The sequence below is a fragment of the Phoca vitulina genome, unplaced genomic scaffold, assembly GCF_004348235.1.
Source record: "Phoca vitulina isolate PV1807 unplaced genomic scaffold, GSC_HSeal_1.0 scaffold8, whole genome shotgun sequence".
NCBI classification, from domain to species: domain Eukaryota; kingdom Metazoa; phylum Chordata; class Mammalia; order Carnivora; family Phocidae; genus Phoca; species Phoca vitulina.
This window is the reverse complement of record NW_022589711.1, coordinates 31,655,046-31,727,134: the sequence shown is the minus strand read 5'-3', so window position 1 is coordinate 31,727,134 and position 72,089 is coordinate 31,655,046.

The following is a 72,089-nucleotide window of genomic DNA, read 5'->3' as shown; positions in this document are numbered from 1 at the left end:
TGGGCTCCCACTTACAGGCCACTTTGTCATTTATAGGTTGGTGAACTGGTACTAGTCACATAACCACACTCTCTTAATCTGTAAACTGAGGGCAGCAATGTCCAGCTAACTGCTTCACTGGCTTGCTGTCAGGATCAAATAAGGATCTCTGTGCAAAGTTCTACAAAATTAGAAGCCCTATACGAACGAACAGAAGTTCTTCCAATGGTGTTCAAAGGCTGGATGAGAATCAGAAGACCAGGTCCCCAGTATAAAGTGAAGGACAACGTCTACCAAATGGTGAACAGAGGAAGGAACCCCTGCTTCAGCTTGGGAACCAACCCGTGAGAACCTGCAAGTCTTGAGTCAGTTGGCTTACCTCTCCCTCTGTGGGGTTGATTGTGGAAGGAGGGAGAGGTAAGCCAACTGACTCCTGTCCTTTGCTCCATCTGTGAGAGCAGAGAGCCAAGCCTGCCGGCTGTCTTTCCACTGAGATTTCAAAGAGTGCAGACCTTCCCCCTCCCAAATCCTGTGTGGGAATTAGGAGGAATCACCTCCTTTCTTCCTGGGCCAGAAGCATATCACCGAGTTGTCTGATGTTTGTGTTTTATGCTTTTATTAATGACAGCCTGGGAAACCAGCACCAAGTGAAAAATGTAGTGAATGTTGGGGGGCAGGGCAAGGTGTGGAGATCTGGGAGGAAGGAAATAGAAAGTTTGGATGTTAATCCCATGCAAGGGATTTATGTGACACAATTCAGAAATCGAGGCGTACTGAAGAAATTTCTAGTGAAATAAAGTCCAGGAAAAAGAAATCAGAGAGGAATAAATTAGTTGGAAAAGACTCTCTTGTGTTTTTTTGCAGGGCAGAGTACCAGAAAGGGGGAAGCCTAATTTAAGTAGTTTCTTTGAAGTCAGAACCATGGAGGAATTTTTGACAATGAAGTTGATGGGAGTGTTGTTTGGCCTGAACTAGAAATAAGGCCTGACTGAGTCTATTACCTGCCCAACCAAAGAAGAACACAGAGCTGCAATTGCGAATATCCATCTATTTAGCGTGTGCGCCAAGATTTCAGATTTTTTGGTGGTGCTGGCTGAAAGGTACTGGGAAAGATGCTCTGGAATGAAGGAGAAAAGCCCAGGTCAAAAGGGTGCTCCTGAGAGGAGGAAGCAGAAAACATCTCTTTGCTTTTCCTTCCTCCCTTGGGAGGTTATAGGGGGCTGAATGGTATCCTCAAACATATGGTCACATCCCAATTCCTGGAACATGAGCATAGTACCTCATTTGGGGAAAGGGTCTTCGTGGACATGACTAAGTCAAGGATCTTGAGATGAGGAGATCATCATCCTGGATTGTCTGGGGGCGGGGAGGGGGCGTTAAATGCAATCACGAGAGGGAGGCCAAGAGAGATTAAAGAGACATGCAGAAGAGAAGTCGATGTGAAGGTGGTGGTAGAGATTGGAGTCACACAGCTTTAAGCAAAGGGAGGCCTGAAGCTACCAAACCTGGAAGAGGCAAGGAACAATTCTCCCCTAGAGCTTCTGGAGGGAGCTTGACCCTGCCGCCACCTTGACTTCAGACTCCGGGCCTCCAGAACTGTGAGAGACTCCATTTGTATTGTTTTAAGTCACCAAGTTTGTGGTAATCTATGACAGTAGCCATTGGAAACTAGTACAGGCGGAATAGGAAAAAGTTACCCAGCAGCAGAAACAACTTTAAGTCTTTTGACATCCCTCTTTGGTCCAAGACAAGGTCCATTTGCCAGAATCAGGAGGCCGCGGTATCGACCAGCACGCACTCTGTGCAGATCCTGGTGGGGAGTTTCAGCGCGGAGGAGACCACACTACGCTTGCTCTCCATGGAAGTGCTCGCTGAGACGGGACCAATGGAGAGACGTGAAGGCCACATGCCCGCGTATAAGGAATGGACACATAAAACAGGAGATGTACATCCAGCATCTCATCAAATCCCCAGCAAGCCTGGGAGATGGAAATGGCAGCTCCAAGAGTTCACCGTGAGAGGAGTCGCTCCCCCCTGCGTTTGAATCCCAGCTCCCCCATTCGTTGGCTGTGTAATCTGCACCGGCCCCCACCCCCGGCCCCCACTCCAGTTTCTTCATCTGTAGAATGGAAGTGAGGAAAGCTACCTCACTTGTTGATGAGAGGCTTAAGGCAGTTCACAAAGCCCTTGGCTTCCTGAAGGGGCTTGGCAAATGGCTGTTGCTATTACCACCCAAGATCTAAGGGCAGTAAGACCGGTCTGTCTGACCTGGGGAGACTTGATCCTTCTGGAGCCTGAGGCTACCTCATCATGCAGGGCTCAGCCTGTTCAAGAGAAGGTGCTCAGTTCACACAGTCCCACATCTGTGCCGGGTCTTGCCTGCTGTGCTCAGGACCTACCTTTCTATGCTCCCCAAACCACAAGCGCTAGAAACCTGTAAACTATTTCTCAGACTTCCCTGTTAGCATGGTTCCAGTTTAGAAGCCACCCATGGGAGACACGGGCATGAGAGCAGGGGTTCTTTTTTTGGCTCCAGCTTTCGTGGCAGCAGTCTAATAGCAGTGGTAGAGGTGGCCGGGACAGCAGAGGGATCCCGCGGGGGCAGCGGTGGTTGTAGGCAGAGTAGGGGTGCGAGGCCCGGGGGCCTGGGGGCTGTGGGGCTGGCGGGCTGACTGCAGGGCTGGGCCTCTGGGGAACATGACTCCTCCCATCCTCACTTTGGCTCCTTCCCTTCCAACAACTTGGCAACTTTACTCCCTGCATGAAATCCCTCTTTGCTCGAAATACCTACAATGACTTCCATTTCCCTGACTGAATCTGTCACCAGAACAGCAGTCCTCTGCAGGGGCACAGGTGCCAAAGAATGGAGATGTTAGGGCCCCCAGAAGGCTTTCTCTCCAGGAAATACCACCTAACGTGTTCATTTAGAGAGAAGCCTTAAAATGAAAATATGCCAGGGAAAGCTATCCTTTTGGCTCAAATACGTTCAGGGGATCGTTGATTGTATTAGAATCTGTCAGTAGAGAAAGTTTTGTAACTGAGGATGACGGAAAAGAGTGCAAACAGCACAAAGGCAGAGAGAGGAAGCTGGGTGAAAGACAGGGAAAAGAGAGAAAATCCCTCAGAATGAGGATAAAGTACCACTGGGGAAAAGTATATGTTTGCCCAGATAGTCCTGACTACCACTTGGCCTTTTTTTTCATTTTTTAAATTGTGGTAAAATATACATAACACACAGTGTCCCATTTCAGCCATTTTCAAGTGCATAGTTCAGTGGCATTAAATACATTCACATGGTTGTGACAAGCTTCACTGCCATTGGTATGCCATTGTACATCTTACCAAACTGAAACTCCATCCTATATCATACAATCATACAATGACTCTCCATTTCCCCCTCTCCCAGGCCCTGGCTGTCACTATTCTACTTTCTGTCTGTATGAATTTTACTACCCCAGGAACCACATACAAGTTGAATCATATAATATTTGATGTTTTGTGTCTGGCTTTTGTCACTTAACACAATGTCTTCCTTGTTAAGGCTGAATAATATTCCATTATATGTGTGAACCACATTCTGTTTATCTACACATTTGTCAATGGACACTTGGTTGCTTTCATCTTTGGCTATTTCAAATAATGCTGCTGTGAACATTGATGTACAAATGTCTCTTCAATCTGCTTCCAATTCTTTCGGGTAGAAAAATTCTACCTAAAAGTAGACTTGTTGGGTCATGTGGTTATTCTAGACTTAAATTTTTTTTTGAAGAACTGCCACACTGTTTTCCATAGCACCTGCAACATTCTACATTCCCACCAGCAATGCACAAAGTTTCCAACTTCTCTACATCCTTGCTAACATGTTATTTTCTATATTTTTAAAAAAATAATAGCTATCCTATTGGATGTGAAGTGATATCTCATTGTGCTTTTGATTTGCATTTCCCTAATGATTAGTGATGTTGAACATCTGTTCATGTGCTTATTAGCCATTTGTATATTTTCCTTGAAGAATGTAACTCGGCTTTTTACAGGAATTAAAAGGAGAATAAAGAGACTTATGTCTGCAGAAAGAAAAGAAAGTGGACCCCTCTCCCCACATGAGCTTCAGAGACTATGAAAAACAATTTTTTAAAGAATGTGTGAGATCACATTCCTTACATATATATATATACTGAGTGCAAATGAATGCAGATGGGACTTTTCTGACTAGTCAAATAAACTTAATCAGAAAGCAGATTCCAATATAAATTCAAACAAGTTGTGAAACAAAATGCATAAGAGCACGTCAAGTTCTATTGAAGGAAGCATAAAACCCTATAAAAATAAAATTCCCCTTGTCGTTCAAATTTCGATTTATATGTGTCTGGTCTTCAGACAATAGGAAGTTGCATTTTAGTCTCATGGACTAGGGAGGAGGGGCAAATATGAAGGGAACGGCAAATCAGTGAAAAGAATAAAAAGAACTGCTTACTGGTCTCTCTCTTTCACATCACACTTGATGCCCACACAAGTGATACTCAGAACTGTGCAGGATAGAATGTACTCTGGGCGCAGTGAGGAGGTGGATCACATGCTCCTGTTTGCTAAGGACATTTGTCTGAATTAGGCGTGTGGGAGAGCGTCTGTCTACAAACCTAGACACAAAAGGGATCTTATTTGCTTTCATAATTCCTTTTCCCCTCCCTCTTCATATTTTTACGCTAAAGCGTATGCAATGTATTCAAGCATCTGGGTCATGATTCACCATTACTCTCTAGAGCTTTTGTTAAGCTTTGTGCCATCCACAAAAGAATAGCAATGAAGTTAATTAATGGACAAGTTTATTGGAATCTATATTGATTGCATCAAGTTTCTATCTCAATGTTTTTGACCAAAAAAAAAAAAAAAAATGCACTGATGCTAACAGCTAATGGAGTGGCTGATACTTAGCAGATGTTCGATATGTATGAATGAATGAACACTTGGAAATCTGAGCCCCCATCATTTCTTCCCTGAATTATTATAGTTGCTTTCTAATTGCTCTCCTTGCATACCACCTAGTAGCTGTCCACCAGATCATATAACTGGAAGTCATCTTTACCACTCCTAGCTCAAGCCTCACTAGCCATCCACAGTCAGGGGCTGTTGTATTGCCTTTGAACTAAAAGTACAACATTTCTGTCCTCTCCAAACTCCCTGCCACAGTTGAGCAGTTGAGTTCCAGCTCTGATTAACTATACCTGGATTTTTTAATAGCCCTCTTTCCAACAAACTCTCTTCATTTTAATACATCCACTAACATTCCAACACAGTGATCTTCCTTTGACATCAGGAATAACATTTCTAGAAACATAGGTAACAGCAATTAGAAGTCCATGTAACAGAAACAATAGGCATGAATATATGAAAAATATATGAACAATGATGTTGCATCATAATTTGTAATATTAAGAATTGCAAACAGGGGCGCCCAGGTGGCTCAGTCAGTTGAGCACCCGACTCTTGATTTCAGGTCAGGTCATGATCTCAGGGTCGTGAGATTGAGCCCCTCATCAGGCTCCGCGCTGGGTGTGGAGCCTGCTTGGGATTCTCTCTCTCTAGCTCTCTCTCTGCCCCTCTCCCACTCAAGCTCTCTCTCTCCCCCCTCCAAAAAAAGGAATTGCAAACAAACCAAATATCAACCTATGTAAGAATTAAAGAAATTGTCTCTAAAATGGAATACTATGACAAAGAAGTAGGTAGGCCTACATGAACTAGTATAGGAAGGTGTCCACAACAGTATTATCTTCAAAAGAAAAGCTGCAGATGAAAGACAGTAGAATATAGAGAGATTGAGCATTTTGTACAAAGTGTAAATACAAATTGTGGAGGAAAGAGTTAACAAAACAGGCCTGACTATAATCCTCTGCAAGTTCTGCTTATCAGGTTGGGCCTTGGCTGGCATCTGGAAACTTGGAATTCAGGAGGGTTCCTGCTATTCCCAACTCATAAAAGCAGCTTCCTATGCCTAAACTGCTTATACAACCAACGTGGTTTATACTGAACTCCTGCTTTCCTTCTGGGAGTCAGAAATTGTGTTACGTATCAGTTAGAGGCTACCCGTGTGACCAGGCCCATAAAAACCCCGGACACTGAGTCTGTAAAGAGCTTCCCCCACAGACAACATTTCACATGTGCCATCATAACTCCTCGCTGGTGGAATTAAGCATGTCCTATGTGAGCACGCTGGGAGAGACCCCGGCAAGCTTGTGCCTGGCTTCTCTCAGAGTTCGCCTTGTGTGCCTTCTCCCTGTGTTGATCTTGCTCTAAATCTTTTCACTGTAAATAAATCTTGTGAATATGATTTTATGTTAAGTCCCGTGAGTCCTCCTGGTAAATCATAGAACTTGGGGGTGCTCTTGGGGACCCCCTTACACAAATACATAGCTTTATTTATATATGTGTAGGAAAAAGTCTGGAATCACTGAGGATTCTTTATTTTTAGTAGGAGGTTGAAATTGTCATTTTAGCTCTTACGATATATTTAATGTTATGGGAGTACAAGTGAGTTTTAATTATGTGTATGTGTGTCTTCAGTGATTGGCCATGTTGTAATGATCGCTTACACGTATGTCCCCACATCATGGTGAGTCCTTTTGGGGCTGGGGTCCAGTCTGTGTTTTTGGAACGTCTCCCACGACTAGCAGTGGGCAAACCACACAGTAGGCGACAAAAATGAGATGATGCTAACTACATTTGAAAGAAAAGCAAACAGAAGGACATAGAGATGATTTAGAAATAAACTAAAAAGAGTATTTACATGGAGAATCTCCTTTCAAGTTTCAGATTTTCAGTACCTTTGATTTCCCAGGTTACTTCAAGCCTCCCCAATTTTTACCCCTATTTGGAAGAGATAAGGAAAATCCAAAAATAAAGGGAAAAAAAGAGATGAGATATCATTAGATGAGAATAGAAAAATAACTACAATTTAAATTTCTTCGCTTCAGAGGCAAGCAGCTAGCCCTTTCATTTAGTAGAGTTTATCCAAAAGAGGACAGTATGACTTCTTTCTCAAAGAAATCTCTGTTGGTGGCATGACTCCTATATCAGAGAAGGACATCAGATGTGCAGTAGTTAGGATATGAAACAAATGTGGAAACCTTTTACATTTTCCTCCTCTTGAATGTGCAGTTTTGTAAGAATGATTAAATACCTGAGTGACCGTGGGGTACCAGTGTGTGAAGATAAGCTAACTCAAGTGTTTATTCATTGCCTCGGGCTATCCTAATACACAACTGTTTTGTTTTGTTTCACCGGGTACATAAAAGTAAACCAGCATAGATTCAAATTCTGGCGCCAATTTCTGAAGACATGTCAGGGTGTAGATGTTGAGGGGATATAAATAATTAAGGAAACATACAGGAATATTCGACTACTGAGTAAAAAGTGGGTTGGGTCCAGGATCCTTTGTTTTGAGTTTTAAACTCTGTCTCTACTTCAAGTCTATAATTCAAGCTGGCGCTGAGTTAGTATTTTCTAAATTTTTTCTTGCTTAATCATAGATATACCATATATTATATAGACAGTCACAAGTTGAGATGGCACAGAAATGCGTACTTCACATGTGTATGAATATTTTATCTCCATGTTACAGCCAACCTGTGAAATTGTCCCACTTGAAAATTGAGTATATTCAAGCGGTCAGGCAGGCTCTGTCCAGGATCTAGGAATAATTTGAGGCACCCAAAACCATAATTTAAAAACCATTCAATTGCTCTCTGAGCTACTGCTACCATGGGCTTCCAGCCATAGCCTTGAATAGGTTTTCATCCTGGTGAAATATCAGAGCCTGTTTTACATGCTGAAGCTTTGTAAAAAGGTGAATCCATCTACTCCGGTTACAGAAAGTCAGAGTTCCCTTGACATTTTCATTACTAATAGCCATTTTTCAAACTAAATTCCCACTTCAGTTGATTCTCAGTGGTCATAAATGGTTGTCAGAACTTGCCCAGGGTTCATCTAGATATTCCTTTGAGATATTCTTATTAGCAAGTAGACAGATTTCTTCCATATGCCATAATATATAGCCCACATGTGCTCAGATACAAAAGTGTGTGTGTGTGTGTGTGAGAAATCATGTCAGATCTCAATGACAGATGGCTTCTTTTTTAAAAAAGGGGGTGAAGGAAAGTTGCCTGTGCAGATTTTGGCCAATTTCCCCCTGTCTTTTATATATAGGTTTAACTGATTAATGAGAAACAAAGGCTTACATCAAATACCTGGATTTAGAACTTAATGCAATGCAAAGTCATTGAATTAATGATCTGAGTAAAGCTCAACAGGCAGTGAGTAATGCATATATTTTGGGGACTAGCATCCCGGGCAAAGGAAGTAAGAAGTGCAAAGACCATGTCACCAGAGTGGAAGAAAATAGCAGACAAATTATACAGAAAGGTCCCAAGGGGCCAGATTTTATAAGACCGTGAAGCCGTTGTGAAGACTTAGGCTTTACTCCACATGAGGTGGGAAGCCACTGGAAAGAGCTCCTGGCTTGAGCTGTACCCAACTGGGGCCCTCTTGTCAAAGTGCAACACTGGCCTGTGCCTCCTTCTCCCCACCACCTCACAGGGCTACCTGGGGTCCACCAAGAAGAGGAAAAACAAGTGCAGGGCACCCCCTGGAAACTCCCAGAAACCCATCATGGCAACCACACTGGGGCAGGGAGCCTACATTTGGCGCTAGAAATAACACCAATGAAGCACAGTTGTAAGTCTTCAACTTCATGGTGATTTCTTGGGCTGGGAAAGGCCTGCCTGCCCCCCTCCACTCAGAACTTGGGAGAAGATGGGCAGCCCAGCCCCAGCTGGGAGAGCCCCTGGCATGGCCAAGGTAGCTATCGCCAGAGGCTAAATTTTAGAACTAAAGGGATAGTGGAGATCCACACCCAGCTGGGGAGTCTTCAAAAGAGCAAACACAGACTGGGGTGTTTTTACCTTTTTTGAAAGTGCAACTCTACTATAATTAAATTAATTTTTTTTTTCCTCCTTGAGTAAGGATTAAGTTGCAAAGTGAGAGCAACAATGATGTTGGAATGAGATGAGGAGAATGTGGGCTCAGGGCACACTGAGTCTCTGCTCTGGTCCTAGCAGCCATGGGACACCCAAGCCTTTAGATTCATGACCTCAGTGATATGCATAAATATGGAGTGGGAGAGTTAGTAGACAGGACTCCTGTGTCCCAAAACCTCCAAAATGCTTCCACCTGCTCCCAGGATCATAAAATGCTTCTCATGGAATATGGTTTTTTCCTTTCTTCAGATAGATAAAGGGAGGTTTAAACTGCTTCTAGAAAACATTCATCTGGAGGTGTAAATAACAAATGGCTCCCTACTGGATGTTGGAATGGTCTATGAAAGGAAGAGGTGTAACCCTCGGGAGCAAATTGGGGTCAGCCAGTTCAAGTTCCAACTTCAATCCCCAACTTCTTTTTTTTTTTTAAGATCTATTTATTTTGGTGAGGGGCGGGGAGGTGCAGAGAGGAGGGGGAGAGAGAGAATCTCAAGCAGACTCCCCACTGAGCACAGAGCCCAACACAGGGCTCAATCTCACGACCCTGAGATCATGACCTGAGCGGAAATCAAGAGTCAGAGGCTTAACCGACTGAGCCACCCAGGAGCCCCTTCAATCTCCAACTTCTGAAGATCTTGGGCAAAATATTCAACCCAGCACAGGGGATCTCAGCCTTAACTGTACATTAAATTCACCTGGGGAAACTTTTAAAATCCCAATACCTGGGCATCATGCCAGACCAACCAAATCAGAATCTGTAGGGGTGAGACCAAGGATCAGTATGTTTTTAAAGCTCTCCAGGTGATTTCAATGCATAACCACTGTCAAGAACCGTAAGTCCTCAGGCTCCCCCACCAAGGCAACTAAAACAGTCTCCACAGGGCCACATTTTACAAAAACTCCTGAGTGCTTACCATATGCAGTTAGGGCTGATAAACATAGACTCTCATTAGTAATGAGGTTATCATGCTTAACTCATTAGGCTGTTGTCAGGATTATGCAAGATAACATATGTAATCCTCTAAGCGTAGTGCTTGATTCTTAAGCATTTAAAAATGATAGGTATTATTATTTTAATTATCATTATTGTTGCTATTATTATTAGATACCACACAGGGAGAAAAGAATGCATGGAGGGAGACTGGAGGTCATAAATGCAAACTTAGAGACATTCTAGGGTGGCCAAATCTAACTCCATTGACTTTTGTGTTAGGCTGTGCATGGCCTGGTAGACCAGAACCATGACATGGAGGATTGTCTAGAAACATCGCAAAATTGAGAGCCAAGCCCTGATCTTTGACTATGGGCTCCACCCATCCTGCCACCTTGTGTGACTTGGTTCTAGAAGAAGAGGTCAAGGAAGGGAGCACACTACCTGGGTCTGGTCTGGAACAGGAAAGGGATGTTCGAGAAGCCTAGCCAGACTGGCCACTCTTTGGCTTTGCAAACATACCTCCACACAACCCACTGGGTACAGCCGTGGAATTGAATTTGAGGAGACAGTTGATTGGTAAAAGGCTGAGACACCTGTGACTGAGGGCTCTACCTAGTGCTGTAAGTGATCCCTAAGTGGGATTTGTAAGAGGACAAGAGAGCAGAGGTCACCTGGGAGATGCTGGGTTTACAGGGACCTCCTTCTTCCACCCAGGGATTCCACCCCCTCTCATTTCAACTCCCTGTCCCTCTAACCAGCGTGCACGCTTTCTAAACGTCTCCTTGAAATCAGGCAGAGCAACCACCTACCCACTATTATTTGCCTGGACGACCTCTGAACCCCACATACTTCATCCAAATATTGGGCCAGTAAAACATTCTTTGAAGTCAGCGACATGAAGGACGGACTCCTTGGACAACCGCCTCCAATTCAGTGGAAGGAGGCCACTCAGCAGCCAGACCGCCCAAGAAACTCCCAGAGCACTGCCTCCTCTGAGGCTGGACTTTCTTCAAAAGACCAGTGTTTCGATGTGGGAAGGGGTCTTCAAATGCCATTGGCTCAGTTGGAAGAAACTTTTTTTTTTTTTTTTAAGATTTTATTTACAAGCAGGGGGAGCAGCAGAAGGAGAGGGAGAAGCAGGCTCCCCGCCGAGCAGGGAGCCCCATGCGGGTTTCCATCCCAGGACCCCGAGATCATGACCTGAGCCGGAGGTAGACGCTTAACCGGCTGAGCCACCCAGGCACCTTAGAAGAAACTCTTAAGGAAAGATCGGAATTGTCCTGTGCCAGCCCCCTGTAAATAAAACCTTTCTACAGTGAAGACACCAGCTTGTTCACCGACTCAAATTGTGGTGAGGGGGCAAAAGCTGCTCATGATCTGAAAGGCCCAACGCAGGCCCCAGCCCCAGCCGTGCGCTCGCAGGAGGTGCTCCGTTTAATGACTATTCACTAGGCGATTACTAGGAATTAATTCAGTAGAGAAGATAATCAATAGATGGCCCACTGAGAGAGGTCCATTAAGGTAGAACGGCTCGTCTCTTCAGGTGTGATAAATAGTGCATTTAGAGTATTCAATACCATAATAAAGTTTGTAATTAAATGAGGCCACTTGGCATCTTAATAACTGCACGCTTGCAAAGATTTAAACTTCGGACGGAGGCACACAGTAACATTCATAATCCCTTGAATGGGTTTCCTTTTTAGAGGAGAGAAAATAATGTCTGACTCTTCTCCTGAGAAGCTGACAGGGCAGATCTGTCCCCAGATCTTTACAGAGTTAAAAGGAAGAGGTGACTTTGAGCGCCTGTCACTGCGTCTTTTGTTCTCAGTGTTTCCCCACGAGCTTAATTATTAGCATCATCCTAGTGGGAAGAAGGCAGGCCAGAAGAGGCCTGGGGGACCGCGGCGCAGGGACCCGGTGGCCCCAGCAAGATGCAAATCCGCGCATATACAAATGACTTTGCAGAAGTACAGTAAGGTTTCCCAGACCAAATCATCTCCATTTCTGTGGCTTATTATTAAAAGAGAAGCCCTTGCCACCGTTTGTCCTTTTGCCCTCCCTCATCCTTTCTAGAGTTTGCGTGCGAGTGTGAATGCACACGTGTGCATGCATGCACCCACACGTGCATTTAAAATCCATTTTTCTCCTTTCCCTGTAGGTTCTGAATAAAAATTTTTCAATGTAAATTTCAGATATGTATTATAATCACAAGTCATCTGTTCGGCAGCTTGCAAAACAGATGCGTTTTGTTCATTTCCATCCCATCCAGGAGATGTGTGTCAACTGCTGACCTCGTCAGACCTCCCCCAGGGTTGAGGATTATGAGTCTAAGAAGAGATTCAGTAAAAGGAAGAAAGAAAATGCTTTCATGTTCACACTTCTTTGTGTAAGTGCACACTGCCTTTGATCCTAATCTATGGACAGTGTTTATGGATGAGCACATGCTAATCAGTCCCATCCTGGGAAGCATCTCGGCCTATGGACACACAGTGAACCTGTCAAAATGCAGCCAAGCCCTGTCTCTGCCATCCGACCCCCACCCAATCCCAGTGTGCCCCCAGTCGCTGCTACTCTACATTCTGAGTGTTATATTTAGCAATCTCTAGTAGAGATCACAGATTTTGAGAGTGAAACAAAATGCTTGTGGAGACCATAAGGGAGGCTTTTAAGCTTCAACTGTTATTAAGTTTAACTTGATGTTAGATGAAAATATCTTGCTTTGTGGGCTGGTGAGAGGGACATATATATTCGTACTGGCCCAGTTCTCCTCTGAGCCTTTGGGCGCAGCGCTGTCGCAAGACACAGGGGAAAGGAGCCTTCACAGACCTTCTCTCAGCTTCCCCTCGGCCCTGGGCTGAGCCTGGAAGAAGAGACTTTAACCATGCCAATGGACTGATGACCCAACCACAGAGGTCAACAGAGCAAGTTTTCTGCACTTCACATAAAGATCAAATCCTGCACTTTTATGTAATATATAGTGACTGACCGGTGTCTGCAGGACATTTAGCTCTTAGAGTTAAAAGAAAACAAAAGGATGCTTCTGGTGAGCTGCCTTTGTGCAAAGTATTGAAAATTTACTCCTCTGGGCCATGGCTTGGTCTCACCATACTCCTCAAGGTGGACAAAACCCCATGCCAGGAAGGGCTCACTGGTGGTGTGAGGAACTCGGGCAGGGCTGTGGAGCCCAGGTGTCCCCTGGACTGGGTGCCCTTGTGGGGGCTCTGACTCCCTGAGCTGCATTGGGATGGGACTGAATGCACCCAGCGCTGGGAAGAGAAAGGGTGAACCCCGGGAGTCAGGGTTGGTCGGGCAGGCCTGAGCCAGAGTGGAGAAGTGAGAGGCAGGCATCTAAATCCTGGGCCCACCCAGAATCTCTGCAGGAAAAGCCCACTCAAGAGCCTAGAGCTGCATGACTGATGTACCCTTCTATCCATCCCAGACTGTGACCTCATGGCAAGGTAGGTTTTAGGGATTGACGACTGCCGATTTTGCAGCCTCAGCCATCAGAAGAGGTCTCATACGATGATCACAGTTGTCTGAAAGCTTCTCCTGCCTTTGAGGTCAGAGCAGCTCAGGAAGCTTGCCCAACCCCACCCTCGTCAGCTTGCCCAGTTCCTCACTGCCATTGTGGAGGACATCAGAATCCAAGTCCCTGGTGCCCTCACTCATTTGTTCAACAAATAATACTAGGTGCTTAGAACGTACCAGGCCCTGTGTTAGGTGCTGGGGATATAGTGCTATGTAAGAAAGATATTAACTCCTGGACTTTAATGTCTAGCAAGGGAGACCAGACCCTGAATAAATAATTATATAAGTAATAGATCATTTTAAGTGGGTAATTGGATCGAGTACAATGCCATCATCTTCCAAGGGCTCAGCCAGGCACAGGACTGTTGACAAGCTTTCCAAAGGAACTCTGACTTAATTTAGAGAATTTCAAATGTACGTGTAGAGGCAGAAGGATTTGTAAGACCATCTGGTTTCCCTATTCCTAGTGCACAGATGAGTTCATTGGTGTATAGAGTCAAGAGGAAACTTGTCCAGGGTCACATGGCTTATCGAGCCCTCGAATTAGTTTGAGAACCAAACCACATGCGAGAGAATACAAATGTATAGCTTAACATACACTTTATAATTATATTAGTAGATAGCAAGAACCAGAGGTTTGGAAAGTCCTGAGTCACATGCTTGTGTTTCTGATTCTGGAGTGCCATTTCTGTGAAACCATAAGAATCTTGAGCTCGGTTGGAGTCCTAGGAATTCCCTTCAAACAAAATCACGAAACTGCTCAGTAATGGCCTGACTCACAGGTTGCTGAGAAGTTGTCTAATGTCTCCACTAAGACATTAAGGCTGCATCTTCCTGGTAAAGTGGATTTCTTGGTGTCAGAGCGATAAAAGAGTTCTTCCTTGCCCCACCTTTTTCTTGGAGAATAACTCACCTTCAGATAAGTATACAGGAATGTTTTATTTCATCAAGCTAGACTTGAACTAATTAGGAAGAAATTCCTAATGTGTATCCAGGTTATCTCCAAAACAAATACCTAGTGTACTTTTTGAGGACTCTGCCCCCGTCCAAGAGGTCTGGTATTACCAGTCTGGCTGGGAAATTCCCCGGGGCTGCTTTGCTGGAGCTGACAGGAAATTTCATAACACTTCCTCCTTTGATGGTTTCCAGAGACCACTTACTAGGGCTGAGTACTTCTGTGAACCCATTATTTTCACAAGATGATTTAAATTGAGCATTGGTAGGACTGTTTGAAGATACTTTTAATGTAGTGGTTAAAATTGGATGATGTTACAATCCCAGTGAAGCTTATACTGGCAGGAGTGATTTAAATGTTTTAAGTATTTAAATTGTTTAGGCTGTAAAAATTGTGCATTGAAATGGTGTGAATCTGGTGGATTTCCCCTTGCAGTCACCCTCTGTTTCGGTCTCATAGATCACCTTGATGTCATAGTCTCACTCCATCAAAAGAGACCCTAACCCTGGGGCTGTTGGAACAAGAGGATCAAAGGGACATATTTCAGATTTCTGTCTCCCATTTCTCTGGAGCCCAGGTGAATGCTCAGGTATTTTGCTGCCACTAAGGGAAATCACCCAAGAAGCCAACCTCTTTTATTTCCTCTCCCGATCGCCCATGGAATAGTTGATTATCTAAGGGTAATGGCAATAAAATTTTGCATAAGGGCAGCTTCCCCACTGGCCACCAATGCTGCCTAGTAGCACATAGCTAGAGTGAAACAAACCTTGCAGCTAAGGTAGCAGACACAGACTCCAATTAGAAATGTAAAAGATTTTGAAATGGGCAAAATTATTGGGTGTCCTGTCTAGGGGTCATCCCCATCTGTCATTGTCCTTGAGCTATTTCACAGTTTCATAAGTTGTAGAAAACTAATGACAATGCAAGTGATTCTTATCCATAGAAATGCAAACAAATTGTGTCTACTTGAATGCAGTTGATTATTGCCCTGGTGGATACTCACTAGTTTTTCATATATTTATTTCAGTATTCCTGATTGCTTATATAATTGTCCGTTCTGGATTCGCCTTTGAAACCAGTTGTAACATCTTTTTGACTTTCTCATGAATTAATGAGTTAAGTGAAATCTGACATGTGTTCGTTCTTTATTTGTATGTGTCATGATTTAAACTATCTAAAAATATTAGCCTTTAAGATAAAAGTAAGCTCAGACTCATGCAATATAGCTGTGGAAATATTTCTTTTATATGGACTCTGATGATTATAAAGTAAAAAATTATAAGAAGTTCACTTCTACAAACTGCCTAAGACAATAGCAGAAAAAGACGTTAAAATGACTGAAATGCTAAAAAAGCTCTGTCAGTTTTAGGTTCCAACAGACAGAAAAGGCAAGCTGAAGTGGCCATTTCAGCGGGTCTAGAGGATGGTATCCACACTCTGGCTGGGGCTTCTGGTCATCCTTCCCCATGTCATGACCATACCCTCTGGAGTGTTTGCAAGTCCAAAAAAGGTACTCCAACATGAGGCAACTTTATGGACCACTTCCTATCACAGAATTATGTCCCCATTAAATGTTGCCTGCCCAAGAACTCATAGCTACTGTAGGAGAGCAAAATTTGCCACTCCCAAATTTGTCTCCTTGGCATTTGGATTATTTTAGGCTGAATATTTTTAAGAAATAGAAGGCTCAGAAAGAACCTTTGACCTTCCCCTAACTGCCTAAAAGAACTTACATAGAAGACCTGCTACAATATGGGAGCTAACACCATAGATAACTACAGTACAGTATGAACGAGGGGTAGTAGACAGGGAGGGACCTAGCAAAGTCTGTTTATTAAAATTACTCTCTGTGTCCCATTATTTCTGGATGGCCCAGCAAATATTTTTTTACCAAACATTTATTCTTTTTCAACTTCTTGTGAATTGTTCTCCTTCCCTTTGAAGTTCCAGGCCCTCTCCTTTTTTTTTTTTTAAAGATTTATTTATTTATTTTAGAGAGGGAGAGAAAGCGGGGGAGAGAGAGCACACAAGCAAGCAGGAGGGGAAGGGAGAGGGAGAGAGAATCTCAAGCAGACTCTGTGCTCGGAGCCTGACACAGGGCTCGATCTCACAACCCTGAGATCACGACCTGAGCTGAAACCAAGAGTCAGATGCTTAACCGACTATGCCACCCAGGCATCCCTCTCCCCTCTTTTCTTTAGCTCTGGATAGCATATAAGCCTCAATTGCCTGACTGCCTGTGGGCTTCATGTTCTTATGGAGCTCCCTGCCAGACACACAATTAAATTTGTTTTTCTCTTCTTAATCTACTTTCTGCCATCTCAATTATTCAACCAGTCAAAAGAACTAAGAGGGACAGGGGAAATTTTCCCTTCCCCAACACTGCATAAGACCTGTCATGCTACCCAGAGGAAGCACCTTCTTTGACAAAAATAAATAACCCAAGACCTATGTTAAAGATAACACAATGACCTGATTAGACATAGGTTCCTCTTTTTTCTCTGTCATCTCAGGTTCACCTTTGTTTACCAAAATGAGAAAAATAAGAAAAAGAACAAGTGCAACAAGCACACAACCTAGGCTGTAAGCTATTGCATTTATTCTTGGTTTGTTCTCACCTGACTTTAGGAAAAATCTATTTACTATGGAGAAAATTTAAGGATTCTCACCTTCAGGTTTGATGTTAAAATCCAAGGAAGACATTATTTATTTCACAAAAGAGAAAAGATTACCAAACAGTAGGATCCTATTTTTATTTAAATATATAAATATATATTATATATTTATTATATATTTATACAATATATATTTTAATGTCTGCAAGAATATATGAAAAAATCAAATGTCTCTGGTGAATTACAGGTAATTTTTATTTATTATTATTAATTTATTATTATTTATTAATTGATTGACTTTTTGGCTAACTCATTTTTTAAAATTTCCTACAATAAACCTGAATTACATTTATAACATGAGAAAAAAATAAAAATAGATAAACTGAATTTAGTATGCAGGCCTTTTGATTAGCAAGAAAGAATATGCAGGCCTTATTTAGCAAGAAAGAGACTTATGTGGGTTACTTTCAGTAATGGACTTTTTTTTTCCCAAAAGGAGAACACCCCATCGAGTTGTCTCATCAGCTGGACTCTCATCACTCTGGACCCAGAGTTTTGAAGACCAGGATATAGAGCATATCTCCCTGAGACTTACTTCAGTTAAACAGGAAAATCCTCAGGGAGCTGCAGCCCTCGGAAATGATTGATGTTATGACTCAGAATTTACCATAGGTCTATAATTTTTGAACAGTAGGGAAATTCTTTTCAGGTTGTATTCATCCTTAAAAGTTGCTCTTTGCTGACCAATGAAGGAGGAGGTTTCAAAACCTTTCACATACTGCAAAGTTCAAAGAGAGTTGAAGCTCAGAGACAGAGAGATTGAGAATTTTTGCAATTAATATAAAAATTTCTGGGATTAAGGAAATGACCAATTTGCAACAAATTGATATCTGAGTGAAAATACAAGAGGACTGGCAAAAGATAGAAAATCAGCATGGCAATCCCCAAGAAAGAAGAGGGACAGAGATATTTTACTGTTTCTTAGGAAGGAGGGATTGGATTTTAACATCACAATCACACCATATACTTTATGTTGAACGTTCCCTAACTGGGTCCCCAGCAAGAGCTTATATTCTAGAAAAGCTGAAACTTTTGGAATGTCTAGTGGACCCATGGGCAAACTTCAAGCTATCATTCATATGGGGGACCAAAGAGCTTCATGGCGTGGAAAATTGATTAAACATTCTGAGGAGGACCACTAGACTCTGGATCTAAAAATCCCTACGCCAGAGGAAAACAAAGGTTACCTCTTAACACCCTTCTCCCATCTGGCCCAGGGTGTACAGGATGGGGCAAAATTCCCTACAAGCGAAACAGAAGAGTTGGGGGCAGAGTTCACTCAGGCATGAAAGTTCAATGGCTGATGCCAGATTGGCTGCTAAGCCAGCCCTGGCTGGACCAGTTCCACAAGGGAGGGAAGGCTGTGAGACAAAGAGCCTTCCTAATAATAAGGAAACACACAAACAAAGAATGTAACAGCCCAAGACAGCACAGTTGTGAAAACTTAAAGAATACTTTGGAGGAGGGATACCTGGCTGGCTCAGTCAGAAGAGCATGCGACTCTTGATCTCAGGGTGGTAAGTTTGAGCCCCACGTTGGGTGTAGAGATTACTTAAATAAACAAATAATTTTTTTTTTTTTAAAGAATACTTTGGAGGGAATATCTTCCCTTTCACTTCAGAAAGAGAAGTTTGCTATGGGAAAGAGAAAAGACAATGATGACACATTGCAGACCAAGAGAGAATTTGTAACAAAACAGGCAGTAGAGGAAAATGGGGCCCCATGGGCTCTGCAGGGACTTCTGTGGCAGTGAAGTGAGGGACTTTTTCCTCTGGCCTGTAGTATGGTGGGTAGTCACAGGGAACATGTTATGTCTGTCGCTGTCACTTGTGTGGCATGCTATAGGTCTGCCCTGGGATCAAAGAGGCAATTAGCGAGGGGTAAAGACCCTGGAGCTCTATCTGGGGACAAGCCGGGGAGTTACTCTTTTATTTCTTTTAGAAAGACTGAATTGTGGTGTGGTCTGGGCAAACACCTTTTCAGCTAGTGGCTTTGATTACTCTCAAATGATATATTCTGTTGACAATCAGAAATTATATAATAAAATAATTTCTTCATGTAGTATTGGACATCTTAGCTAGATGTATCCAATTGAACATTTCTGTGCACTTTCTAGTGCCACATTCAAATGGGAGTGTCAGGAAGATAAAGTAGAATCACCTTTAGGAAAGCAATTTAATAATAATACAACTCATGAGTTTTAAAGTATTTTTACTCTTTGCCCAGTAATTCCACTTTTTGAAACATCCTAAAGAAATAATGCTAAGTGCAAAGATAAATGCACGAAGATGTTTATTATCACGTTACATATAAAAGTCAAAAACTTCTATCAGTCTAAATGCTTAAAAATTGGAGATTGGTGAAGTAAATTATGAAAATCCACATTATGGATGCAACAGAACTATTAAAATGGTGGTGATAAAGAGGTTTTTTTATCATTAGGATCTGTCTGTGATGTAATTTTAAGAGGAAAAAAGCAAGCTAGTGAGTTTTAACATACAATGTAAATTCGCAGCTATATAAATAATATGCATTATGAATAGGAATAAGAAATAGATGATTAAAAATTATCTCAGTGATAAGATTACATTTGATTTTTATTACTTTCCCTTTCTTTTTTTATACTTTATTTTTCAAGTTTCTACATAAGCAAATAATTTATAATCGTATGTGTATGTGTGCATGTGCAGACATACTCCGATGTACATATGCACACACACGTATATTTGGTGCCTTGACAGGAAAGCAGTCCACCCTTGCAAAACGGCTGTCACAAGTTTTCCAGGCTTCACATTCTTACTGCTTTCCCTTTTCTAGCTTGCATAAGAGTTGTAGATCTATTTTTTCTATTCCTTTTAGTCCCCCTCACCATGAAAAACCACACAACCACCACATACACAATGCACACAAACACACTGTTGGAGCGGAAACATTTTTATTGACCCTTCAAGGCTCTGTTGGCTGGTCTAAGAATTAAGTTGGCATGAGACAGATTAACAGGAGAAAACCGAATTTAATTACATATGTACAGGGTCCAAAAGGATATGAGGCCCACAGGCAGCCAGGCAATTGAGACTTATATGCCATCCAGAGCTAAGGAGAAGGGGGCAGGGAGTTAGGACTTCAAAGGGAAGGAATCAGCTCACAGGAAGATGAAAAAGAGTAAATGTTTGGTTAAAAAAGAAGAAGAAGAAGAAGTTTGCTGGGCTGTACAGAATCAATGGGACATAGGGAGGAATTTTAACAGACTTGTAAGGTTCCTCCCTGTCTCCCACTGCCGGTTCGTATTACCCTGGAGTCACCTATGGTGAAAGCTCCCTTCCTGGAATAGATCCTCCATATAAATTCTTTTAGGCATTTAGGGGTGGGTCACGGGGTCTTCCTGAGCCTTCTGTTCCTTAAAAATATTCAGCCGAAAATAATTCACATGTCAAAAAGACACATTTTGGGTGGGACAGTTTTGCTCCCCTACAACACCCACACACATGACCAAAATCTTTGCGGACAGGGACCTGAGATTAAATAATATCGAGTATATAAAATGCCTTCTCTAAGTGCTTTCTCTCTCTCTCTTTCCCTTACTTTCTTCCTTCCTCCCTTTTTTTAAAAAACTTTTCTCCTGAGTATCATTTCTCCACTCAGCAATGCCCAGAGAGACGGAGTAAGACAGACATGGGGGAAGGGACAGCGAGGCAAGCAGATTTCCTTGGCAAGATTAGAGTGGTTTGTGTCAGCGAGCAATGAGCCAAAAAACTGCTGAGATGGGGTCCAGGGTGTGTTGGAGAAGAGCCTGGGAGGCAGATAGCTTGGATTCAATGAGACAGGCCATTTGGATCTCCAGTAGTTTCCCCAGCAGGGAACACCAACATTCCAGAGAAGACTGACTGTAAGGAAGGCCCAGGGCCAAGGTGCAGGGCCAGACTGGGAGCCTGTCCTCACCTTCAGAGTGCCAGGAAACATGGGATTGGCACAGAGTTCTTTTTCTGTGGGGTCGAATGGGCTATTTTCTCTCCCCTTTCCCAATATACTGGCTTCACATAAAACTGTTCAGATTCAAATGCCTCCTGCTTCAGCCGTTATGTAAGTGAGGTAGGCCGAGTGTGATGAAACACAGAGCGATAAGAACTGTGGCCTACCGGGAAATGTTTGCTCCCTGAAGTGGCCCAGCACACTTTCATGCCAGCACTTTTGCTCAGCAGGTATGAGGCTAAGAGTTGCAGGTCTTCTCATTTTTCCAGGGAAGCTGAAATTCCAGAGAAGCTTAGAATTCTCAGTGTGTGTGTGTGTGTGTGTGTGTGTGTGTGTGTGTGTGTGAGAGAGAGAGAGAGAGAGAGAGAGAGAGAGAGAGAGATCTCAATTTTTTTAATGTTGGCTCAATTAAAAAAAAACTAAAACCAAAAACATAACACAGTGTAGACCAAATATAACATGTTTGCTGACTGGATTTAATCTATGGGCCATTGGTGTGGGAATCTCTGAAATAAAACCATGTAAGTCTGTCTACTTCCTTCCCATATGACTGATAAGAAATATTGTGTCTCTTGTAAAAAGACAAATATTTAGTTCCTATTGTGTGCACAGCATACCATGAGATACCATGAGAAATATTAAGCTGTTCTCTGCTTTCTAGGAGCTTAAAATATTGTGAGGCAACAAGGTATTCACTCAGGAAAGTCGGGTAATAGTGTTATGCAGAGTTATGATATCAAGGCCTATATTGGTAAGGTAAGATATACCAAAGTCACCTGAAAAAGGAAGAATGGCTTTTAGATCTATATCAAAACTTGCCTATAGTAAAACCAGTGGTGTGAAGGTATCTAGCGTATTATTCACTTTTATATTCCCAGAACTTGGCACTTAGTAAATGATGTTCAACAAATATTTCTTGAATAAAAGGATAAAATTAATGAGTCGTAGAAAGGAAAAAATCAGTCTTGTGAGCTAAAAGAAATGGGAGAAAAGGGAAGCTAATATTTTTACCACTGATGACAATATCCAGTGGAAAGACACTGACTTTGGGGACCAGAGCATATGGTCACCAAGGTTCCCATTCCTGTTGGGGAGAAAGGGTGTACAACCAGTCTCACTATAAGCCATGTTAAACAATTCACATGGCTATTTTTCTTCTTTGCTAAAGTGTCTAGTCAACCTCCTAATGACCAATTAAGCTTCCTTGACATCTCGATGCAGGGAGCAAGAGATCTTGGCTAGAGGACCCACAGGGTCTGCTCTTGTGAATGACTGTGTTTCTCTGTAATAGGCATTGAGTTACAGAGGACTGAAGAGTTTGGTTAGCAGGACTGTCTTTCTGGGCCAGATGCCACTCTTTGGGATCCTGTCTTAGGAACTACAACTGACCTTCCTTGCTGGTGCCTCTAATTCATCATCCCTTTACTCCTAGAACTGGCGTCAAGGAATAAGGGCCTAAATGAGCAAAACAGACAGAACACACAGTTGTAGATCAAAGAAGAGAGCAAACATTTCGTTTTGAGTCATGAAGGGAAGACTCAGAATGGAAGGGGCTTCAAGAATGGGTGTTAAAAAATGAATCCGTTTTTGGAAAGGTGAAGGGGAATGGGGAAAAGATAACATGGCAGGTGGTGATAAAACCAACATGCTCTATCAGAACATCAGTTTGTTTTGGAGGAGTATGAGAGAGAAAGTTGGTTGGGTCCACCCAAAAGCCAGGCCAAAGGGCTTCAACTTTATCCAACAGATTTATGGGGGAGAGACTAAAGTTCTGAGGAAATGAACAATGGATGAAATTGGTGTTTTGTTTAGATCTTCCCCAACGCTTCCCAAGAATGTGTGCCGATTGCAAATACCTGATGGTTAGTCTCCAGGAGGCAGGTGGACAATTCGAGTACACAATGGTCCTTGGCGTCCTGGAACAAGCTCTGACAAGACAAAGGCAACATGAGGAACACTGCAGTGAACTCAGACCCCATTGTTATTTTTTTTAAAGATTTTATTTTTAAGCAATCTCTACACCCAATATGGGGCTCAAACTCACAACCCTGAGATTGAGAGCGGCACACTCCACCGACTGAGCCATCCAGGCACCCCAGGCCCCATTGTTATTCACAGCTCGTCTCTGCTGATCCTGATGGAGCAAAAGCTCAAGGTTCTGTCTTCATCATGAGCAACATTTCCACTACAGCCCCTTGCAAGCCCTTGGAAGCACTCCTAGCATTTGGCCATGCCAGGACATCAAAGTTGCTGCCATATGACTCCTGAAAAAGTAAAAGAAAACTTTAGAGGGCCTCATGACCACAGTTTCATGAAAGACTCTGGGCAAGCAGCAGGGACAAGTGCTCCTGGGGCCCCTGACATTACCTGAGGAACTTATATGGTCACAAGTATCTGGAGCTGCATTTTTCCATCTGTTTCGAGCCAAGAACCCATTCTTTAATGAAAACTCATCGAGAATTCCAATACATGAGATGATGAAAGTGTCAAGGCTCTGGCTAAAGAATATGGGAAATCCTTTCTGACAAGCCTTTGGCCGCTGTGCTTTCCACAGCTAACTCAATTCCCCCTCTGGGGAAACTGAGGCACCTCTGCTCAAGCCCAGTGCTCCCTAGAACATGTGAAAAAACTGGGCTAGACCATAGAGCTGCAGAATGGAAACTTGGTGTAGCTGTGGCCCAAGGTAATAATAGCAATTGTAACCATACTTTTAAGTAAATTTATTTTGGACTTATTATGTGTCCAAGATCGTTCTAAGTAGTTTACATATGTTAATTCATGGAATTCCACCCCCCAACAACTCCATGAGGTTAGGAACTATTATTCCCTCCATTTTACAGATGAGGAAACTGATGTCTAAGAAAAGTTAGCATCTTGTTCAAGCTAGTAGGTGATAAACCCAGGCTTTGGTCACAGGAAGTCTGATTTCAGAACTAGCCCTCTGAGTATTTCAGTCTTACTGGTTCTATCTCAATACCTGGGGAAAGTTATTAATCTTGTAGGATTTGTGCACAGGTGTCTAGTTTTAGTTTTCTTTCCCTTCCCTAAGAAGACGGGAATGGGCAGAGGAGCCAATCAAGCCTCGAGGGGGCCTGGACCAGAGGCCAGCTCTATGCCACCCCTCTCTGCAACACTGGAAAACAAACAACTCCCCTCACAGCGTCAGGGAAATATGACATCCCTGCTCCATGTTGTACAGGGGGAGGGACTGAAGCATCAAAGCCATGGCTATAAATATCCACATTAATGAGGGAGGACTCCTGGAGACCTAAATGAATCCATTTTATGGGTTTGTCATACATCAGGTTAATATGATTCTGACAAATAATTATATTCAAAACTGGACAGGGATGGAGAACGGTGTTGTTCCTTTTGATTGTTACAGCAGAGCCTTCCGGCCAAGGAAAGGCTGATGACGCCAATACTGAAGTGCAGAGTGAAACTGTAAGGATTTGTGGCATTTAGACAAAGGAGCTCACTGCTCTGCACCCACCCTGGCTCAGGCAGCGGGATTATCATTGTCTGATTCCTTAATGAGCAGAGCCGCTCATCGATTACTGTACAGTTAGACTGGGTGTGGAGACAGGAGGACGGGGCGTGGGGCAGAATGGAATAGTGATGTGGCTGTTCTTGTTTTTTCACATTGACTAGAAGGCTTCTCATAGGGAAGGACATATACACTGGGTGAGCTCTGAAAACAGGGTTTCAGTTTGCATATGTCAAACCGTGATGGCAGCTTCTTGTTTGACTAGAAGGATGGCTATTCTCCCTTGGGTTAATTACAGTGGCCTCTGAGGGGAAAGGTCTTCTTACTGAAGAAGGGGAAAAAGAGACCCTGGGTGGCTGTGACATTTGTCATCATCTAGTCCTGAATCCCGGAAGTCCTGGCACTGTGTTCTGGGCTGGAGGGCTAGGCCTCCCAGGAAGACTGACCCCAAGGGAGAATTCACATTCATGGGCCTTTCTTCAGCCACAGGGGGCTTCTCTCCACCACTATGAGCTGTTCACTGCCTGAGGGCATCATCCCCGGGGTGGGGGGGGGCTGCAGAGAGGCTGACGTGCAGCCCTGGCTCTGTTCACCCAGCCTTGCCACCTGGAGGAAGGGGGCATTTTCTAATCTGAATAAAGATGTTGTATGGGTTCACAGTGGCCTTTAGCTCACCCAGGATGGTCAAAGACCCACTGCCTAGGCAGTCAGGGCACCTAAGGGGACAGCTTTACTTTGCCTTTCTGTTGCTCCAAAGCAACTACCATTTGCCCTCCAGATTCTCATTCCTTGTCACGCTCAGCCTCCTCTCCTGTGGCATCAAGAAAGCGGAAAACCAAACGCATAGATACAGAGAACACAACGGTGTTTGCCAGAGGTGGGGAGTAGAGAGGTGGGGGAAATGGGTGAATGGTCAAAAGGCACAAACTTGCAATTACAAGATAGACAAGTCCTGGGGATATAATGTACAGCATGGTGACTGTAGTTAACAGCACTGTATTGCTTTTTGGCCTTTGGGCGAAGATCAAATGTGTAGTTAACAATACTGTATCGTTTATCTATCTATCTATTTTTTTTTTTAAAAAGAGTATTTAAAGAGAAAGAGAGGCAGAGTGTGCATGAGTGGGGGGAGGGGCAGAGGGAGAGGGAGAGACAGCATTTCAAGCAGACTCCTCACTGAGCACAGAGCCTGACACAGGGCTCAATCCCACGACCCTGAGATCATGACCTGACCCAAAATCAAAAATTGTACGCATAACCGACTGAGCCATCCAGGGACTAACTATCGTATATTTAAAAGTTACTGTAGGAGTAGATCTTAAAAGTTCTCATCACAAAAAAAAAGTTAGTGACTGTGTATGGTGATGGCCGTTAACCGAACTTCCTGTGGTGATCATTTTGCAATGTAGACATACATCAAATAACCGCGCCGCACACTTAAAATTAATATCATGTTATATATAAATTATACGTCGATAAAAATTTTACAAATTTTAAAAAGAGATCGAGAAATGAGACATGCAGGCACGACCCTACTAAGAACAGAATTCCATGTGGCCCTGAGCTGATTCTGTTGGTACTGTTTGTTTTCACCAGTAAGGACGTTTCCTCACTAGCTCCCCTCCCCGCTGCATCTCTCTCCTCCTGGTAGCTCATCAGCCAGGAACCGGCAGTGAGATGTTTCTTCACATGTCCACACCAGAGTCCTCTTCCCACAGCGAGGTCAACCTGGACTCTGTACAGACTGAACCTTAAAGAAACTGCTTTAGCAAGAAAACAACTCGGAAGCTGTCTCTCACCCATCAATCAAAACTGACAGTGGAGTCTTCAGCGTGGTGTTTTTCTTCATAACATCCTCTGAAGCCGTTCTGGGTTAAATGGTTTCACTGACTTCTCATGAAGATAACTGTGATGACTTCCGCATGAATGCATGCCAGAATATTGTCATGAGGAAAAAGTCTCTGTTTTTGAGGACAGCTGCTCCTTCCTCCCTTCCAAAAATGTTGCCAGTAGCGTGGGATTCTCTCCAGGCCACTGAGCACTGGCCCAGGGACCCTCTGTCAGGTCCCCCAGTCCCCGTGTGCTCCATCCTTCCTTCTGCCACCACCCAGCTGAGCAGGAGGCCTTTGGCTTGGGTGGAGCAGCCCAGAAAACGGAGAAAGGCCCTCTGAAGGTCAGCCCTCTAACCTGGTATTTGGAGAACATGTCTTCTTCCTTTTTGTCTTTCCCAGGATCAAGAAAGGATAAGGCCATATATTTTTCTGAACAGCACACAGCGTAAGAGAAAATCATTTTTTTTCCAGCTAAGCCTCCCGCTGGGCTCCCCAGCCAACTTTCCGCAGCTCATAAAATAAACACAATTCCCATTTATCCCCCCAGCTCCAAATCCATCATTACTTGGCTCTGGACAAATGGGCAGGTGGTGCTGCACAACAGGAACTAGATGAGCTCTTTTCTCCTTCCTGCACGGAAGAAGGAGGATTAACACAAAATCTTTTCTATTAGTGAATGGCAGGGCGGATAACTGAGAACGTTCGTGTGAATTTCATCACGGAGAAAACTATGGAGGTGATAATTAGAATAGTCTTGCTGTCTCTGAAAAGGCAAGGCTGCAACCTGCCACGTCGACCATCTCATGCAAGGTCCAGATTGGTTTCATTAGATGGAGATGTGCAGGCATGTGCTGAGGAGGTGGGGGGGGGGGGCAGGGAGCAAGGAGGGTAACAATGTGGGGTGTGGAAGGCAGACCTCTCATCAGTGATACAAAGCTCTATTAGAAAGTATTACCGGGAGGCCTGGGTGGCTCAGTTGGTTAAGCATCTATCTTCAGCTCAGGTCATGATCCCAGGGTCCTGGGATCGAGTCCCTCGTCGGGCTCCTTGTTCCACGGGGAGCCTGCTTCTCCTTCTGCCTTTGTAGCTCCCCCTGCTTGTGCTGTTGGGTTTTTTCTCTCTCTCTGTCAAATAAAGAAATAAAATCTTAAAAAAAAAAAAAGTACTACTTACTTTGTTTCTTTTTAAATATTGAAAATTTCAGGGAACTTCGATGAAGGAGCCTCAGGACAGGGAAAACATGTAAACAAAAGTACATTTTCTGTAAAGTTAATAGAACTTTAGTGCCCTCACTTGCTCGGGCTTCCGTGAGCGCCGAGAGTTTCTGGGAGTTATAGAATGTTCTAGATGAGGAGGTGAGGCCGGGTTATAATTAGAAAGTATTTCTGGATAAGCACATGCCAACTTCAAAGTGGCTGAAGCTGCCAGGCCTTTATGTAGCAGAGAGGTGCCCATTAGGTGGCAGTGCCTGAGGAATGGTCACTTCTTTAACATCTGCTGGCCCCGAGGCATGGCCTGAGGCTGGAAGAGGAACCAGGGGATGCTGAGGGCCGCTTTGCAATCAATGTCAAGTGTGAAGCTTCCTGGGGGAGTGTGAGTGTTGCAGGGTTAGTGTCCATTGGGAAACCGTGTCTCCTCCTCGGCAAGCTTCAGAACTTTCTGTCTGATATTAATGGTTGTTCTGGGGCCTTATCTAGCTGTGCACATGTAGTGTATCTGATCCAGTGTGCCTACTGGATGACCTTAAATACTAAGAAGACAATCCATACCTGTAGGGGCACCACGAATAGCCCTGGACTTGGAATGCCAAAATCCAACCTGACCTTTCCTAAAGGTCCCTATTCCCACTATTTGCGGGGGGAAGGATGCAATGACCCAGGCCAGGATGATCCTTCTAAATAGGGCTGGATTCCCTTAGAGGAATCTACATAGAAAACTGTTAAGTCAGAATTTGTGAAGGGTCTGAAATATTTCTCTTACTTGCAAGCTAACAAGTTAGACTGCCACCGTTTTATTGGTATGTACCACAATATATACTTTTATTTATATACGTATTTATATACACATATCTACACAAATATATATAAATTTAACAGACACACACAGAGGGAGGTAATGAGATCTCTGGGTCAAAGACAAAGTCCATTTATTACTCTCAGCAAATGCAGCATGTTGGAAAAATATCCCCCAAGGGCTATGCAGTGAGGGCCAACTGGTGCCCACACCTGCAGGGGGTGCATTATTGGAGAAGACTCCCACAACTGGGAAACTGTGATCTTGTATAGGACTGCTGGTGACCTGCCTATCCTCACCTCTGGAGAGAGAAAACCTTAACTATAATCTGGAATTTAAGCTAATCTTCGGGTAGTGAAGGGGAGGTATTATCTTTCCTACCTCGAAACATCTCCAGGGAGGGAGATGTCACTAAGCTTTCGTATCCTGGAATGTCTCCTAATACAAACATTCTTAATTTGACTGCAAATGCCTTTGCTCAGAGGACCCAGATAGTTCAGAAATATGAGATATTTGTGGAGAATTGTCTCTCAACAAAAACATGTAGGTAAAATAAAACCCCCCTCCCTCAATAAAAATCTCTTTAGGTATACATAGACTTTCAGGAACATTTTATATAATTATACCACCTCATATAGTGGTATTTTAGGGGAAGAGAAATAAGGGCAGTAAAGGGCAACCACATGTGGGAAACAACGTTCTATTAAGGGACATTGGAGCCTAGGTGTTCCAGGCTATGAGCATCAGTAACATGAACAGTGGTCAGGGGAATGACAATAAAGACGACATAAAGTGAGTGGGCATCAGCCCAGAGGACAGCTCAATGGAAGATAAGAGAGAAACTCCCTCTTTCTTATAGGACTCTCAAAGAATGGGACTCTTAAAGCATGGGGTTCTTACACTTAGAGTACAAGGGTACACATGTTTTCTGCAAGCTGTCACTGGCTGGCTGAGTTCTCCTTGGCCTACAGAGAGGCTGGCCCATCCCAACCAGAGGAAGCCTAGGCCCTGAAAATCTTGGCTCTTCACTCCCCTTCTTTGGACCAAAATGCTTTTGACTTGTCTGCACATGACTCTTTGGTGGATAACTCTCTCCCTAGGCTTCCCAAAAAGGAAGACAGAGGGTTTGTTTTTCTTGAAAGTGTGTAGGAACTCTGTCTCCAGAAGAAAACTCTCACTGAGAGTGCTGTTGAGCAACTCATCAGCACCCCTTGGTCTCACTGTGGGCTGACTCTCTCCTGCCTGACTCTGGCAAGGGCCTCATATTTTCAAGTTGCAGTTTGGCTTTCCAGTTTCCACCCCATGGCACACCCACCTCTTCCTTGCCTCCCTCTACCCAAGCAAAAGATTGTTTAAATCTCTATTGCAGGTCAGGGAGAAAGTCATGTCATGAGTTATGAGAATTAGGCTACTCTTAGTTTGAACCATATGAAATTATTTTCCTGAAGGTCAAAAAACTATTAAAGATTGGCAATGTCAAAAAAAAGATTGGCAATGTCATGATTCACTTAATGGTTCTTCCCTCCTAAGGCAGTGTAGGTACACCTCACATCAATTCCCCAAGTCCACTAGACTCATTTGATGCCCATGATTCCAAACACAGCTCAGACATGGATGACTCTCAAGTGTGCATCTCCAATTCCAGCTCCTCTCCTGGCCCACTGGACATCCCCATTTGGATGTGACAAATGCACCTCCAATCTAACATCTCCAGGGGCGCCTGAGTGGTTCAGTTGGTTAAGCATCTGACTCTTGGTTTCAGCTCAGGTCCTGAGCTCAGGGTCATGAGATGGAGCCCCACGTTGGGCTCCACGCTCAGCAGGGAGTCTGCTTCTCTCCTCTCTCTCTCTCTCTCTCTCTCTGCCCCTCCCCCCCCCACTCACACACGTACTATCTCTCTCTCTCAAAGAAATAAGTATATCTTTTTAAAAAATATCTAACTTGTCCAAAATGAAATCACCTTCCTCTTCTCAGACCTGTTCATTCTATATTCCTTATGGCAAATGGCTCCACTGTCTGCCCAAAGTCACCAAGATCTACCCAGAGAACATGCTTGGCTGCTTTCTCCTTAGTCCCTACCTCCAGCCAGTAGACACATTACTATCTCCTTGATGGCAGTTAATCAACTTCCCCACTGCCCTCTTCTAAGACTTCAGAATTTCTTACTTGCCCTCTAGCAACAACAACAACCTCTTCATTGTTTTCCCTGCCTCCAATTTTCTCCCACCTTCAATGATATGGAATCCTTCAATGAGATTTATCCCTTATGGCCCACACCACTTTGTATCTCATGGTTCTCAAAGGAGGATGGGATCTAGCAGTATCGTCCCTTTCCGGTTATTTGGGGTTTCTCACTGACCAGTACATTACTGACACTTAGTGGGCAAGGGCCAGGACTGCTAAATCATCCTGAAATGGGAGCAGCAGTTTTACCCAATGAGGTATTGTCCCATCCAGAGACCAACAGTTCTTGAGCTGAAATACGCTGATGGTCTGCTGGCCACTTCCTCAGTCTGATTTCTGCCTACTCAGACTCCTTAACTTTGTGCTGGAACCATCGTGAATGGGGCAGTTCTTGGAGGTGCCTATTATCTTATGCCTCTGTCTTTGCCTCCCCACCCCCAGCCCTAGCCCCACTCACCAACTTCTTAATTTGCCAACTCTGTCCTGCCTATTTATCCTTTAAGAACTCCTCTCAGATGTTAGAGGTCTGGGATTCCCTCCCTCCCCTTCCCTTCCCAGCCTGGGCCTGGAGCCTGGCCTCCAAAGCACCTTGCACTTCCCTCTCTGCTAGTGGGTTTCTCCCATTCCACGGTGAGGCCTGACGGGCAAGGCAAGCTGGTTTATTCCGAGCACGGAACTAACAGATAGTAGCTTCTCAAAGAATTTTTAAAACTATAGAATAGCTTCCATTTTTTGTCAAGATCTTTTAAATCTGAATATTAATACATCTGATTGGTAAAAATTCAAATAGTACAAGAAAGAGAGACCAGGAGGCATCGTCGATAAGGTTACCTCAGTTTGAATCCAGGCTTTACTGCTTAACCCGTCAGGAGGTAATAACAGAGCACTACTACACAGTGATGAATTGTAGGTGCTCTGGAGGCTTAAGTACCAGCTCGGTCCCCTGTTAGCTGTGTGACTTGGGGCCAGTTACTTGACATCTCTCGGCTTCAGTTTCTACAAAGGTAAACTAAAAAAACTGACATCTGCTCTACATGTTTTTGGCCGATGAAATGAGCTGATACATACCAAACACTTAGAACATTGCCTGGCACAGAGAAAATACTCAATAAATGTTAACAATATTATGATAAACAATAGCAAGAATATTATAAAAGGGTATATATTAAAGATTCCAGCTTCCCTTACCCGTGACAATCATTACTCATATTGTCCTATGGATTATTCCAGAAATGCTACATAGATACCCAGTGTTTATGAGTTTTCAAAAACAATAGGAACAAATTAAGCATTTCTGATTTTTCCTCATTTACAAATATGCTAGAGACCTATGCCTAATAGCATGTGTAGATCTAACTCATTGTTTTAATGGCTTCATTATATAACAGTTCCATGATTTATTTACCAGTTTCATAATCTTTTGACCAGCTTCCCAAACTGTTGATAATTATTTCCACTTGTTTGCTTTTGCCGTTGAAGTTTTTTGTTGAGTAAGCGCATTTAGCAGAAATACCTGTCTTCCCCTTAATAGAAGGCAGTCTCAACTTACTCTCCAAAACTGCAAGGCTTTTGGTCACCTAGCTTCCTCAGGGTCTCCTACATTGCCTTATGTTGATGGACTAAAAATGCAAATGACCTGGGATTATCTTGTCTCTCCCTTGACTCTCTCAAGCCCCATAGGCTTTATAGTCTTTGGGATCCAACAGCCTGAATTTTCATCAGTAAAACGTCAGGCAACTGATTACCACTGTTCAAAATGATTGAAGAAGACAATTCAGGTGATACAAACGAACTTTGTTTAATACTTCATGAAGTGGACACTGTCCATTTGGAGAACTGCAAAATGGGGTAAAAGGTGGAAGTTTTTTTAGAATCAAGAAAAAGGAACAAGGAAGTAAGTACAGAGCCCAGAGTTGGCTTAGTGTTTGGGGACTGGCTGACTGGATCTCACAAACACATAAAAGTTGCCTACGTTTTGGGTTGCTGACGTGGCACCCCAGGCAGAAGTTGCTCCTTCTTGGGCCAAGACGCTTATTTCAACGCTGTTGTTGAAAAACAATGTGGATCCTATAAACTCAGAGATGCTGCAGCTGGGCAGAAGCAGGGGGAATGTGCTCCTTTATCTTTCCAGATGGGGAAAATGATTCACAACTGTCAGAAATCTGATAAAAATTTTGGAAGTACATGCAATCAGTTATATAAATGATAAATCATGGTTCTATTTGCTCTGTGACAACTAAAAAAAAATGGCTACGTGTTCATCAATATGGAAAATAAATACGCATGCCTGTAATATCTAAGCGATTGTCTGCACTCACTCCCTCTCCTACAAATATTCTAGTCACCTTGTGCCTGTGGATGGAATTGGAAGGTGGAGGAGGCTGGAGGTAGGAAGGAAAGTCCAGATGGAAGAGGTGGGAAAATCTCAGTGAGAAATTCCCCCCTGTGTCCCAATTTCGCCCGGAGCTCCTTCTGCCTGGAGCTCTACCACAGAAAGTGTTCAGAAAGGAGGTCAAAGAGGAAAAACTCCTTTGTGAAGCTCTCCAGGGGTAGACGTTTCTGAAACGCTGGTTGTGTTTCTTCCCCATCATGCAGGCCCACCATCATCCACTTCCAAGCCACACAAAAACTAAGGCAATAAACCCGCTTCACCAAAGTTTCTGGAATCCAGGCTTCTTTTCGGAGACAAACCGCTTGAAATAATGCAGTTCCCCTCTGAAAGATTTGTTTATCGTGACCCCGTGCTTTACTGTCATTTGGAGAGCAAAGGCAGGAGTCAAGACCATGTTCTTGGCATCTATCTTCTGAAGATACTGTGCCACGCGAGGGGCCGAGGAGAGCGAGACAGAAACATCCCGCATTTGCCCCAAAGGAACAGCTCATCATTCTACTGTATTTTGTACAGAATCAGCCATTTTTCAATCAGATTGCTCCTGCTTTCATTTCTGCACAATCTCAGGTTGGCTGAACAGAAAGACTAGCGTGTTCACCTGGAAATGCCAGATGTACTTTTTCTTAAATCCTGGAATGCCTGTCACCGAACAAGGCCAAGCTTCCATCTAGAAGGTTCTGCCCGGAGCCTATGCCAGGTGCTGCACCTGGGCTGCCAGGCCCCACCGCCTCTCCACTCTGCAGCGAGCCAGTGTGGAGCGGTGCGAAGAGCGTGGGCCTTAGAGACCGTTTCTAGCAACTTTCCTTACTAGCTCCTCGACTTCACTTCTCGTCGTCAGCATTCAGTACACGTTAGCTATTATCATTAACATTTCTTAGTGATCAAACGTCACCAGCAGGAAGGCACTATTATCTCCTCACTGCTCCACACTGTGCGTCCACAGATGAGCTTCATCTTCATCACCTGGAAGTTTATTAGAAATGCAGAGTCTCAGGCCTCACCCCCATTCAGGCCCCTGAATCAGATTCTGCACTTCAGCAAGATCCCCAGGACGTTCCCCCACATGGTCAGGTTTTAGAGGCCCTGCAGTCTAGTTAGTTTATGCCTCCTGCCTCCCGGAAAGGGCCAGCCACCCACTCTGCTTTATTCCGAAGAACAATGTCTCCTAACGTTGTCCTTGTGATGATCATGCTTCCTACAGCCCCAAACTAGACCCGTGGTCACATTAGTATGGATTTTCTTGCTGGGAGCAAGGGGACAGACTCCCTGACATTGAATTTTATCATCATCATATTTCATAACTATTTTGCTTTCTTCTTCCTGAAAAGGGTGGAGCATTATTTTTAAAAAGCCCACCTCTCCAGTCTAGTCATGGGTAAGGCTGCGTGGTGGCTTTTCATAAGCTTTTCCACCAAAAGGTTTCTTTAAAGGGAAAAAAAAAAGATTTCCTACAGATACCCCAGAGGAACCTGCTCCCTTCCCGCCTTGCTTCTGGGGTCCGGCACTGCACTGATGGAGCTTGTCCATGTGCCAGCCTGCCCCCGCCCCTTCGGTGACCGTCACGGGCACTGCCCATTAAAGGCTTGTTTCTTCCCGCTGCTCATGGAGGACACCAGGCCATCTGCAATGGCGGTTTTTGAACACGCCCCGCCATGCATACTTGCCAGAGAGCAGCAACTCTTCACCGGGACCCACTGAATTAGAGGCAGAGCAGCTGCTGCTCCCAAAGCCCGGGGTCCCGGGTCAGGGGCCTCTGGTTACCCTCGTGGCACCACGGGGATCCTGTTTAGAAACGACAGCGCCGCCTGGGTTGTGAGCTACGGCACTAGATGTTAACGCAAAGAGACCGCACGTTTATTTTGGTAATAATTTTCTATTTTCCAGTTTTCTATCCCCCAAAATGTCCAGCAGGAGCGGTCTTCATCACCCTTGGCATCCTTGCCCAAGAGTTGTACAAGTACGTGGGCTGCATGGGATTGCTCTGAGGCCACTGGAATCAAGGGAGCGGTGGGTTCTGGAGTTAGTGAGCCGCTTAGCTGGATTGGGTCATTTGCAACTAACAGAAACCCAACTCAAACCAGCTCAGGTGAGCTCAGCAACTGCAAAGAGTGCTGGGGCGCTCATAGGTAGAAGGCAGGGTTGCAGAACCAGGGTGTTAGTGACTCTAAGTGACTTCAGTGCTTCCAGAATTTCTTCTTTGTTCCACACGCATGCTGGCTGCAAGTAGCTCATGCCTCATTTTTTCTCTACTATGTCCCCAGGGAGCCAGCCAACTACTAGCCTGTTTTTGTACACCTTCAGCTCCACACATGGCAAGCTAAAAATGGCTTTAAATTTTTTAAAGGGTTGTAAAACAGCAAACAAACAAACAATGCTATGAGACAGGACCCAATGTGGACTGCGAAGCCGAAGATATTTACTAGGCGGCCCTTTACAGAAAAAATTTCCTGACTCCTGACGGGAAAGCGACCGGCTCTCACCCCCTCCACCGATTCCAGCAGAAATGTCCCCAGGAAATGTGCGCATCCTTGAGGCAGGCAAGGTAGCAAAGGACGTCGGGGGACTCTGACTGACTAGGCTTGAGTCCTGTGACCCCTGGGTACTTGAAGGCAGGACAGGAGATCCCCCAAGGAAAAGCTGGCTGCAGTTCCCCAAAGAAAAGCAAAAAACTGGCTAAGCAAAACAACAGATACCCCGTAGGAAACAGATGGCACTCTCGAAAGAGGGCTATTTCTGAAGGTGGGGACGGTGGTGAGGGATGGAGAAGGCTGGGACTCGCAACAGGGGAAACAGAGCCCTGAAGGGCTAGGGAAGGAACCAGCAACTAGATCTACGGGAGTGGCGACTGTGACATTGGTCACAGGGCTGAGGGAGCAGGGAGAACACAGCAATGGCCCACACTGGAGCCCGACCTGACGTGACAGGGAGGAAGTTCACACTGTCCTGCCCTCCAGGCTCCCGCCTGTGCCTCCCATTGGCCAAACCCAACCAGGACCGGAGGCCATGTCCTAGCTCAGCCTCCCCAGCACGGAGCGTGGTGCAGAAGACTGGGTCGGAAGGAGCAAATGGAGAAAATGCAGACACAAAGTGGATGCAGAGAGCAAATTTGTACTCTGATTCCTCTCGGGGCTGGCCTCACGGGTTCACTACCTGTGCGGTCATAGATGCCTGGGCATGGAAGGACCCAGGCTTGGTCCCATGCTCGGTCCCATGCTCTGCTGTCGCTGTCTTGAAATTCTTAATAATGTTTGAAGAAAGGACGCGTGGGTGGCTTGGTCGTTAAGTGTCTGCCTTTGGCTCAGGTCATGATCCCAGGGGCCTGGGATGGAGCCCCGCATCGGGCTCCTTGCTCTGCGGGAGGCCTGCTTCTCCCTCTCCCACTCCCCCTGCTTGTGCTCCCTCTCTTGCTGTGTCTCTCTCTGTCAAATAAATAAATAATTAAAAAAAAAATAATGTTCAAACAAGGGGGCCTGCACTTTCTTTTTTGCCCTTGGCTCCACCAATCTCATAGCCTTGACTCTATTCTTAGGACTGCATGATTCAACCAGCCAGTCACTTTATCTCTTCTGCCTTTCCAGTTTCCTGATCTATAAAATGATCTTAACAACATTTTCCTCTCAGGGTTGAAGAGCAAATGAGATTTGTATGTAAAGGGCCTGCTTGAGAGAGTGAGCCGTCAACAAAGACAATTTCTTTCCTTCCCCCAAAGTGCTCTTTCTCCCGTTTTCCTCAGGGATGGGCTTTGGCAGCTTTAGGCGGGCAAGTCAGGAAAGAGCATGCTCTAAAATGCAAGAAACAAGTCCGGATAACCCAGCTAGAAAGAGCACCGGCCTTATTTCAGGCCGTAAGCTCATCAGAAGGGAAGGAGTGACAGAGGAAGGGAGGGCTCATTGGTGGTTTTAGCTACTAGTCATTCAGAGATAGTTAGGAAAAAAAAAACAAAAAACAAACAAAAAAAACCTTAAAAATCCCCTAGTTCCCTTGCTTGATTTTGAGGAAGCTGAAGGTCATAAATATCAAAAAAACTTGCCCAAGGTCACAGACATGGTGCATAGCAGAGCTGGACCTCAACACAGGACATCTAGGGCCTGGTTCAGTGAGCTCTAGACTGACTCCTGTTAAATTAATTAAACAAGGACACCATTAGACTGTGAGGGTCTAATGCCATGGTGGCCTACATAAGCAAACCAAAAATCCAGGCCTGTAAATGCCTCAAGGTTACAAAATCAAAACGCTAAGGACAACCAATCACAAACAGGCAACTAGGCTTTAAGCTACAACCAATCAATAATTTCCTGTTTTTTTGCTTCTGGCCACATTTTCTAGATAAGTCTTTCCCCTGGCTCCCGATGGCAGAGAGCTCCTGACCACTTCGGGTTTTGCATTGCCCCATTCAAATAGAGAAATGTTCGAATAAAATCATAAAACATTTAATATGCCTCAGTTTATTTTTTTATACAGGTTTTTTTTTTTTAAGATTTTTACTTATTTATTGGAGAGAGAGAGAGGAAGAGAGCACGTGAGAGACAGACCCACAAGCACGGGGGGAGGGGTAGAAGGAGAAGCAGACTCCCCACTGAACAGGAAGCCCGATGTGGGACTTGATCCCAGGACCCTGGGATCATGGCCTGAGGGGAAGGCAGATGCTTAACCGACGGAGCCACGCAGACGCCCTCAGTTTATCTTTTAACACAACATACACTCGCACCAGACACTGGACATGGTTTGACTTAAATAGAAGGCTTGGGAATTATTACCAAATTTGTTGTGGTCCAAATAGTCCTTTACAATATGCCTTTTCTCCTTCCTCCACCCCTGAAATCTCCTCCCTCTTTCTTCCTCTGCACTTCCAATTTAAAGAAACTCAGGTATTGTGTTTTTGGGTTTTTTTCCCCCTTAGGGACACATAATAGCATCATGGGTGCCATAGGCCTCCAAGTGAAGGGCCTCAGGACTGAGGAAGCCCACAGCAGGATGCCCTGAACACACCACAGCGCTTAATGGAATCTGGAGAAAATTTCATTTTCTGCACATAATGACTGGGTTTTAAAATATTCAATGTTTTGTGAGTCTCATTAAGGTGAAATAATTCTGTGCTAACTTGAGTCATAGATTTTCTACCTGCTTCTATTCCTAAAGGCTTTTTACAATTCTCGTCAGAGTATTCTTTTTTTTTTTTTTTTAATACAGAATTGTCTCATATCCCACAGAAAGCTTTAATCTGGTGAGGACAGTCTGTTTCTCCCGGCAACATCAAGGATACTAGATGAACAGGGGTCAGCTGGGAAGTTTGAAGAGAAGCCTTGGTAACCTGTTAAACAAAGCTGGGAATTCTCTGAAGAATGTTGAGCAAAGATACTACAGTTTGAAGTGAATAGGAAGGGTTTTGTTCGCCGGCTCTGCTTTGCTGTTGAATTTAAAGAGTGTTCAGCCCCAGAAAAGATCATCAATGTCTTACTTGGAAATTAAACACATACACAAAAGGCTTCTTTACTGCCCATGTTGAGTTTTGCTTAACTGTAGAAAAGTTCATCAAGCCTGAAAATATGTATCTTTGCCTTTGATCCAAAGCAAGTGCAACAGAGGAACAAAGATATATCTTCTGTCTTTGGGAGAATGAATTGTCAAGGATTTTGCTTCAGAAAGATCAACAAAAGACCCACATTTTCTGCAGAGTTAGATCTCCCAGTTTGGGCTATGGATTGCAAGTCGGGTCCTGTGTCTCCTTCGTGCTCGCCTTTATCCCTGGTCCATGTTTGTGACCTCAGGCGAGGCACTTAAGCTCTTTGTACCTTTATTCCTCCATTTGAAAATCAGGGATAATACTTGCCGCCTACTTAACCTCAAAGGGATATGCGAGGATTAGCCAGTTAAAGTTTGTCAAATGCTTGGAAATCAATGGAGGGAAAAATCTATATGCGTATAAAGTATTATTATCGTTCCCCTCTGTCTACCTTTTCTCTCTCTCCCTTTTGCTATCCTACGAGACTTAGTGAGCATTACTTTAGCTCTTATTTTTGGTTGCTATTGTACAAAATAACCATCTCCTATTATTAAATGATTTGCTTGAAATAGGTCCTTTCTAAACCATCGAGGGAAGGTTTCCAAACCAAAGCATCCTAGACTGACTATCAAAAGTTCACACCTGGCAAGGTTTCCTTTGAGTTTATCTTTAGAATCCCGTAGAGAGGAAAAATTTTAAGGCAAAATAGTATAATTTGGAAAAATTTGTCAATTAGTGATTCAAAGCTAGTGAAGAATAAAAACAAAGTCAATCTAGAGCCCTTGTTACAATCCTTAAAGAAATTCACCCTTTGACCAAAACAAAACAATACTTTATATGTCACAAATATTGCCCCTCTGATTCTTACAACCACCTGTAAGATGAGTATAACACAACTTGGTCATACTAGACTCATTTTAGTTTCAAAAAATTGAGATGCAGAGAGCTTAAGTGATTTTTCCCAAAGTAGTTAGCAATGAGTGGCAATGCTAGGACTAGACTCCAAATTTCTGGATCTTTTGGTTCCAAGGGCAGTAGATTGTCCCACTACATCCTTTGATTGTGGCTCAAACGATGTTAAAGTCCAAATATTGTTGCTCTGATATTCCAATATGTGTGGGGTTTTTTTTTCCCACACCGGCTGACAACTCCATTCTGACACCGTCTCCCTGGAGATAGCATCAGATCTCACAACGTAAGCGTTCAGTCCTACAAGTCTGCACCCTCACTTCAGATGCCAGGGGCAAGTCCGCTTCTGACAACCTGCTATAGCTCGGGGGTTCCAAAAAACTCCTCCTTTGGTTTGATTAATATACTAGAGCAGCTCACAGAAGTCAGAGAAACACTTTACTGACCACATTGCCAGTTCATAATAAAAGGACATACTAGCTCAGGAGCTGCCAGGTGGGAGACTTGTATAGGGAAAGGTAGTGGGAAGGGGCAGAGAGCTTCCGTGCCCCTGCCACGCACGCCACTCTCCCTGCATCTCCCCGTGTTTGCCAACCAGGAAGCTTTCTGATCCCGTCCTTTGGGGTTTTTATGGAGGCTTCAGTACATAGATACGATTGATTAAATCTTTGGCCTTTGGTGATTGAACTCAATCTCAGCCCCTCTCCCCCTCCCTGTAGCTGTAATCACCTCTAATCACCTGGTTGGTTCCCCTGGCAACCAGCCCTCATCCTTTGGTTACTTAAGGCCTTTCTAAAAGTCACCTCATTAACAAAAGACACCTTTACTGATGTCATCACTTAGGAAATTCCAAGGGTTCTAGGAGTGCTGTTCCAGGAACAGTGGACAATAACCAAACATATATTTCTTATTATAAATTACAGTATCACAGGTATCCTTTACTTTCACAGACCATTTGAACTTGTGCAACATATCTAATCTGATGAAGAACCTGCGGACAGCCTGGAATAGAATGCCCTTTCCCAGACCACTTCCTGTGTGCTGTGGGATCACATGATGCCCAAAGCTCACTCTCTCATTCTACCCATGCTGTTGCTCTGCCATGTCAGGTGTGGAGGAAGCAACCAGCCTATCAGGAATAAGTGGTAGGCCCTAATGCAGAGATGGAAAATAGTTATTGTTGTTAAAAAATAAAATTCAACTAAGTAAATCTTAAAGATCTTATAAGCTTTATTCAACAAGTCATGAGTCAGGCAGCATCCAATATACCAGACAGAAAGGAGCTCCATGGAGATGTATAAAATGAAAGATTTTTAGAGGCAGAAGGGAGCAAGATCAAAGAAGTTATACTAGGCAAAAAAAAGGATTGGTTATTGTGAAGTTACTTTCTTTAGAAGATGACAGGGGTCTATCAAGCATTTTACTTAACTAGTGCTCATCAGGCAATTGCTGATTGACTGGTTTAAGATTCCATTTTTGGGAGAGATGAAACTGTAATTAAGTCTCGGTTTGGACACATGGAGCTTAGCATAAGCAACTCCATTTTGGGCCTGTTGTTTTGTTTTTAATATCATCTTGTGGGATAATGAATGTTGTCTTATGCTGACCAGATCCCTCTTTCAGAACCAAGGTCATCATTCCCCCAGATTCTGGGGAACTCTTGGCTAAGTTCCTCTCCAATAACTTGCAGCAGTCCAAGAGAATTGCCCCCACCAAGGTCACCCTCTCTTCCTTGTGGCAAGATGTTTAAGTTGGTGGGGTGGTGGGGGGGGGGCATGGTTTGTGAAGGTACACTACCCCTGCCTCAGGGCAGGACAACGTCAAAGGACTGTCTGATGTTCCAGAACTCCTCTTAAACTTGGTTGGGGCTTTTGTTGTAATTTCATGACAATTCAATTTCTTCCTCGTCCCAGCCCTTTTCCTCTCTCACCTTTTAATGGTTATTGTTCCTGAGAGCACTCTCTCAATAAACCTCCTGCACACAATTCTAAGAATTTCAGAACCTGTTTCCTAGGGAACCTGACCTGCCACAGATGGTACCAGAAGGGGCTCAAGAAAGCAGATTTCAGCCAGCTGGCAATGATGACTCCGTAACTGGTGGGAGATGAAGCATTAATAGCCCTTATCATGTACTTTTATGGTCATTAAAACTTTCATTAAAACTTTCACTAGTGGTGAATTGGGATGGTATACTGCTGGAAGCCAATTGTACCAGCAAGTACAATATTTCTGGCATTTGAGTGTTTTGTGGTAAGTAGTAATTATAAGGACTTTGGAACTGGCCCCTATTGCTAGGGGCCATCCGTGCATTAGAGGATATCAATGAAAGGCTGAAGGCAACTAACCACCAATATAAGCAAAGTGTGAACTCTAGAGGGCCTCCTTGGCAACATTTAAAGAGACTCTCATCTTCAACATGACAGCAGAAAAATCTGAGTATCAGGGCCAAGATTTAAGTATAAGAGTAGTGGAGTTCCATGGAGTTTGAAATTTCACCTTGGCAAGTCTCCTACACTAAGCTCATGGCCCTGTTTGGGAGGGAGGGGTACCCTGAGATTCAGGATTAAGACTCTAAACCCTCAGATTCCACTGGACTATCTGGGCCTAGAAAAAAAGGGGAGGTATTCTTTTATATCAAAGGCTCAGTCTTCCTTCTTAGTTGAAGATGATGCAGAAGACTCTACCTTGCAAGGTAACATGCACCCCTCATAATCTACCCCGCCTCCTCTTATAATCACCAGAAGAATAGTTTAAGGTCAAGTCACAATGTAACCCAAATGGGGAAGTTCTGGGATCACAAATTGAGGAAAGGGATTATATACCTAAGGAGCTGAAGGATCTAGCCAACATTTACTGGCAAGGGACAGCAGAATGAATGGACTGGATTCTTGGGGGAGCTGGATTAAAGGGGATGGAATGTAAAGTTGGATGAAGACAAGTTTATAGATACTGGAGCACTTGCCCTTGATGCAGGATTTAAGATCCTAGTAAGAACCTCTGGAGACATGCCAACATTGCTGTGGCCAATGATGGACGAAGGGATGGAAAGGCTGAGGGAGAATGGGCATATTGGCATGGCTATATCATGCAATGTCAGAAAACCCGTTAGCTTATTGTGTTCTGTGAGAGACTTCAGAGGACCTTCCATTTACCAAAGAAAATGGGATTCTCTGGGGACACCAGCATTGTCATTACCTTTGTGGTGGCTGACCTTTATAGACCAGGACTGATTTTGGAGGAGTCTATTGCAGAACTGGCTCTCAGATAGCAAAATGCTGATAGATTCCTAAAAAAAATAGAGTCCAGTTGGTAACACTTAACTATCAAAAGTAAAGTGAGCTCAATTATTGTAAAGAGTGGCAAGGTTGGGGCAAGGAGGCATGACTCATATAGTGCTATGGAGATTGTTAATGGAATACAGCATTTCCAGGGTCAAGACAGAATGATCAGGCAACAGTTATTTCTCAATCTATACAACAAAAAGAAACAAAGGCTAAGGGCTACTGCCCCAACAAAATGTCAAAATCCCTTCTAAGTTTCTGGATCTGATCTAGTTGTCAACCCAGAGCCCATCAACTGAAAGAAAGGCTGGGTCTCATGAAAATAAAAAGGACCCTGCAAGATCATGGCAAGTACTATTGTAATGATTCTCCCAGTCCTTCTCCAGAGGGATCTGCCATCACCTGCCTAGGAACACTGTACTCGGGGAAGGCGAATGAATACTTAAACATTTCAAGAATTGTGTGTTGACATGGATACCCGGTTCACAGTAGGCCAGCTGAGCATCAGGTCCATAAACTCTTGGTCATTCCTCCAGTCCCTGAATATACAACTGGAATAAGGAGCTGACAGAACATCTATATTGGTCCCTTAGTCTTTGGTATTTACCACACTCTCCCTGTTTAATTCACTAGTCTTGTACCTACAAAAACCTGATTGATCCTGCAGTAGTAAGACAGTTGTCCACCACAATCAATCAAGTGGTAACCCCAACTATAGCTGCTGTACCAAAAGTACATCTTTGCTGGAGCAGATTAGTATGGTTTCTAGTACATGGCATGTAGCCGCTGATCCACATATAAGATAAACAACAGTATCTACTTAAGGTCTTACCCCAGGGCTAAATTAGCTCTCTCCCTCTCCCATAATATAGTGACCGGTCTGTTTGGGCATTTCAGAGAACCAGACATATGTCCTTTTTGTTGGTGACATCGTGTTAATCAGGTCAAATAAGCATGAAGTGGCAAGTATTTTGGAGGCCTTGGTAAGACACATGAGCTGCAGAAGGTGGGAGATGTATTTAATGAAGATCCAGGGAGCTACCACATCAATGACATTTTCATCGGTCTAGTGACTTGGGGCGTGCCAAGACATCTTCTTCCAGGTAAAGAACAAAACATTGCATATTGTCCTTTCTACTGCTGAGGAGGGAGCACAAAGCCTGGTAGACCTCTTTAGGTTCTGGTTGTAGTGCATGTTTGGTAGTAATGCTCTCACCAAATATTTATTGCTCTGTTCAAAATATAGCGATAAACAGTAATTATTTTATTCATAGTTTCTGTGAGGCAGGAATTGAGGAAGGTCTCAACTGGGTGGATCTGACTTGGGTCTCCCATGTATTTGTAGCGAACAGTGGTTGGACTTAGAATCGTGGTTCGGGGGTGGCAGAATGGGGGTAATGGAGGGGATAGTAAGAGGGAAGGGAGGGCTGGAATAGCTGGGCCCTGGCAAACCTCTCTCTTTCTCCCTCTCTTCATATAGTCTCAGCATATTTCCAGTCTCTCCATGAAGACTAGGCTGGGCTTCCTCACAGCATAGTGGTTGGTTCCAAAAGCATTCTCAGAAGGCCAGTAGAGGGGCACCTGGGTGGCTCAGTCAGTTAAGTGTCCCAACTCTTGATTTCAGCTCAGGTCATGATCTCAGGTTCATGAGATCAAGCCGTGTCGGGCTCTGAGCTCAGCAGGGAGTCTGCTTGAGATTCTCCCTCTGCCCCCTCCCCCTGCTCATGCTCACTCTCTCTCGCTCTCAAATAGATAAATAAATACATAAATAAATAAAATCTTTTAAAAAAAGAAAAGAAGGCCAAGTAGAAGTTGCATAATCTTTTCTAAGCAAGTCTCAAAAATCATGCATTACTTCTGCTGCTCCCTATTGGTTCGAGCTGTCACAAACTCCCACCAGGATTCAGGGCAGGGGACAAAGACACCACCTCTTGATGGGAGGAGTGTCAAAGGATTTGGGGATCATGTTTTTAAGATGCCACACTGTGATAAATTGAAATTAGCATCAATTTTAGAGAAGCCTGGGCATGGCTGTTGGCTGTGCTACTATCTACATGTGGATTATTTTTAATTGAAGTAGAGCTGACACACAATGTTGCGTCCGTTTCAGGTGTAGTGACTCCGGATGTTATGCTATGCTCACAAGGGTGTCAGCACACAGTGCTATTACAGTACTATTGCTTATATTCCCCATGCCGCGTTTTTTTCTTTTTGCTCTAGTTTCTTCAACAGCAACATGGAGGATAGCAATTCTTTTTTAGTCAAACTCCATTGGATGCAAGGAATAGAGACTCACTCGTGTTACCGAGGGTTGCCAGGAAAAACCAAACCAAGGGTAGGAATGGCGGCTGCCCCAGAAATGGAAATGGAGGTCACTGAGTCCCACTCTAGTCCTCTTGTATTTATCTGACTTGGCTACTCTTTTCTTTTCAGTTTTTCCCTCCTCCTCCCTGCTCACCTTCTGTTCTCTCTGTCCTTTCCTTATCACTTCTCACGATTCCTAGTTTTTGCTCTCTTAGAACTTGAGCTAGCATCACACTCTTCTCTCTACATCAAGACATTTCGACATTAGCTCTCGCCACTGTCTTACTCTTTAGGAATTTACCGGTTCAAATTCCTAGGAGTGTGATAATTTTCTGGTCTCATAGTGGATTATCTGTTTGGGTCACTTTTCTTGTTCGCTTAGCAACCACTCTTGTACAAAGAGACACTCAGCCCTTAACAATTTTAGCCTGGAGGACAAGACAGTCAATCGTCAGTCATGGTTACATATTCATCAGCATAGTCCAGTACAGATGTTGACCTCCAAGATTGTGGTGTGGATCAATCAGCATAAGAAAAGTAAAAGATAGTGTAAAATATACAGTTATTTAAGAAGATGTGATATTATGTTTTATTGTATTCTTTCAAAGATTTTATTTTTTAAGTAATCTCTACACCCAACATGGGGCTCGAACTCACGAGTTGCACGCTCTAGCAACTGAGCCAGCCAGGCGCCCCTATTATGTTTTAGACATACATTCAAATGTATCCCCAGATTCATTAAGAATCAATACATCAAGTTAACATCCTAATTTTCTAGCAGATATATTTACAGATTAATGTTTTGTTTCCATAAATGATGCCTGCAAGTGTTCTTCCCCAACACCAGCTACATGCTAGCTATGTCAGGATCTCTGAGTTGAAACAGCTTCTTTCAAGTTTCAAGAAATTAGGTACGCAAATGAATGCCATGCTAATATATAGATTTTAGCATTGTATCTTCTTGGGTTCTCTTTAAAAGGGGGGAAACAGATATTATTCTTCGTTTGGTAATAAAGCATTGAAATGCATCTGTTTCTAACTGCATGTGGTGTCTGCTCAAATCTGTATTGGAAAATTACACTGTAAATGCTTTGTAGTCTTTTTTCCCACTCATTTTCAGTCTCACACAGTCTCTCACTTCTTAATCAATTCCTATTTTCTCAACACAGACTGCATTGCCACCAAGCTATCAAATAATATATATATATATATATATATATATATATATATATATATATATATATATATTTTAGAACTCAGAATGAAAAGAAAAAACGTAGCCAAACAAACAAGTGTGGGACCTTCTGCACCTGCACCATCACACTAGGCCAGTGGTGGCTGAAATTCAGATAGGCACCCAATCCACTGATTGCAATTCTTTAATTCAAGATTAAAAAAAAAAAATCTAAAATGAATTTCCTTTCCCTTGTCTTCAGGAAAGCCCACAAATACCAAATCCAATTATGAGAGAGATTTAATTTCCCTTTTGGTATATGACACAGCACAACAATGATCTGTGGATGTTCAAAGAAAGTCATAAAGAAGAATTCTCCTGGTTCACACCAGATAAAGTCCCCATGAAATGATGCCCTGGTTGGCGTCATCTGCTGACATTCATGCATGATTCAGCACCTCTAGACAACAATTTGAGGGAATCTGTTTTTCCAGTACAAGCCAGACTCTGTCTTTTTGCTAGAAACGGAAAGGATCAGAATTCCCAGCTTTTAAGGCTGGCTGCCTCTCATGACACCCGGCACCCAGAAGCAATCCAGAGACTCTTCTGGGTGTTTCTCTGCGCGCTGCTCCGTAGCATCCCAGGATGGGGCATCCAGGCGATTGACGGATTTCTCACTTGTCCTCTGGCTGCATCTGCATCTGCTGAGACAGCCTCTGTGTTTATATGCGTGATTAGGCTGAGAATTTTTGGGTCAACCACCCACAGATTGTATCAAAAATGATCAGTCTTACTTGACTGTCTTAACATTTTGGCTATTTTAGTTGTTAAGGCACCCAGATCTGATGAAGTATTCACTCATCAATTTGATGTTCGACAATCATCTGTCTTGGTTCTGAAGTTGGAGGGGGAAAAAAGAATAATAAAAATCAACTGTCAAAACAGTTAATTCAAAACAGTCAAATCTGATCATGATTTTCTTCTTGACACCAGAGAGCATTGCTTCTCCTTTCCTTCCCCCCCCACCCCCACCTCCTCTTCTTCTCCTGAGATCTGTCCCTCCCACAAACAGTTTCTTTCCTCCAGTTATGTTGATGAACAGCAGAGAAGGGAGATATTTTAGGTTCACAAAGGCTTACATTTTCCTAAAAGACTTCCGTTTCCTTTGTTTTGATGTTTGATGATTTTTTTTTTGTTGAATAGTCCTGAAAGGACAGATACATTGAATGTATGGAGAATGTTTATCTTAATGGAGAATTTAAGCAGCAATGTCCTTTGCTTTCCCTTTCAAGATGAATTTTCCTTTTCGGGGAGCACAGCTCCAAAGCCAGGGACAGGCAGCTGGCTTGCACAGTCCCTTCCTGTCCCTGAGCCTGCTCCAACCTTCTTGGAACAGAACAGCTCCAAGTCTGGCCCTGGTGTGGGATGTGGCTGGCTTTCCAAGTTGGGAAATGTGTTAGTAATTACTTTTTACTGCCGTCTTTATTTGAATTTCCAGACTTCTCCCCCCTTCTCTCAGCCTGTTTTTCTCCACCCTGCTTTCCACCTCATTCTGACTGCTAATTTAACCCTGGCTGCCTTCCTCCAGAAACATTTGACCTTGTGCAAGAACTTGGCATGAATTTCTCTCCTCCTACTTCCCCAGAAGGGAAGCGCTGGGCTAGGATAATTAGCATCAGCAGGCAGCTCTGCCCGACCACCAGCCTGTGTCCTCTGGGTTCCACCCCGTTCAACAGTAGCCCCCTTTTTCTGGGCAAAAGGGCAGTGGCCAGTAGTTGCCAGTTGCCAGGAGACCTTGTTTAACATTTTGCTTCAAGATGGTGTTACCAGGGATGTGGACTTAGCCAATTAGCTCCTTTAATGAAGTAACCTGTAGGGGAAAAATGCAGAAGCATGGAAACCTCTGTAGGTCACATATCCCTTCTTCGGATTTGAAAGAATTCTATTGGTTTTTCTTATCAAGAAAGGTTATTCTGTTTCAACTGATAATCTAGAAAGGTTTATATGGAAACTAAGATTGTTTAACCTGCTTAACTTTACAATCACTAAAGAAATGCCCAGTTCTTCTTTCTGTTGGTAAGCTGATTACATACACTTTTATCTCCCTATTAATTAAGTCCCTAAGGACAAATACTGGGTATAGTTTCATAACTGAAATACCAGCATATATGTACTTGAAAACAATGTTACTTTGGTCCTTGAAAATGGTCCACAATTCCACATTCACTCATTCAGTCCCACCTTCCCTTATTACACTGAATGAGCAAGGTTTTGTGGTATATGTTTGTGAATGTATACTATTGGAGTTTATAGAATAGGACTATCTTTGTAAAATGACCCGGCTTATAGGGATTCAGTATAGAGTTACAAATCAGTTGGGTGAAGATGGTGATAGAAATCATAGAGAGGGACATTGACAATACTCAAAGTAACACATTCTATACAACCTGGCCTATGAAGTGCAAGAGACATAGTACAAGATACATATATTTTGTACATATGTACAAAACACATGCAACAAAATTGTGGATAACCCGTCCTATCCCTCTGTTTACTGGCCAGGGGGAGGTAGCAATTGTATGCATGGGTCCAAGGGGTGAGACCTCTGCGTATTAGGAGATGCACATCCAGACATGGGATTTCTCCCTTTTGTTGCCACTTTTCAGATTAATGAGAACTGGCACTGTTTTCCAACAATGAGATTCTTCCTGCCCCCACTGAAGAGGACTAGTTCCTTAATTAAGCTTGGATTTTCAGTAATGAAGTACACTACATATGGCCAAAAAGAGGATGTGAAAGCAAAAGCATGCGGCTCTGGAGCTGAAGCCCTGGCTTGAGCTGTGGGCCTGCCAAAGTATTTTTAATAAGGCAAAATCTTGACTGTTATACAAATATACAAAGAACACATGGCAAAATTCATTTGCCCTATTAATGAGGGAAGCAGAAGGATTGTAAAACTGGTTCAAGAATTGGAAGGACTAAAACTGTATCTATAGATAGAAAGATAGATTGAAATGGTCTTTGGAATTACATTTCATACTGGATATGGAAATCATTTGCACTTTCATGACAAAGATTCAGAAGTTAGGAGGGGCACCTGGCTGGCTCAGTCCGTAGAGCATGTGACCCTTGACCTTAGGCTTGTGCGTTCAAGCCCCACATTGGGCGTAGGGCTTACTACAAAACAAACAAACAAACAATTCACAAGTTAACCTGCAACTTCACAGAGTCTGGTAGTAATCAATAGCAAATAGCAAGTCGAACAAATGTACATACTCCTAGAGAACTAATACTCGGTGGGCTCCAATTAGATAAAGCTCCAGTATGATATCAAAGGACGCACAGGCATCTGTTTGCCTTATTTGCAGGATTGGGGTAATTCTTCCAAACAGGACTTAAGGTAAATTTTACCTCAGCTCTCTGAACTGCAATGTCTTTATTTAAAAATCAAGAATAAGAACACCTACCTTTCAGGATTGCTGCAAGACTTAAATGAAATTATATATCTAAAGCACACCCCACAATACCTCCATAAATGACAATTCCCTTTTCTCCATCTATTCTTTTTATTCCAAATTAACTGACATTTTGCCAAACAGATCTCTTTCAATTGGCCCTTCCATATATTATTACCAAAATAATGATAATTGATAGTTATAATGATGACCCTGAAATTCTTTATAGCCTTCTGTGTCATTACAGTTAAAAGTATGTGTTCAGCATAGTATTAAAGCTAAGTGCAATTTATTATGTTCTACTTTTTAAAAAACTCATTATCCGTGGACCTTGACTCAGTTAAAACAAAATATCCAGTTAACAAAAACCATATTTTCCAGATTATTAAGCATAAAGGAAAATTCTAACTAGTATTTTTACCTGGAACACCAATTTGAATCCAAAAGTGCTTGTCTTAGGTGGTAGATTTGAACAAACGCCCTCTAAATTTTCTTCCAACTCAAAGATTTTATAATAAGTAGAAAAAGATACCTGAGAAAAAATAATATGCACAAGGGAGAAAGCCCATGATTTTAGTTCTCAGAAAAAATACAATTGTATACTAAATATAATAACTGTGGGGATGGTATTTTTATTTCTTTAAAAACATGTCATTAGGGACAATTTCAAATATATAGAAAATGATAAAACACTCAGATACCCACCACCCAGATTTAACACATCTTACTGTTTGTCATGTCTCTTAGAGATTTTTTAAATAAAAAAAAAAAAATAAGGTAACAACTACATTCCTCTCTTCATCCTCCGATCTCTCCCTTTGCCCACCTCCTACCCCCCCAAAGATAATCCTATCCTGAAGTAGATCTATATCCTTATGGCAACACTGTACACCCATAACAGCATACAGCATTATTTTGTGAGAGTTTAGACTTTACTCAAGTGGTATCATATGTCATGTGTCATTTTTCGGCTTCTCTTTTTTTTTTTCCCACTCAACATTGGGTTTTTAAACTTTATCTGTATAGATATATCGAGATCTACTTTGCTTTGTATTCCAAAATGTAATTATCCTACAACTTGTTGAACTATTTTTTTACTGAATTATTATCTCCAATTTTTTGCTGGAATGACTGCAAAATCTATCTTGGTATATACAAAGAGTTTCCTCGATTATAAGGAACGTACACTTTCTACCTTAATAGATATTGCCAAATTGCCCTCCAAAGGGATTCTACTGATTTCTATGTCTACTAGCATGAATATTTTCCTACGATTATGGACATTTGAATTGCCTTTTCAAAGAAGTGACTGGTCATAAGCTGTGCCCATTTATCTATTGGATTGTTTCTTTTTCATAATTGATTTGTAAGTTTGCATGTGTGTGTGTGTGTAAAATCCTTTGATGGTTATATGCATTAAAAATATTTTCTTCTATTATAGGTTTGTATTTTTACTTAGTTTATATGATATATATTCTTTTAACTTGAATGTCGTCAATTTCTCTCTCGAGGGGCAGCATAGAGCAGTGACTCTGGAGCCAGAATGCCCGGGATCACCTCCTACCTGTTCCATGTACCGCGCACTCAGGTTGGGGTAGTTAATAGGATCTCCATGCCTCAGTCTTTTATGAAGATCATAAGAATAACTGCCTCATGGGGTTCTCATGAGGATCACATGAATTAGAATATACAATGGACACAGAATATTGTGTAGGACATCAAATAGCACAACAAATTTTGGCTTATTGTTATTTTACTGTGTGGTTTGTGCTTTATGTCTCACTTAAGAAATATTTATATGCCCTGATAAAAAAATATTAAATTTTCTATTAAAAGTTTTAAAATGTTGCTTCTACATTGATCCATCTGAAATTTATTTTTAGGCGTGTTATGGGTAGGAAGTATAGTTTTCCTCACATGAATAGTCCTTTTTTTAGCAGTTATTTATTGATAGCTCATCTCTACCTCATAATGCTACCTCTGTCATGAACATCTCAAATATACATGGCCTGACTATGGGTTCTTGATTTGTTCTCATGGTCTGTTTGTCAATACTATGGTGCTTTAATTGCTGTAGTTTTATAGAACACCTGCAGATATGGCAGTATGGGTCTTTCCTCCTTATTCTTTTTCCCAATTGCCTTGACCAATCCTGGCCTTTTCTCTTCCACGTGAATTTTACAATCAGGTTGCCAAGGTCTATGAAAAATCCCACTGCTTCCCTTTGATTTTGAGGAAATTTTAATTACAAAGCTGGAGTTCATCCTAAGAAAGTTCATTTGTATGATAAGTATGTTAAGAAGAACGAGCCCTGGACTAAAATTTGAAGATTTGGGTTAGAATACTTAACTATATAAGATTCTTCGGGTAAGCCCATTTATAACTCAGGGCTTCAGTTTCCACACCTGTAGAAGAGGCTGGCCTATGATCATACAATAGCATACCTAGAACAATACCACTCAGAAAGTAATTCCTAGAACAGTTGCCTCAGCATCCCCTGGGAGCTTTATTAAAATTGCAATTAGAATCAGGATCTCTGAAGATGGAGCCCAGGAATCTATGTTTAACAAGTGTCCCAGGTGATTTTTACATATTGTGTGATGGTTAATTTTGTGTCTCAACTTGGCTAGGCCATTGTCTCCAGATATTTGGTCAAGCAATATTTTAGATGTTTCTGTACAGGAATTTTTTTTAAGGAATATTTTAGATGAGATTAACATTTAAATATATAAACTTGGAGTAAAGCAGATGACCCTCCATAATGTGGGTGGGCCTTATCCAATCAGTTGAAGGCCTTAATAGAAAAAAGACTGACTTCCCCTAGGAAGAGAAAATTCTACCAGCAAACCATCTTTGGACTCAAACTGCAACTCTTCCATGGGTCTCAGATCTGCCAGTCCACCCTGCAGATTTTAGACTTGCCAAACCTCCATAATCACGAGTCAATTTCTTAAAATAAATCTCTCTCAGATAGATATAGATATATCTCTCTATATATTATATGTTATTTATATCTCTTTCTCTTATTGGTTCTGTTTCTCTGGAAAACCCAAACTAATACATGTGGTAAAAAGTCTGAGAAGCTCACCCTCCAAAGCACCTAACATAACTCTGTTCTTTTATGTATGATTTGTCCAGATTCACCCGTTTGTGAAGAGCTATGTCTATAATGTAGGTCACAGGACATTCAGTTTGATGTGTTTTCTGCTGTGCTGTGCTTGTTAAGGAAAACACATTGTAAAGAAAATAAACTGTTTACGTTGAGTGGGTGAGTTAAGGAGAGCAGAAATTTTATTTTCACTGTGAATTAATTTGAGTTCCATTTAAAAAAAGGAGCTCACCTGGTAATTCATTTATAAATTTCTATCTGCTTGACAGAAAAAGCAGCAGCAGGGAACTGAAATATTAGGGTTAAAGACCATTTAAAGCTGAATCATACATGAAAATAAAGTATCTCTGAAATAAAAATCAAAGACAATATAAGCTGCTTCTGGCAAAATATTTTATTACCCTATACAATTGAAAACATGCGTGTGTAAAGTGGGGCCGTAGACATTAAGTGTGGACAAAAGCTGTGTATGCTCATCACTTGGGCCTGGAAAGCATTCTGTGGGAGAAATTAGCCACCCAGGCCCTGGGGGTGTGAGAGACCCATATCCCAATAAAGGGGGAATGAGTAAACACAGCTCTAGATTTCATCCACTTCCTAGTGACATACCCTGACATGGGGAGAACAACACAAAAGGATCTAGGGTTAGATCATAGGAAAAATTTCCATAGTGTAAGCACTTCGAGATAATGGAATGTACTCTGCATGACCCGAATCTAAATTCCTACCCAACAAGCCAGTGACCTTGGGATCTCTATCGGGTCCAACACTTTATGTTTCTAAATGTAGGAACCCATCGCTCTCAGAGAGATTTTGCTGACTTGCACTCAATAATGGATCAGGCCTTAGCGAGTAATCAGTGGATTTAGAAAAGGGGAAACAAAAAAGAGCATCTTTCCGATCAGCAGATCTGTTTTCTCCCTGTGTGAAGCACAAAATACACAAAACCATGACTACTTCTAACAACAGGGCGAGTTTACAGAAAGTGGAAACTAATCCTCTCATGTGGAATATAAGCTTGAACACACAGACATTTATAACCCTTTATCTCGACTGAGAAGTCTTTGGTGCTTTCAAGTGGCTCTGGGTTGTCTGAGGTTGACCTGGGAGCTCGTTAGAAATTGAGCATCTCCTCCGGCATCACTCTTGCTCGGGTGGGGAGCCTGCATTGAGGCAGTGGGGGAGGCACCAGGAACGTTACATGAATATTTATAAGAGAGAATGTATTAATAGAGCTTAAAGAACCCCTATCCCCAAACTTCCCAGAGACAAAAGAAATGTCCAAGGGAGATAACAGACTAGAATTTTTTAAGCTACTGATATTTTAAAATCTATTATTTTTAAATGGCACCTCTCCTCTCGGCATCTGAACGAGGAATTTCAAATACACACTGCCCATTCCCTGCCTTTATCAGTTGTCCTCTTAGGGACCCTGTTGGGAAACTTTCTTTTGAGTTTATCAGCCCCAATTCTCTAAAGAGAAGCCGGTATGTTTCAGAAATGCATATGCTCTCATTAAAATAGCTGTCCCTTCTCCCAGAGTACCTCCCATAAAAGCAGTTTAATTCTCTACCCAAAATGTAGTTCAGCCTTTATTCCGCAAAGCCAATTTGTTTATGTTTCCAAGTTCAATCACAGTCTATTTGTAAAACCTATTTAGAATCAGAGTCACATAGCCAGAAATGATCATGCTCTAATTTCCTTATTAAAGAGATTCTTGTTGCATCTGGCAGCTTGATTTGACTACTCCCAGGGTCTGGAGCGACATGTTCTTAACCTCCTTTCCTGACTTTGTTCTTCATTCCTTTTGTGCACCACCACCCCCACCGCCGCCCCAAAAATACAAATATCAAGTCAGAGAGGAAGAGTTCTTGACTTAGATGCTTAGATGGAGGAAATAAGATACTGCCACCTTCTTACCTGTCAAGACATGAACAAGATTGAGCTACTCATAATATCTGCAGGAGAGGAAGGAAGGAAATGTCCACAAAACACACTGTGACAAGAAAGAGGCTTTAGGATTCGGGAAAAAGGTTGATTATTTCAAAGGACTTGGAATGGTATTTTCTGGACAATTGAAGCAGAATTAAAGCCAAAAGCCTTTGCAGCATTTGAGAAATCCACTTTTTCTCACAAAATTTTCTTTATAAGATATGTGAATCCGTCTTCTTGACATAGCAAGATACATCTTTTTCGAGGTAATTTAACAGTTCTCTAACAATGCAGTGTCTTGAAGTGTCTCTGTGTCTGTATCAGTCAGTGAAATCTTACTCATCCTTTAAAGTCTGGTTCAAATGTTATTTTGTGAAGCTCTCCCCCATGTCTCACTGTTTTCTTAATGTAACCCAGTCATTTCTTATGTATAGTATTATAGATTTCACTAGTCTAAGCCGAGGATGCTATGGAAACTGCAAAGATGCTCCCATCTTGCTTGTAATGGTGGTTAAAATAATGTCATATCATAAGATGCGCCCTATACTAGATTATCAATTGCTCAGAGACCTTGCCTTCCAAGTCTCTCAAATTAAACTAGACTGAGAAGCAACACGGTCTACTAATAAGGGTCAAATAAATATGTAAAACCCGTCACTCAGCACTAAGCTTACAGAGAATCAAGCAAAATAACATGTTCCAGATCTTTGAACTGGACAATTCGACCCCTCCTTGAGGTCATGTAATAGTTTTTATGAATATCCAATCTCATACAAGCTCTTCACTCATGCTTCCAAATCTCTTTGGGATTCCTCCATCATTCACCCATCCTTTGTTTTTCTTTCATCTACTATTGAAATACTACCTTCTCCATAAATTTTCTTAAAACACACTCTGCTCCATCAATAGATGAATGGATAAAGAAGATGTGAGGGGTGTGTGTGTGTGTGTGTGTGTGTGTGTGTGTAGTTCAGCCAAAAAAAGGATGAGATCTTACCATTTGCAGCAATATGGATGAACCTAAAGGATATCATGTTAAGTGAAATAAGTAAGACAGAGAAAGACAAATACCATATGATTTTACTTATCCATGGAATATAAAAAACAAAGCAAATGAGCAAATAAACAAAAAAAAACAGAACATACCTATAAATACAGACAAAATGAGTGGAGAAGAGTGGGAGATACAGGCTTCCAGTTACAAAATGAATAAGTCATGGAAATAAAGGTGCAGCACAGGGAATATAGTCAATGACATTAGAGTAGTGTTGTGTGGTGGCAGATGGTAGCTATGTACAGAGTTGTTAAACCCCATGTTGTACAGCTGAAACTAATGTAACACTGTGTGTCAACGACACTCACAAAAAAAAAAAAAAAGATGCACACTTGCTAATTGCCCATCCAATATTCATTCATTTTCCCCTTTTCTTCTTACCAACTGAATCTTGAATTTATTAAAGGTTTATGTGTCCAATTTAAAACAACTTTCCGGACTCCCAGCAATTAGGAATGGCCATATAATCCAGTTTTGGCTAACATGATTAAAGAGAAATTCACTGGGTACAACTCATAGGAACTTTTCAGAGGCCATTTCAGCTGCTGTGCTCTTAGCCACTTTACCTTGGTTTTCTTTTCTTCTTCTTTTTCTTCTTCTTCTTCTTCTTCTTCTTCTTCTTCTTCTTCTTCTTCTTCTTTCTTGTTCTTCAGATTTATTTATTTGAGAGAGAGAGAGAGTGGAGGGAGGGGCAGAGGGAGAGAGAGAATCCTCAAACAGACCCCCGCTCCGAGCATAGAGCCTGATGCAGGACTCGAACTCATGATCCCAGATCATGACCTGAGCCAAAACCAAGAGTCTGACTGAGCCACCCGGGTGTCCCTCTTTTCCCCCTTCTTCTTGCCTAAGACCTAGACTTAGTGTCTAGAAATACAGCAGCCATGTACAATGTTAAGGTAGATGAAATAATAAGAATAAAAGAATCTGGACCCTTGATGACATTGCTGGTTCATGCCTATCTTGGGCTGCCAATTCTGATCTTCCCTGGCATAAGACCAGTATAATCTTTTCCTGTATAAGCAACCTTTCGTTGGTCTTCGTTGCTTGCAGCGGGGAGCAATCCTGACAAGTAACACCCTTCTTAGCCAATGGAGAGGCCCAGAGTAAATCTGTCTGAGACTTTACTTGTCCAAACACACAACTCCTACAGCTCATAGATCAGTCACCCCCCACAACCTCCCCTTACAACAATGCTTAATAGGCATTTCAGAAAACCTGGCAACCTATATCAATGAAATTCCCAGAGATTATCAAGCCCTCTTATTTTTAGCCATTTTTTGGATTGCCAAATAAAATATTTTTGCTTGCTAAATCTAGCAACCCTACCATTTTTTGGGGAAAACTATCTAAAATGCTTTACATGCTTTCCAAATGTCTTGAACATTTTGTAATTTTAATATTTGCTGCATGTTTCTGTGATTATAACATTCTGCTTTCTATACAATGTTCTTTATTAATGTTTACTCATGTGTTTCCTCTATATTAAATGGTTTCAATCTGCTAAGTTGATGTTTGTATGCACACGCACGCACACACACATACACATACACACACACAAACACACATTTTTCCCTCTTGCCAGTTGGCACTGCTTTAACTCCAGAATGCCTGGCTATGGCGTCTTGACCCTGCCTATCCAATTTACTCTTCCACATCTGCTTTTAATGTGACTATGTTAGGATTTTGTCTAAAATAAAAAATAAATTCTAATTATTTAAAGGACAAATTATCAATAAAAATGACCGACTTCGTGATATTCATTTTGACTACTTGGAGAAATGTTTCTGGCCTCCTGGTTCTTGATTGTGTTTGGTTACAATAGCTCTATACCCAAATGATCTCTCGATAAGAGAAGTGTTACTATGTAACATTGTCTCTTCAAATATTTGCCCATTTTCTGTGTGTGTAGATGCATGTACAACCCGGAATGTGCACGCTCACACACGCACACGTGCAAACACACGCACCTTTAGTTGTTGTTTGTTAGCTTTTATGCCCTGGGAGTCTATCCATCTGAACACTGTGCTAGTGTTTAGGTTCCTAGATGACCTAGATGACAGGGAATAATTTTATTGATTTCACTTGACACTCAGCATTACTCATCAGCTGGGCTTAATCAGTGCTCTCTGCTGGTGTTAATTCTCTATATATTCTCGCTCCTCAAGCAAGGATGGCAGCATAAGCATAGCCAGGGAGTTTGGTAGAAATGCCGAATCAAAAACCCCTCCCCAGATCTACCAAATCCAAATCTACATTTTTAACAAGATCCCCAGATGAGTCCTATGCACATAGAAATTTGAGAAGCACTGACACAGAGCAGTGGTTCTCAGACTTTTGTGCATCAGAATCCCCTGGAGAGCTCACCGAAATACAGGTGTCTGGGCACTACTTGCAGAAATTCAGATTCAGTAGTCTTGGGTGGAGCCTGAGAATTGGCATTTCTAACAAGACAATGCCAATACTGCTTGCTTTTGGAGACCGAGGCCCAGTCTTTTTGAGAACCACTGCCCTAAAAGAAACTGAAGGGCGGAATTGTCAAAAATGCCATGGCTTAATAACCAGAAAGCCTGCATTTTAGCTTTTATTCTTCAAATAACGAGCCATGTGACCTTGAGAAGGTCTTTTTGCTTCTTCTCTCGTTTTCTCGTCGGTAAATAAGATGATTTGAGGATCAGCTCAAGCACAGCACTTGTCTCCTTGGCATCTGTTTACATGTCTGGTCTCCCTTCTGCACTGTCAGCTCCTTGAAACCAGGAACCACATTTTAATTATTGTTTTATCCCCAGTGAGACCATAGAAGTCTCTTAGCTGAATGAGAGAATAAACGAGCAAATAAAGAAATGAATCCAAGATATGAGATACAAGTTGTGAAAGCATTTTAAAAATGAAAGGTATTATTATTGTTGTATATGGTGCCTAGTTCTTTAAGATTGTTGATTTAACTACTATAGTTATAAGGACACTAATAATAATAATAATAACAGCAACAACTAACATTTATATGGTGAAAATATTGCACTAGATGCAAAAACTAATAATTGAGGAAGAAGAATATCCAAGATATTGAACCCAGTAGGCATGGCAACCATAAGCTACCAGGAGGCATGATTTGATGTGTCTGGGGAGATGGGGATTGGAGCAATTAAACCAGACTCAAGGACAACCAAAAATGCTAGCAAATTCATAGCCAACATCTACTTCAAGGGCGGTACTACTGCTTGGGTGAGTCAGAGGATTTCTGGGAAAAGGACACCGCAATGTCAAGCTTAGCAATTTAGCTTTCTTTGTGAGGGGATTGTGGGGGTGAGCGGTAATGGGAGTGGCAAGTTGAATTCATGCTTCCCTGCATCCCAGTTCCTTGTATGACCTCAAAACTTCAAGCCAGGCCTACGCCCCAACTCTCATTCCACAAGTCCTGGTAACTGCAAGGGACTCCACCTGGCTTAGAATCCTTCAGCTCCTAGTGGGCCAAGGACATGGGGTGGGATACTAGGAAAGTTTCCAACTTCTTTGTTACCTTAGAAACTGTTAAGGTTTCCCTGTAGGCCACAGCCTTACCATGTCTGATTGCAACAAAAGCAAGAAGCAAACATTTCTGCCCGTGCCAAGAGAATAATGCTCCTAGAAAGAAAGATCAGATCAACAGCTCTATACGTACGAAGAGCAGTTGAATGTGATCAGGGACCAGAATATCATTTTATTAAGAGAGAGTGGATGCCCTTGCTACTTGAAAACTCGAATTTGTTTCCTCAAGAAGCTTTCATTTTCCTCTGCTGTGCACATCTGTCACCTACTTTCTTGCATTGATTTTTTTTTTAAAGAAAAAAATACAGCATACAACTGGTCTATGGTGTGGTGGGGTTTAATGAATGTTTGGGAAGTCTTTTGAGTTTCTTTGATGAAAGATGTTGGCTGCTACTTGTGGTCTTACTGCACAATTTTCCTGGTGGTTGTTAAGGTTTTAAAGTGAAATAAAAATTCAACTGGATCTGAAACACTGCTGATGGGTGAGTTTTTATTCAATAAGTTAAAGAAAATAGCACATTAGAATCACCTAAGCACAAGAGTGTATCTGTAACGTTGCTAAACTATAACCCAATATAGCAGCAGCAGATTTAAAAAAAGATTTTTAAAAAAGGTAACAAAGCCCTGAAAGCGGGTGTTAGCTTTCTACCAAAGGATCATTATAATGGCAGTGTGGGCTCCTGAAAGATACACCAATAACATCGCCAGGAGTCAGCACCTGGTGTTTTAGGCAATTTCCATGGGAAAATTGACTATGGCTACTCCTTGAAACTGCATTTGAGATCAGCAAGGAACAGAATGTTTAAACGGAGCCCAATGTGGGTATGGCAGACACAAACTTCGAAATATTTGTGTATGCAAATTAGTTTAAGCATTTGGGAGGCTTCACATTACTGTGAATGGCTTTTCCTTCTCTCTGATGACACAGAAATACCATACCTTCCAAGCCCTCACACTTCCCGGACCACTGCCCAGGCTTCCTGAAAGGATGCTGACTCTTATTCAAAGCACAGTCCTAACGAGCTCGGTTAGATGGTTGTTAAACCCGCAGCATATTACAGGCTAGAAATTAGATAAGGGAGTGTGGTGGCTCCAGAAAGAGCCACTCCTGGTCTCCCCAAGGAGTGACGCAGACATGCTCGCCAGGAATTTCACTCAGCAGTCAAGTCAGTCTCTGTGGTCACCATACATAGTATCTGCCCAGGTTGGTTAGGTGGCTAGGCGAGCCATCTGGCCCATCAGTCAGCGATTCGGGAACTCCTTGTCCTCTGCTCGTGTCCTGCGTGTGGCGCTGTCCTATCATTCCAATGAAATCCCTATCTTTCTGGACTTAGGTCCTGTCGATACACCTGCTGGGCAGGACATAGCCCACCACATTGTAGTGTAGGTGGTGTGTGGTCTGAATGCTCACGAGCCTTGAGAGCAATTGAGGAGCGGCCATCTTTCAAGGATCAACAGAGCCTTGAAATAGGTTTGGTGCTGGAGACTCTGGGTATGTAGACTCTGGGTTCAAATCCTCATTTCCTAGCAGACTGCTCATTAAGTAACCCTGACCAGTTTCTCATTCTGCCTGAGGCTCAGTTTCCTCATCTATAAAATGTGAATTATAATGGGACCGAATTCAAAGGGTTGTGAAGAAGACAGCACGAGATCACATAGGAAACTCACCACTCAGCACATTTACAAAGATTGACACAGGAGGCACTTAGAGCTAGAAGAGGTCTTGGCAGTCAATTAATCCTGATACCTCATTTTTAAAACGAGTTCCAGAGAGGTTAAGTGTAACGGCCAAATATTGGCAGAAATATTGGCAGGAAATGTGACAAAAGAAAAGAAAAACAATTGCATAACTGGTCTATGCCAGGAACATGATCTCTATTATTATTTTTGATCCCCAAAAAGTTCTCTGACATGTTGTTATCTCTTTTTTTTTTTTTTGGAAGAAAAAGCTCAGAGAGTTTCAGTAAGTGGTCAAGGTCACACGGCTGGTGCCTGCTGGACCTGAGAGGCAAAGCTGGGTTTGCCTGGCTCCAAAGTCCACGTCCACTCCTCTTGACTGCTCTGTCTCAACATGGAAGGCAGGACTCCTATTTTTAGGTAACCTGGATATAAAGTACTTAAAATTAATCAGAACACTCCTGAGCTATTACTGGGGGAGATTTCATTGTACCACAGAGGTGCGCAATGGGACAGGCACTTTTTAGCTGAAATCCCAATATTAAAACGTGTCTTCCTAGCAAAGGCAGAGAAATGGGGCTCTTTTCACATCGTGCCTTCATGCGGCAGAGAATGCTAATCGAGGAGAGGAGCACAGACAGGGCATGGAGGGCATCGTTGGGGCAGACAGCGCCACGGAGACATGTAAACAATCCCAGAGAGAGGCATTTCTTGGCAATTAGAGGCGGGTATATTGCAGGAAGCATCAGAAGAGCCCATCTCAGTAGCAATGAACAGACAAAGGCTGTATTTAAAGGGAAAGCCAAGGAATTACGTGAGCAGAGCTGGAGAAAACTGCAGGTAGTCACAGGGCCCCAACTAGAGCACAGTCTGCCTGTGGCAAAAATAGCAAGAATCAGCCGAATCTGAGAGCAGAGGAGTCCTGACCCAGTGGAGGGAGCGGCTCGTCCCTTTAGTCCCAGAAGGAACTGGAACTCTGCGCTGGCTCACCGTGGATCTTTTGCAGAGACCGTTGTCCTTTGTCACATGGAACTCGAGGTCAGACCGCTGGGTTGGAATCCCAGCCTCACCACCTGCCAACTGTATGACCTTGAGCAAGTTACCTAACCTCTCTGAGTAGCCCAGTTTCCGCATTTCCAACGTGGCTTGAAAAACTGTGCCCGCCTCATAGGATTATGGGGAGGGTTGATGAATACATCTGTGCCTGGACGGTGCTTGGAATAACTGCTGGGCCATAGTGAGAGCTCCGTAAATCGTAGCCATTGTTATGACTTCAGGGGTTACTCAGAGGCTAAGATGAGCTAGGATTCATGCTGGCATACAGTAAATACTGGGAAAAGGGAGACTGTTACGCTTGCATGTATTTAACATTCACAGGCTTGGTAGACATTAAATGTTGAATTCATAAAATCTCGGATTAACCCATTCAGGACAGTTGTAAGTAGATATCTGGTCCCGGTAGACCCGACCTGACCTATGCCACCAAGATTCTAGCAACAGAGCAGGCAACTGGGAAAGGACCACTTCCCAACCCCCTCCACCCACTGTGGAGAAGGCTGCTCCAAAAAAAGATTTCTGGGCGTTGCCTACGATGTCATCCACTAATATCAGATTATGGTGCAGTTTCTTTTTTTGAAGACATCGGCAGCAAAAGGACACCAACCACAAAGCAGGATTCAGCATTCTCTTCTGAGAAATCATATGAATTAAAGGTCGGCATCGTATGTATATGGCACCAGACCCTCTCCCGTGAACCTTTTCCAAAATTTTCCCAAAGAGAGTAAGCACTGACGTGCTGCTTTATTGCAGAAAAGGGGGGTTGGGAGAGGGAACCCTTAATAATGCAAACAGAAGGCACTTTATTTTAAAGGATCATAGCTGAGAAAAGTGAGATTCGTGAGAAGCAGCAGGAAAATATACTGGCCATCTTTGCACCAGTCAATTGAGATTCAGAATGAGGTTCACCCAAAGGCCACCCTCCGCCTGGTGATTTACATGGTACGCGTAAAGTAATAAAGCAGCCATGGGGGAGAACTCACTAAAAAAACATTGCTTCCTCTGCTGCCTGACTGGCGTGGGGAGAACGACTCGATGCCATCTGCGGAGAAAGCGGGAGAATGGGGGGTGCGTGTGGAGGCGGTCTGGGAGAAGCAGGTTGACACGGCTTCGCCTCTATCCAAGAGGTTTTGAAATTATCTGAAAACAAAAGAAGACCTGGACCCCTGAGGTCCATGATAAATAAAGCAATATGCAACTTGGTGACAAATACGACCCGCCGCCCGAGGAAAGTATGCTGTTTGTGACCAGCACTTCAAACCTCCTGAATCATCTGCCCAAAGGCAAAGCATTTGTGATACTAAATAACCCAGTCTTGAAATGTCCAGGGTGAAATTTATTTTTTTCTTAAAAGAAGCAACTTTGTATTCTCAGGCTGTGTTTATGTGCCTGTGCCGTCCGGGTCTGCAGTGACCAGATATGACGACATGACCCGTCAATGCCATTGAACCAAATCAAATAAGAAGTCTCCTTGGTGAGATGGCGTGTTGGATTTCAGCTACACTCCCTTCTCAGGACCTTCGCCCGAGTGGAGACAGCGGCGTGGCCGGCCAGCCAGCCAGCCAGTCAGGTGGTCTGCCATTCGGTCAGTCTATCTACGACGCCTTCTAGAAGATTCTGCAGGGTACAGTCTGGAGCCAGTGGAAACCTGATTAAAGTGGCTACCAGATGACCAGCCTGGAGCCACTCTCTCCCAACACAGAGAACTTGAGGGCTGTGCGTCGTTAGTTTGACACGACCCTCAGCCCCTTTGTTTCCTCTTGGCAGGAAGAGTAAAAGTGAAATTTATGCAAATCCCCCTTTTGACATAATGAAGCATTCCATAAACTGAAAATCTTAGGACCCAATTATAAAGGCCAAATTGCTATTTTACTCACTAAGATAAATAGCTATGGTCTCAGCCATTTGCCCTTGGTAATTTTCCTTATCTCGTGGATTCCTCACACTAAGTCCATGAGGAAAGTATTTGTTCTGGTCACGGATCTATCTGTTGGTTGCAGGTAACAGAGGCTCAATTCAGCTCAAAAAAAAAAAACAGGAAAGAAAGAGGGTTGGGGATTACTGTAAGGTTGAGGTACAGTCTCATCAGATCTAGGAAAAACTGAACAAATCAGGCTTTAGGACAGACCAGACAAAATTGAGGTAGTTCTGGCATCTGTCATTCTCTATTTCCATCCCTCCCTTGGGTCAGTGTCCACCCTGGTCTGAACATACTCCATTTGGAGTATGATCAGAGTACAAAAATGACCAATTATCGGGAACTACAGTGAGGGACCTATTGCCAGAGAAAAGGATTTGAGCAAAGCATCACTCCCAAACAATTCTAGTAGAGCATTACTATCTCCATCCAGCCCCTAAGGAAACTGAGGCTCAAGAAAGTTAGAAGGGCTTAGTCACACAGCCAGCAGGTGGCTCCAGGCTTCTGAGAGCATGGCTGTCGTCTGCAGGCGGATCTACGTCGCAATCCTATAGCTCACTTGGTTGTGGGATCCTGGGCAGGTTTAATCTCTTTGTGCTTCAATTTCTTCACCATCAAAATGGGCTCACATCAAAGGTTGGTTTTTAGGATTAGATGAGATGAGATCCTCTATTTCAGTCGTCTACTCTCGTGCCTGGAAGACAGCAGCATGCGAAAGACAGGAACTGCCTTCCTGTGGACCCTGTCCTGGGCTGCGACGCAGTTCACCGCGGACCGTTAGTGGTCTCTTGCTGTCCTTCCTCCAGCCTGTGGAACCCTGTCCTGGGCTCCGATGCAGTTCACCGTGGACTGTTAGTGGTCTCTTGCTGTCCTTCCTCCAGTCTGTGGGCTGCCACTCCCAAAGACTGCCACCAAGACTGCCAGGTCCTTTGACCAGGTCTCATTTCTCTTGAGTCCCACCCTGGGCTGGCTGAGTGCATGGGCCGTCTCTCCAAATTCCTGTGGAATTACACTGGCTAAATCAGTTCACAAGTCACTCTCTTCCCTGCAAATCCATGAAGGACTATGCACCATCTTGGTATTTTATTGTGTCTTTCTCAGGGCTATCTGCTTCTTCGGGGCACCAACCTGGTTCTTTCCTCTTTTCCCTTCTGTCTCTCTTTCATGCAGCTCCACTTGGAAGTCAGTGGCTCGAGTTCGTCATGAAGACAAATTTATCACAGCAGAAAAATGCCCCCCATGCAGAGAGGGCTGTTCAACTTCAGAGGACTCCAGATGAAGGGAAGGAATCGTAAATTCTACTTCTTGGGTGTGTTATCATGGGCTTTCTCTCTTCGGGGCGGGAGCGTGGGTGCGGAGGGAGGATGACTCACAGTAGTCATCCTACAAACTTCTCCCAGTTACATGCAAAGTCTGGATCTCAACAACGGTGCTCAGAAATCTCCTAAAGGGGAACCCTCCTACACTGTTGGTGGGAATGCAAGCTGGTGCAGCCCCTCTGGAAAACAGTATGGAAGTGCCTTAGAAAGTTGAAAATAGAGCTACACTACAACTCAGCAATTGTACTACTGGGTATTTACCCCAAAGATACAAATGTAGTGATCCGAAGGGGCACCTGCACCCCAGTGTTTATAGCAGCAATGTCCACCGTAGCCAAACTATGGAAAGAGCCTAGATGTCCATCAACAGATGAATGGATAAAGAAGATGTGGTATATATATACAATGGAATATTATGCAGCCATCAAAAAATGAAATCTTGCCACTTGCAATGATATGGATGGAACTAGAGGATATTATGCTAAGCGAAATAAGTCAATCAGAGAAAGACAAGTATCATATGATCTCACTGATATGAGGAATTTGAGAAACAAGACAGAGGATCATAGGGGAAGGGAGGGAAAAATGAAACAAGATGAAACCAGAGAGGGAGACAAACCATAAGAGACTCTTAATCTCAGGAAACAAACTGAGGGTTGCTGGAGTGGAGGGGGGTGGGAGGGATGGCATGGCTGGGTGATGGAGATTGGGGAGGGTATGTGCTATGGTGAGTACTGTGAATTGTGTAAGACTGATGAATCACAGACCTGTACCCCTGAAACAAATAATACATTATATGTTAATAAAAAAATTAAAAAAAAAAAAGAAATCTCCTAGACAAGGTACTAACTTTGAAGAGAGATAACCCTCTCATAAGGATGTAGAAATGATAGAAACAGGAAAGAAAAGGCAACCCACATTTGACAAATACTGTCTTGTGTCCGCACTTTACACACAGTACTTCATTCCCCCAGCAACCCAGCAAGGTGGGGAATCTTATTCCCGTTTTCCAGATAAGGAACACTGAAGTGAAGAACCTTAGGCAATGTGCTTAGTCAGGGAAGTGCTAGAACCCAGCAAGGGGGTGCCTGCAGAGAAGACAGCAGGTCAGTCTTGCTTTCAAAAACTGTTCATTTCCCTTTTTCATGTTTTAGGCAACCTGCTTGACCACAATTAACTGGGAGAGAAGACGGATTCCTAAGGGAAGTGGCTGAGCAGAGCAGAAAGAAGGAATGGAGTTGTTTGGGAACAAAGCCCTAGTTGACCATCACTGAAAAAGAAAGATTTGCACCACTTAGTGTGGAACCATGGAAAGACCATTCTATTAAGTACAAAATGGTTCGCACACGGGCTTTTGGATCAGACTGAACCCTCACTCTATCTTTATGGTACGACCTTGAGCAGGTTACTTACCCTTGATAAGTCTCAGTTTCCCATTTGTTAAAAAGAACAGTAATAGTAGTACCCACCTCATATAACCACTGTAAAGATTAAATGCAACAGTTTACGTAAAGCATTCCTTGTTTAGGAAAATGCCTGGTATATAGCCAAGTACTCAAAAATGTTAGCTATTATCAATAGTGGATAATCTTAAATAAATGGGGATTTCTATGTCATGGAAATTGCTACAAGGATGATAAATAAGATGTCCCTCCCTAATGAAGAGATGTGATTCATTTACAAATAGGACACATTTGCATGTAGACAATAAAGTGATAATATCATCAAATGCAGTTTGTTCCTCTAAGAAGTTTGAACGTACTACTCCCCGTTGATGCTGAACCCCACCCTCTTACTTGTTTACATCATTAAATCGCTTAGCAAGCCCACTTCTAGTCTTAACATAGAGATAAAACATTTCGATCAAGGACGGGATGGCAGTGTCTGGCTGGCTCAGTTGGAACCGCATCCAACTTTTGATCTCAGGGTCATGAGTTCAAGCCCCATGCTTGGTGTAGAGATTACTTAAACAAACTTCAAAAAAAAAATTTAAAAAAGGAATAGGACGAAGTGCCACACACCTTAAATATACTACTACCATATTAGAGATTAAACATAAAAATCACATGATTTTGACTTTCTGCAAATTCAGATGATTCTTCCTAGCCCATATGTGAGGTGAGAGCTGACTGACCACAGTAGCTTGGTGTGTTGGTGGAAGGGTGAGGAGCATCTTGGGAAGGGTTGAGTCTCTGAGCTCTTGCTTCCAGAGCCCTATCTCATCATTAATCCAGCACTTTCTCTTCCCTGCCTTTCAGACCTTGCCTAGCTCGACAATGAGAGAGGGAAGAAAGTGATAGTGATAAACTCTGCCTACATAGAAAAAGACAGAAACATTTACATTTTATGTTTTCAAAGGACATGGACACAGTCTTTTTCTCAGTTACTCTGTAGAGCACAGAAATCCTGGGCCTACGACATACCTACAACACCCTGAAATTCCATCAGTATCCATATCCCCTATTCTCATCTTTTTGATATCAGCCCTTCCTATTTTCCACATTACCATATTATAGGCTCATCTGTAACCTTTTGTAGAGGGGCCCTTATCACTGGGCACTACATCCTAAATCCTGTTTTCCAACAAGGTAGCAAAAAAAAGAAAGAAGCATGTATTTGATTTTATGATTGACTACTAAGACCTCAGCTAGGTTTTCCAACATGAATTTTTGAGGGCTGATCACTTGGATTGCTACAGCAAAGACTCCAAAATTGTTCTCCTTTTCAGGTAGAGTCCTTTCCATTTTATATTCTCTTTCTTTCTGTCTCTTTCTCTCCATCTTGTCCTCTTGAATACTGGACTTAGGATTAGAAGACCCAGCTCCAGACTTTGCTCAGATCTAGTTTCTAGCCTCCTTAGTTTTGGGCCCTGAATAAATCACTTTACCATTCTGAGCATCTATTTTTCTATATGTCCAATGAGGTAGCTGTACTAGGTAAATGCCAAAGTCCTTCCCAGCTGTAAAATTTCTAACCCTTCATCCATCTAAGAAGGACTTTCAACTTTGGAAAGAATGTAAAGGTCACAACAGGCTAACAGCCACCCTGTAACAGGAAGGAACAAAATAGGTACATTGCAAACATCATTCAAGACACTGAGGGTGATGGAGGCAAAGAAATTAGATAAGCTAAAATTCCTCAGTGAGCTTATACTCACTTTCCCAAGGAGCATTTGCCCATTGTGGGTACAGGCTGAAGACTGGATTTGGGCCAAGCAGGACCTTACTGGGGGAAAAGAGAAAACAGTAGAACTTTTGGTGAATGTGTGGGACTGGAGTAATGGATTAGAAAACAGAAAAATGCCAAATACAAGACTTATTCCCCTTAAGGTCTGGGATGGTGGGGAAGGCTTATGTGGGCTGAACCAGAAAGAGAGAATAAATTTTTTTCTAGTCTGCAGTGCCTAGGAGACAAAGTCTCACTAGAAATAAGGGTTTGCAATGAATGCACAACAGTTCTTTCCTTTAAACCATTTGCCAGATTCTGAAGCTATGTGAAATGGAAGTCTATAACATAGGCTCAAAACCTCTGAAGAGCAGAACCGTTAAAGCTGAGGAGACAGGGAGCTTCTAAGCTCCCCACTAAAAGCCCAAAGATGCCCTTTGCAAAGAATGGGGACAAACCAGAAGTGAATAGGTTTATTTACTAAAATTTACTAAAAGCGGCAGCCCAACCTCACACCCAGCTTACTCCCTACCTGTCTGCCTACCAGAGGAAGACAGGAGCCCTTGATGGTAGAGAATTTCATCTGAGCATTCTGGCATCTTTTTTGTTTTGTTTTTGGGTTCCCAATTTCTATAGCACAATTCAAAATTACTACATGAGAAGAGAATGGAAGATGTGATTGATAATCAAAAGGAAAAAAATCAATTAATAGAAGCAGAGCCAGAGATAATTCAAATGCGGTAATTAGCAGAAAAGGATTTTAAAATAATTAAGATTATTATATTTAAAAATAGAGGGGAAATGAATGAAAAGATTAAGAATTTCAACAGAGAATTGAAATTGCTAAAAAAAATCAAACAGGTATTCTAGAACTGAAAAAATACAATAATATATTACCTAAGCTGAAGAATTAATTAAATAAGTTTAACAGTATGTAGAACACAGAATTTTTAATTCAAAGACCAGATTACTAAAAAAAAAAAAAAAGCCCAAACTGAAACACAAAAGTAGGGGAAAAGAGTGAAAAGAACAGAATAAAATATAAGAGACATGTGGTACACAGTAAAAAAAAAAAAAAAAAAAAAAAAAATGCAGTATTATGTATAATTGAAGTCCCAGAAGGAGAGGAGAAGGGGACTAAAAAAAAGCAATTGTTGTAGAGATAACCGAGAACTTTCCAAAACTGACCAAAGATATCCACTCACAAATTCAAGAACAGGGAACACTAAGAATAATAAAAACAATGAAAACCACATTTAGGGACATCATTTCAAAGTGCTGAGAATTAAAGACAAAGAAGAAAATCTGAAAAGAATCAAAGAACAAAAAAGAGACACATACCCTTCAAAGTAACAAGAAGACTGATAGCTGACTTTTCGGTAGAAACTATGGAAGCCAGAAGATAATGCTTTAACATCATTAGAACTGAAAGGAAACTGCAACACCAAGTAAAATTATATCAAGTGAAAATGTACTTCAACAGTTAGGCCAAAACAAAGATATTGCCCAACAAACAAACATTGACAGAGTTTGTCTCTAAGATTTACTAAAGAAAAACTTTCAGGTGGAAGGAAAATAATCCTAGATGGAAATAGTAAACTTTGGAAAGGAATAAGGAGCTCTAAAAAGAATAAATATGTGTATAATTCTTTTTAAATATTGACTTTTTAAAACGAAAATAAGGCAAGATTTGTGAGAACACAATGTAGGAGTCAAATGTTAAATAGTGTCACAAAGAATGGGAGGATCTAAATGACGTTAATCTATTGAATTACTTGTGAAGTGGCAAAAATGTTGACTTACAATATATATTGAGAAGCTAGAAAGGCACAATAATTTTCTAGGATAAAAGCTACAAGAAAATCCAGAATGGATAACAAAAAGATACTAGAGGAGAAAAATGGAAAATAAATACTTCAAAAGCAGGTAGGAAAGGAGGCATAGAAGAACAAAGAATAAATGGGAAAAATAGAAAAAAATAGCAAGTAGAATTAAATAAACTATTTCAGTAATTACAGAAATACATGGACTAAGCACTCCAATCAAAAAAGAAAGATAGAATGGATTTTTTTAAACATAAGACTCCATTATAGGCTCTTTACAATAAAGAGATTTTGAAGTTTAATATATTTATCTGGGAGGAGTAAGGCAAGGGCTTTGGAGATGAAGTGCCCCAGGTTTGAGTTCTAGCATCTAGTTATAAACTGAACCTAGGTAAGTTCTCTGAGCCTCCACTCCCTTATCTATAATAAGAGTAACAATACTTACCAGATGGGGGCTTCGTGAGAATAAATAAAATCAATGAGAAAAACCAGGACAGCAACTAGAAAACCCTCAATTAGTGATAGGTATTATTGTTCCTCTCATTACCACCACCCACGATCCCAGTCTCTCTTAGAGCCAGCACTGTCAGTCACTAGCCCCATGACCTTGAGTAAGTACTTAAACTCCCTACACCTTGGTTTTCTCATCTATAGAATGGGTACCTCTCAGAACTGTGAAGATAAAATGAGGTCATCTGTTAAGACACTTAGCATATTGCCTGGAACACGAGTGCTCTCTAGACAGCAGCTCAGGGGACTCTTAAAACATGTATCAGGTAATGTCAATCACTTGCTCAAAAGCTTCCAGTGTCTTCCCACTGCACATAGAGTAAAAGCCAAAAACTTTACAATCACCTATCATGTCCCTTAAGATCCCTTACCTCCCTGAGCACATCGACGAGCTGTGCACTGACTTCGGGCAGACCTATCTCCTCACACTTCCTCAAACTCGTCCGTTATGCTGCTGTCCCGGGGTTATTGTACTGACAGAGTCTTCCTCCTAGGGAGTTCTTCCCTCTGCAATCACCACCCCAGCCCTCAGATCAGCATGGCTTTGCCCCTTTGCCACCGGTGGGTCTTGCTCAAATGCATTCTTCAGTGAAGGCATAGAGGACTATCCTAGGTAAGACTGTACCTCCCTCTCTTACCCCACCACACTTCCCTGTCTTACTTCCTTGGTTTACTTTTTCCCTTAGAAGAAATCACCACTTAATATTCTTTCCCATTAAAATTCTTTATTAGTTTGTTGTATGTTTTCTCCCACGCCAATATAAGCCCGTGAAGGCAGGGATTTTAGTCTTTGACCATTACTGTAACCCATAGCACCTAGACAACCATCTGGCACAAAGTAGGCACTTAAGGAAGACTTATTCAGTGAAAGAATTTAAAAATTAGTGACCATTTTTATTATTTATGTGTCTGATCATTTTCTCCTCTTCTTCCTTCTTTAGTAACCATCGGTGGTATTGAGCCAGGTCTTCACCGATGACATAGCTCAGCTTAGTCCTCACTTCCTCCAGGCAGTCTCCCTTGAATTTCCCACGTCAGTTCCTCCTGTTTTGCCTCTCCCATCGTTGATCTCTGTTGTGTGATTATTTGGTTTAAGTCTATCTTTTCCCCATTGGTAAAGACTTCATCGATTATTGCTCACCTCTGTATTCCCAACACTTAGTACAGTGCTTGGCACATACAAAATACTCAACAAATAATGAATAAATAATGGAATGAATGAATGATGAAAATGAGCTCGTGATTTATTTTGCCTGCTGTAAAACCTATTTTGCATATTACTTGATCCCTCTGGCTGTGCTATGTTTACTGTTTGTTCATGATCAGTAAGCTTTGGCATGTTTAATGTGCCATTCCCTCACTGACACTGAACTGTGTAACTTAAGCTAAGCTGGGCTC